The sequence below is a fragment of the Osmerus eperlanus genome, chromosome 5 (assembly GCF_963692335.1).
Source record: "Osmerus eperlanus chromosome 5, fOsmEpe2.1, whole genome shotgun sequence".
Lineage (NCBI taxonomy): Eukaryota > Metazoa > Chordata > Actinopteri > Osmeriformes > Osmeridae > Osmerus > Osmerus eperlanus.
In genome coordinates this window covers 2,472,848-2,543,074 of record NC_085022.1, presented here as the reverse complement: position 1 = coordinate 2,543,074, position 70,227 = coordinate 2,472,848, and the positions used below count along the sequence as shown (strand labels likewise).

Sequence of the window (70,227 nt, the reverse complement as noted above, 5' to 3'; positions counted from 1 at the left end):
CAGTTTTGCGTCTAGGTTATCTTGTTTGAGGTGTGGATTCTAGCTACATTTCTCTTATTCTCTGCCCTCAGCGCGTTAGCAATCATAGCTGCACCATCACCGTAACGACAGACACGCACCACTCAGTCTCTCACACAGGTGATTGGTACGTTTACTTGACCATGAGAAACACGATTACTAGCAATTGTCGGTTTATGCCAATAATACGATTACTCCGTTTACATGTGTAATTAGTTATGCGATTACTCAATAAACGCGTCTACATGATTCTTTTTTATTAATCGTTGTATGCTCCACGGACAACTTGCACCATCATCCTTCTGCAACAAAGTGTCGCCATGTCTTCCTGTATCGGTCCTACTGCTGTATGTTTCATTCCATCAACACATTGAATCCAACTAAGAAAGCCGAGTAAACGCATAGGCTACATCTGCTACTGCTAATACTATCCCAACTATAATTTAATCTGTTAAAACGATAATATTCTTGTTACGACTAGCTAGCCTACTTCTTCTTCTGTTTAACAGTTCAGCTTTCAGCTTCTCCCACATTGTAGGCTATTTTAGCTCTTAGCTTTGTTAAGATGATGCAGTTCAGCTTCCACACTGCCTCTTTTGTGTGACTCACATTTTTGAAAATCATTTCAGCTTGCGGGTATTTTCTCATTTCTCACTTTTATACTTTTATACTATTAAGGTTTTTGTGCAAATTATTCTCCCTTTTAAAGTAATGGTAAATCCTTTCAAATCATTGTTGGAATGCTACTCCAGCCCCTTTCAAAAATACCTTTCGGTTGCTTTGAAGCTTCAGCTTATAACTTTCTACTAAATTTTCACTATTTTCAGCTTTTTTTAGCATGATCAGCTATCCCCATTCAGGTTTTCAGCATTCTCACTGCTGTTTCGCAGGAACAGCCGTTTCTAGTTATTGTGAGAATGCTGTTAAGCATTCTCACTATTGTTTTCCTGTTTCTCTTTATTGTGAGAATGCTGTTAAGCATTCTCACTATTGCTTTTCAACTTCTCAGTTCTTCCGCCGTTTTTTGGCCTTTAACTCGTTCTGCATACTTTAACCGATTCCTACAACTTTTGTATCAAAACGTTCAGCTCCTTCAGGAGATGATGGCTATGACTTTTGGTATTTCTCACTTTTATACTTTTTAAGACATTAAGGTTTTTGTGCAAATTATTCTCCCATTAAAAGTAATGGTAAATCCTTTCAAATCATTAAACAGCTTCCTCCTCTTTCAAACGTAACTACTTCAGCTTACTTTCAGCTAGAGACACCATTCAACCTTTAAAATGTTCACAAGACATTCAGCTATTCCCAAATGATTCAGCTTTTTCAAATGTTCAGACAATTTTGAATTATGACAGTTTGAAATACATTAAAATGTTTGCTCCTTCTTGATTTTTATGAATGAGCACTCTGCTGGCTGCTCTTTTTCTGATATTCAACTAATTTGTCAAACAAATTCCTCTAACGTTCATATAGTTTAACTTACAGAAACAAGTTATACCTTAAAATGTAGGAAAAATTGTCCTCTTTCAGCCAATGTAACTACTAAAGAGCTCACATTTACAGATTTTCAGCTATGAGCCTTGAAGCGAGAGCAGCCTTTCAAATTCTCTCACTAACTTCAATGGAGAGGTGAGTAAAATCAGTCAGAGAAAGCAAGAAGGAACAAGATTTTGAAACTGCCGATAGAGTCGTATTTCTGACCGCACAGACATATAAAGGACATCACTGGTTTCGGCAGAGTCTTGGGTCTCGGAAAATATCCTTATATTTTGGATTGGACGTATAGTTTTGCGTCTAGGTCAACTTGTTTGAGGTGTGGATGCTAGGTAAATGTTCGTTTTTCTCTCTGCCTAGCTCGTTAGCTATCACAGCTGCGCCATCACCGTGGCAACCAAACAAACAAGCACCAGGAAAGCAAAAGGAACACGTTTTTGAAACTGCAGGTAGAGTCGTATTTCTGACTGCACAGACATATAAAGGACATCACTGGTTTCGGCAGAGTCTTGGGTCTCGGAAAATATCCTTATATTTTGGATTGGACGTATAGTTTTGCGTCTAGGTCAACTTGTTTGAGGTGTGGATGCTAGGTAAATGTTCGTTTTTCTCTCTGCCTAGCTCGTTAGCTATCACAGCTGCGCCATCACCGTGGCAACCAAACAAACAAGCACCAGGAAAGCAAAAGGAACACGTTTTTGAAACTGCAGGTAGAGTCGTATTTCTGACTGCACAGACATATAAAGAATATCTCTGGTTTCGGCAGAGTCTTGGGTCTCGGAAAATATCCTTATATTTTGGATTGGACGTACAGTTTTGCGTCTAGGTTATCTTGTTTGAGGTGTGGATTCTAGCTACATCTCTCTTATTCTCTGCCCTCAGCGCGTTAGCAATCATAGCTGCACCATCACCGTAACGACAGACACGCACCACTCAGTCTCTCACACAGGTGATTGGTACGTTTACTTGACCATGAGAAACACGATTACTAGCAATTGTCGGTTTATGCCAATAATACGATTACTCCGTTTACATGTGTAATTAGTTATGCGATTACTCAATAAACACGTCTACATGATTCTTTTTTATTAATCGTTGTATGCTCCACGGACAAAACTTGCACCATCATCCTTCTGCAACAAAGTGACGCCGTGTCTTCCTGTATCGGCCCTACTGCTGTATGTTTCATTCCATCAACACATTGAATCCAACTAAGAAAGCCGAGTAAACGCATAGGCTACATCTGCTACTGCTAATACTATCCCAACTATAATTTAATCTGTTAAAACGATCATATTCTTGTTACGACTAGCTAGCCTACTTCTTCTTCTGTTTAACAGTTCAGCTTTCAGCTTCTCCCACATTGTAGGCTATTTTAGCTCTTAGCTTTGTTAAGATGATGCAGTTCAGCTTCCACACTGCCTCTTTTGTGTGACTCACACATTTTTGAAATTCATTTAAGCTTGCGGGTATTTTCTAATTTCTCACTTTTATACTTTTTAAAATATTAAGGTTTTTGTGCAAATTATTCTCCCTTTAAAAGTAATGGTAAATCCTTTCAAATCATTGTTGGAATGCTGCTCCAGCCCCTTTCAAAAATACCTTTCGGTTGCTTTGAAGCTTCAGCTTATAACTTTCTACTAAATTTTCACTATTTCAGATTTTTTTGCATGGTCAGCTATCCCCATTCAGGTTTTCAGCATTCTCACTGCTGTTTCGCAGGAACAGCCTTTTCTAGTTATTGTGAGAATGCTGTTAAGCATTCTCACTATTGTTTTCCTGTTTCTCTTAATTGTTTTCCTGTTTCTCTTTATTATTATTATTATTATTATTATTATTATATCAACTTCTTAGTTCTTCCGCCGTTTTTTGGCCTTTAACTCGTTCTGCATACTTTAACCGATTCCTACAACTTTTGTATCAAAACGTTCAGCTCCTTCAGGAGATGATGGCTATGACTTTTGGTATTTCTCACTTTTATACTTTTTAAGACATTAAGGTTTTTGTGCAAATTATTCTCCCATTAAAAGTAATGGTAAATCCTTTCAAATCATTAAAAAGCTTCCTCCTCTTTCAAACGTAACTACTTCAGCTTACTTTCAGCTAGAGACACCATTCAACCTTTAAAATGTTCACAAGACATTCATCTATTCCCAAATGATTCAGCTTTTTCAAATGTTCAGCCAATTTTGAATTATGACAGTTTGAAATACATTAAAATGTTTGCTCCTTCTTGATTTTTATGAATGAGCAGCAAGCAGAGTGGCACACTCTGCTGGCTGCTCTTTTTCTGATATTCAACTAATTTGTCAAACAAATTCCTCTAACGTTCATATAGTTTAACTTACAGAAACAAGTTATACCTTAAAATGTAGGAAAAATTGTCCTCTTTCAGCCAATGTAACTACTAAAGAGCTCACATTTACAGATTTTCAGCTATGAGCCTTGAAGCGAGAGCAGCCTTTCAAATTCTCTCACTAACTTCAATGGAGAGGTTAGTAAAATCAGTCAGAGAAAGCAAGAAGGAACAAGATTTTGAAACTGCCGATAGAGTCGTATTTCTGACCGCACAGACATATAAAGGACATCTCTGGTTTCGGCAGAGTCTTGGGTCTCGGAAAATATCCTTATATTTTGGATTGGACGTATAGTTTTGCGTCTAGGTCAACTTGTTTGAGGTGTGGATCCTAGGTAAATGTTCGTTTTTCTCTCTGCCTAGCTCGTTAGCTATCACAGCTGCGCCATCACCGTGGCAACCAAACAAACAAGCACCAGGAAAGCAAAAGGAACACGTTTTTGAAACTGCAGATAGAGTCGTATTTCTGACTGCACAGACATATAAAGAATATCTCTGGTTTCGGCAGAGTCTTGGGTCTCGGAAAATATCCTTATATTTTGGATTGGACGTACAGTTGTGCGTCTAGGTTATCTTGTTTGAGGTGTGGATTCTAGCTACATTTCTCTTATTCTATGCCCTCAGCGCGTTAGCAATCATAGCTGCACCATCACCGTAACGACAGACACGCACCACTCAGTCTCTCACACAGGTGATTGGTACGTTTACTTGACCATGAGAAACACGATTACTAGCAATTGTCGGTTTATACCAATAATACGATTACTCCGTTTACATGTGTAATTAGTTATGCGATTACTCAATAAACGCGTCTTCTTTTTTATTAATCGTTGTATGCTCCACGGACAAAACTTGCACCATCATCCTTCTGCAAAAAAGTGTCGCCGTCTCTTCCTGTATCGGCTCTACTGCTGTATGTTCCATTCCATCAACACATTGAATCCTACTAAGAAAGCCGAGTAAACACACTCAATGGTAGGCTACATCTGCTACTGCTATTACTATCCCAACTATAATTTCATCTGTTAAAACGATAATATTCTTGTTACGACTAGCTAGCCTACTTCTTCTTCTGTTTAACAGTTCAGCTTTCAGCTTCTCCCACATTGTAGGCTATTTTAGCTCTTAGCTTTGTTAAGATGATGCAGTTCAGCTTCCACACTGCCTCTTTTGTGTGACTCACACATTTTTGAAATTCATTTCAGCTTGTGGGTATTTTCTCATTTCTCACTTTTATACTTTTTAAAATATTAAGGTTTTTGCTCAAATTATTCTCCCTTTAAAAGTAATGGTAAATCCTTTCAAATCATTGTTGGAATGCTGCTCCAGCCCCTTTCAAAAATACCTTTCGGTTGCTTTGAAGCTTCAGCTTATAACTTTCTACTAAATTTTCACTATTTTCAGCTTTTTTAGCATGGTCAGCTATCCCCATTCAGGTTTTCAGCATTCTCACTGCTGTTTCGCAGGAACAGCCGTTTCTAGTTATTGTGAGAATGCTGTTAAGCATTCTCACTATTGCTTTTCAACTTCTCAGTTCTTCCGCCGTTTTTTGGCCTTTAACTCGTTCTGCATACTTTAACCGATTCCTACAACTTTTGTAACAAAACGTTCAGCTCCTTCAGGAGATGATGGCTATGACTTTTGGTATTTCTCACTTTTATACTTTTTAAGACATTAAGGTTTTTGTGCAAATTATTCTCCCATTAAAAGTAATGGTAAATCCTTTCAAATCATTGAAAAGCTTCCTCCTCTTTCAAACGTAACTACTTCAGCTTACTTTCAGCTAGAGACACCATTCAACCTTTAAAATGTTCACAAGACATTCAGCTATTCCCAAATGATTCAGCTTTTTCAAATGTTCAGCCAATTTTGAATTATGACAGTTTGAAATACATTAAAATGTTTGCTCCTTCTTGATTTTTATGAATGAGCAGCAAGCAGAGTTTTTCTGATATTCAACTAATTTGTCAAACAAATTCCTCTAACGTTCATATAGTTTAACTTACAGAAACAAGTTATACCTTAAAATGTAGGAAAAATTGTCCTCTTTCAGCCAATGTAACTACTAAAGAGCTCACATTTACAGATTTTCAGCTATGAGCCTTGAAGCGAGAGCAGACTTTCAAATTCTCTCACTAACTTCAATGGAGAGGTGAGTAAAATCAGTCAGAGAAAGCAAGAAGGAACAAGATTTTGAAACTGCCGATAGAGTCGTATTTCTGACCGCACAGACATATAAAGGACATCTCTGGTTTCGGCAGAGTCTTGGGTCTCGGAAAATATCCTTATATTTTGGATTGGACGTATAGTTTTGCGTCTAGGTCAACTTGTTTGAGGTGTGGATGCTAGGTAAATGTTCGTTTTTCTCTCTGCCTAGCTCGTTAGCTATCACAGCTGCGCCATCACCGTGGCAACCAAACAAACAAGCACCAGGAAAGCAAAAGGAACACGTTTTTGAAACTGCAGGTAGAGTCGTATTTCTGACTGCACAGATATATAAAGAATATCTCTGGTTTCGGCAGAGTCTTGGGTCTCGGAAAATATCCTTATATTTTGGATTGGACGTACAGTTTTGCGTCTAGGTTATCGTTTTGAGGTGTGGATTCTAGCTACATTTCTCTTATTCTCTGCCCTCAGCGCGTTAGCAATCATAGCTGCACCATCACCGTAACGACAGACACGCACCACTCAGTCTCTCACACAGGTGATTGGTACGTTTACTTGACCATGAGAAACACGATTACTAGCAATTGTCGGTTTATGCCAATAATACGATAACTCCGTTTACATGTGTAATTGTGAGAATGCTGTTCAGCATTCTCACTATTGTTTTTCAACTTCTTAGTTCTTCCGCCGTTTTTTGGCCTTTAACTCGTTCTGCATACTTTAACCGATTCCTACAACTTTTGTATCAAAACGTTCAGCTCCTTCAGGAGATGATGGCTATGACTTTTGGTATTTCTCACTTTTATACTTTTTAAGACATTAAGGTTTTTGTGCAAATTATTCTCCCATTAAAAGTAATGGTAAATCCTTTCAAATCATTAAAAAGCTTCCTCCTCTTTCAAACGTAACTACTTCAGCTTACTTTCAGCTAGAGACACCATTCAACCTTTAAAATGTTCACAAGACATTCAGCTATTCCCAAATGATTCAGCTTTTTCAAATGTTCAGCCAATTTTGAATTATGACAGTTTGAAATACATTAAAATGTTTGCTCCTTCTTGATTTTTATGAATGAGCAGCAAGCAGAGTGGCCCACTCTGCTTGCTGCTCTTTTTCTGATATTCAACTAATTTGTCAAACAAATTCCTCTAACGTTCATATAGTTTAACTTACAGAAACAAGTTATACCTTAAAATGTAGGAAAAATTGTCCTCTTTCAGCCAATGTAACTACTAAAGAGCTCACATTTACAGATTTTCAGCTATGAGCCTTGAAGCGAGAGCAGCATTTCAAATTCTCTCACTAACTTCAATGGAGAGGTGAGTAAAATCAGTCAGAGAAAGCAAGAAGGAACACGATTTTGAAACTGCCGATAGAGTCGTATTTCTGACCGCACAGACATATAAAGGACATCTCTGGTTTCGGCAGAGTCTTGGGTCTCGGAAAATATCCTTATATTTTGGATTGGACGTATAGTTTTGCGTCTAGGTCAACTTGTTTGAGGTGTGGATGCTAGGTAAATGTTCGTTTTTCTCTCTGCCTAGCTCGTTAGCTATCACAGCTGCGCCATCACCGTGGCAACCAAACAAACAAGCACCAGGAAAGCAAAAGGAACACGTTTTTGAAACTGCAGGTAGAGTCGTATTTCTGACTGCACAGACATATAAAGAATATCTCTGGTTTCGGCAGAGTCTTGGGTCTCGGAAAATATCCTTATATTTTGGATTGGACGTACAGTTTTGCGTCTAGGTTATCTTGTTTGAGGTGTGGATTCTAGCTACATCTCTCTTATTCTCTGCCCTCAGCGCGTTAGCAATCATAGCTGCTCCATCGCCGTGGCAACCAAACAAACACGCACCAGGAAAGCAGAAGGAACACGTTTTTGAAACTGCAGGTAGAGTCGTATTTCTGACTACACATACATATAAAGAATATCTCTGGTTTCGGCAGAGTCTTGGGTCTCGGAAAATATTATTAGATTTTGGATTGGACGTACAGTTTTGCGTCTAGGTTATCTTGTTTGAGGTGTGGATTCTAGCTACATTTCTCTTATTCTGTGCCCTCACCGCGTTAGCAATCATAGCTGCACCATCACCGTAACGACAGACACGCACCACTCAGTCTCTCACACAGGTGATTGGTACATTTACTTGACCATGAGAAACACGATTACTAGCAATTGTCGGTTTATGCCAATAATACGATTACTCCGTTTACATGTGTAATTAGTTATGCGATTACTCAATAAACGCGTCTACATGATTCTTTTTTATTAATCGTTGTATGCTCCACGGACAAAACTTGCACCATCATCCTTCTGCAACAAAGTGTCGCCGTGTCTTCCTGTATCGGCTCTACTGCTGTATGTTTCATTCCATCAACACATTGAATCCTACTAAGAAAGCCGAGTAAACGCACTCAATGGTAGGCTACATCTGCTACTGCTATTACTATCCCAACTATAATTTAATCTGTTAAAACGATAATATTCTTGTTACGACTAGCTAGCCTACTTCTTCTTCTGTTTAACAGTTCAGCTTTCAGCTTCTCCCACATTGTAGGCTATTTTAGCTCTTAGCTTTGTTAAGATGATGCAGTTCAGCTTCCACACTGCCTCTTTTGTGTGACTCACACATTTTTGAAATTCATTTCAGCTTGCGGGTATTTTCTCATTTCTCACTTTTATACTTTTTAAAATATTAAGGTTTTTGTGCAAATTATTCTCCCTTTAAAAGTAATGGTAAATCCTTTCAAATCATTGTTGGAATGCTGCTCCAGTCCCTTTCAAAAATACCTTTCGGTTGCTTTGAAGCTTCAGCTTATAACTTTCTACTAAATTTTCACTATTTTCAGCTTTTTTAGCATGGTCAGCTATCCCCATTCAGGTTTTCAGCATTCTCACTGCTGTTTCGCAGGAACAGCCGTTTCTAGTTATTATTCTTTTAGCCCCCCTAAAACTCAGTCAATATTTGGCCTACATAGACAAAGTAGGTGTCAAAAGGTTCGTCTTGGTAGCGATTGAGTTGCTTCTATTGGAATTTACGTTCCGTTGCATGGTTTAGGCTGAAGTTAAGTTTTTGTGGCGAAAAGTGAAGCTAACGGTGGCTAATTTGCTAGCCACAGTCACTGACGTTACTTACGTCACTAACGTCACGAAAACACGCGTGACTACCTTTGGCAGAACATTCGTTTGCATCTGTTAACTTGGGGGATAGCTAGGCTAACTATAGCTTTACTGCAAGGCAGCTGCAGAAACGCCACAAGCAAAGAGGCCAGGGTGATAACTATTTACTCATTTTACTTTGTGATATGACACACAATTGTCATGTGTAATGTACAGTATAAGCTGATATTATTAAGGAAGTACATCTACTTTCGGAAACAGTAGTCTACTATTTCACTGAAGTATTAGCATCATGACATTAGCCTGTGTTGCCCGGGCAACACATACTACAGTGGTCTATGATGTAGCGTTATCTGTTTTCAATCGTTAAAATAAACATTCCTCACATATACATTTTTGTTGTAGGGTTTATTCTGACATTAGTAAACGATTTGTTGGTGAAATTACCATTACCTGTGGTTTCAAACCAGTGTAGCTCACTGCAACGCTGTAGCTTACGTGAGACACACTACAAAAACATTACACTACACAGCTGTTTAGGAAGTCAAACGGCGACAGAACATGTTCGGCACTCCCCTTACTTAACCCTTGTGTTATCTTCGGGTCATTCTGACCCATCAGTCATTGTGACCCACCGTCGTATTGCGACAGATTTACCGCATACAAAGACAAAGTGAAGCCTTTTCTTTTAACCGTTGGGCTGTCTCAGACCCCCCACATTGCGAAGGTTAAAAGAAAATTATTTTAATTTGTTTTTGTATTGGGTAAAATTGGGTAAACACAACAATGGTTCGTTATGAACCTTTGGGTCATGTGACCCGAAGGCAGCACGAGGGTTAAATCAAAAGTCTATCTAACTACTAACCTGAACTTCATTGCCACATCCTAAACGTTGTCAATCTGTTCATGAAAATAATTAATTTCAGCTTAAACCGTACAACGGAACGTTAAATCCAATTCAACCAACGCAATCGCTACCAAGACGAACACAGCAGTAGTCTAGTACTGTACCGTAGTAGTACAATTTACCCGGGCAGCTTCTCCACACAAGGCTATATCGCATTTTGCGTTGTTACTGACAATGATCGCTACCAGTGAGCTTTTTATGAATGAGCGATTTTCCACTAAATTAATGTCAAGCTTATTTACGTTTTGGGGGGCATATTTTCAGTTAGCAGATGGTACTGTTTGAATCGCGATTCCATCTTCTACTGCCGGGTAACGTCGTAGAATAATATTCAAAGGGGGTTCTTTATTAATGAATGAATGCAATGAGTAGGCTAAATGCCTGAAAATATCATGAGAAGGGAAAAACTTAAAATGACGTTTAAGTCATAGAGATTAGGTCAATTTTTACACCGGTCTGCCCAATTTATTCGTTTTGTTTCAACGATGAGGCTGCCTCTTGCAGGGGAAATGAGAAGACATCTATTTCATTCTACACTTCACTCGTATTTTCAGTTGTAAATGAGCAGCAAAAAAAAATGCTTTTAAATCTATGTCATCTTTATAAATAATAAGTATGCATTTTTATATAAAATATACAGAAATATCAGTTGTAAAAATGTCATTCAAAAACTGACCCCTGTGCAACCGACGCAAGCAAGCACACCCTACAATTTCCCCAGAAATTGTACCCTCTCTAGTGTGTTTTGTTGTCTTGATTATTCTATTGGAGAGCGCTGTCATGGATCGATGTATCCTCGTCCATAAATGTTTTTATCTTAAGAAAGTTTGTCTCACAAACACAGTGGAATAAAGCTCAAACACGCACATCAATCTTGGAACGTGACATACTTCCACATCATCAAGAAATGAGACGATAAAGACTGTGATATTTCCCATGACAAGATCACAGCCCTATCACTGGGTTTGGGTCTCACCTAAAGAAGTGTCAGGCTGACGCATCCTTTCTCTGATAGGAAATGAGCTCTCTCTCCAGTCTCCTGAATGATTCAGTCATGAATTAGTGGGTGTGATTTCAGTCAGTGTAAAGTGCTGATTGCTTGTGTCAGGTTCTCTGGACAGGTGCGAGAAGAGCTCAAAACAATGACACACCTGACGCCACATCTCCAGACACACGGCGTGTAATGGTTTCCTCCTAACCCCCGTGCCAAAACAAGACCTGTGCACGCCCTCCCAGGGGCGGGGGGGGCAGGGGGGGGCAGCCCTCCCGGCCGGTCCGGGGAGCTGCGAGGCGGGAGACAGCGGGCTGGCTCCTCCGGGGGAGGACAGTAGGGTGTGTGTACACAGACACAGACAAAACAACACAGCGGCCGGCGCGACGAGCCGCAGGGCTGTTTTCCCGGCGAGGGAACGCGAAACGTCGGGGTCGAGAGGGCGGTGATGTCAGCAGGGCCCGAGAGGAGGACTGGTGGGGCTGGAGACCGCGTCGGGCTACGCGCGGGCATGCCTGGGACAAACCTCTCGAGAGCTGATGACCTTACAGGCTTCGTAGGAGGACGGCAGTTTGAAAGTGCAGATATTTCGAGTGCACGGCCTTCTGATGGTCCGCATGCTGTGAGATACTCACCAGAGAGGTGTAGTCATCCAACCTGTTCTCCATAGAGCCTGATGATGGAGCCAGTTCCTCATGACTCAGCCCGGTCTGGGGGTGAGACCCGCTCCACATCACACCTTTCCTCAACCGTAGTGTGTCGTGAGATCCATATTTAAAGGATGGAGATGTACGTTGTCTAAAAATGTAGAGTTACAGCCTTCTTTGAGGGAACTGGATTGTGTTTGAATGGTACTGTGTGAGCAGACTTGGCACGAGGCCTGACTCTGTCTGCTCGGGGTCCATTGTCCTCTTTCCTTCAAAAAACGTTTGCATTTTAAGACCTCATGCTACGGAGAAAAAATACTTTTGTAGGAATTGTTCTAATTTTCAACAGACATGCCTTTTATCTTTGAAGTGGCATTTCCCATTATCGGCTATTTACAAACCTAGCAACCAGTATGTCATTTGGCACATGGTAATTCTCTTCAATAAACAATGTGCTTTTACTCTGATGAAGAACACATTTCTTCTAAATGTCACCCCGGGTTAGCTAACCCCCCGGGCCATAAAAGTGGAATCAATACGAGTCTGTCATGTAAAAACCATCTCGCTCATCCAACATGAAAAGGGGGACTTTACAACCTGAGGTCACTATCTATTTCCAGAAAACAAGAACTCCGACTCCCAGCATGCATCTGGTCGGACATTGCGGACATGTCGTCCAAAAAAAACGACGTGTCAGTTTGATGTTTACTTCAGACGCACCAACATCAGAGAGACTGTGTGTTGAATTTTCATGAAGGGCAGCGCTGTGCTGTGTTCCCTGCTGTGATTGGTCCGTTGGCACAACCTGGCAACAGTCAGGCAGTAAGTTATGGAGGGTCACACTTGTGTGTTTTGGTGTTTTCTCTGGGTCAAGGTGGAGCCCCTTTGTGATTGGTGGACTGACTCTCACTGATCCGACCTCTGTATGGTCGCTTTCACTGTCACTGTAGTAACTGTACTGTGAAGTAGTAACTGTAATATATATACTGTAGTAACTGCAGTAACTGCAGTACAGTAGTAACTGCAGTAACTGTGCAGTAGTAACTGCAGTAACTGTGCAGTAGTAACTGCAGTAACTGTACAGTACAGTAGTAACTGCAGTAACTGCAGTACAGCAGTAACTGCAGTAACTGTGCAGTAGTAACTGCAGTAACTGTGCAGTACAGTAGTAACTGCAGTAACTGTGCTGTCCTGCATAGCTCCTTCCCAGATGAAGAGCGTTCAGGCCGCTGCAGAGCATGGAGAGATGCAGTCTGCTTGTGTCTGCAGTGATGTTCTGTGTATGTCTGCCATCTATTGGAGTACTGGGAAACACCATGTGATGACCAGTAAAGGGATGTGCATGTTGCTGAGAATGGGAACTGCAGAAGAACTATTTTAGGTGACTCATGTCCTGTGTAAACTCTTCATTCATTCATACATATTTCCATCAAGCAAAAACACAAAGACAAACTTTCCCTTGTGTCTGAATGTTTGCAATTCTCCAGTTATCTTGCTAATTCAACAGATGAAAAGTTAAGCCTGAGGTTTGGTGAGAGATGAAGTGAAACAGTGGCATTCTAGTAGTATCCATGCACAGCAACCTCCATCCCCCAAAAATCAGTTTCAGTAATGAGAAACAGTGGTTTGTAACTTCTCAACAAAAAAAATATAGAAATACCCCCAAATTTATTAAAAGAACTCACTTATATCCTGTAACATGTGTTGCGGTGCAGAGCGAAGGAGAGTGCCAGGAAAAAGAGGGAGCAGGCGACAGCCCAGCACGTGCCTCCCTGGGCCTTCTGGTCTCTGTCTCAGACCAGCCTCCTTCCAGACCAGCCTCCCTCCAGACCATCCTCCCTCCAGACCAGCCTCCTTCCAGACCAGCCTCCCTCCAGACCAGCCTCCTTCCAGACCAGCCTCCCTCCAGACCAGCCTCCCTCCAGACCAGCCTCCTTCCAGACCAGCCTCCCTCCAGACCAGCCTCCTTCCAGACCAGCCTCCTTCCAGACCAGCCTCCCTCCAGACCAGCCTCCTTCCAGACCAGCCTCCCTCCAGACCAGCCTCCTTCCAGACCAGCCTCCTTCCAGACCATCCTCCCTCCAGACCAGCCTCCCTCCAGACCATCCTCCCTCCAGACCAGCCTCCCTGGGCCCTCTGGTCTCTGTATCAGACCAGCCTCCTTCCAGACCAGCCTCCCTCCAGACCATCCTCCCTCCAGAACAGCCTCCCTGGGCCCTCTGGTCTCTGTATCAGACCAGCCTCCTTCCAGACCAGTCTCCCTCCAGACCAGCCTCCTTCCAGACCAGCCTCCCTCCAGACCAACCTCCCTCCAGACCAGCCTCCCTCCAGACCATCCTCCCTCCAGACCAGCCTCCCTGGGCCCTCTGGTCTCTGTATCAGACCAGCCTCCTTCCAGACCAGCCTCCCTCCAGACCATCCTCCCTCCAGAACAGCCTCCCTGGGCCCTCTGGTCTCTGTATCAGACCAGCCTCCCTCCAGACCAACCTCCATCCAGACCAGCCTCCTTCCAGACCATCCTCCCTCCAGACCAGCCTCCCTCCAGACCAGCCTCCCTCCAGACCATCCTCCTTCCAGACCATCCTCCTTCCAGACCAGCCTCCTTCCAGACCATCCTCCTTCCAGACCAGCCTCCCTGGGCCCTCTGGTCTCTGTATCAGACCAGCCTCCTTCCAGACCATCCTCCCTCCAGACCATCCTCCTTCCAGACCATCCTCCTTCCAGACCAGCCTCCTTCCAGACCATCCTCCTTCCAGACCAGCCTCCCTGGGCCCTCTGGTCTCTGTATCAGACCAGCCTCCTTCCAGACCAGCCTCCCTCCAGACCAGCCTCCCTCCAGACCATCCTCCCTCCAGACCAGCCTCCTTCCAGACCAGCCTCCCTCCAGACCAGCCTCCTTCCAGACCAGCCTCCTTCCAGACCATCCTCCCTCCAGACCAGCCTCCCTCCAGACCATCCTCCTTCCAGACCAGCCTCCCTGGGCCCTCTGGTCTCTGTATCAGACCAGCCTCCTTCCAGACCAGTCTCCCTCCAGACCAGCCTCCTTCCAGACCAGCCTCCCTGGGCCCTCTGGTCTCTGTATCAGACCAGCCTCCTTCCAAACCATCCTCCCTCCAGACCAGCCTCCCTCCAGACCAGCCTCCCTCCAGACCAGCCTCCCTCCAGACCATCCTCCTTCCAGACCATCCTCCCTCCAGACCATCCTCCTTCCAGACCATCCTCCTTCCAGACCAGCCTCCTTCCAGACCATCCTCCTTCCAGACCAGCCTCCCTGGGCCCTCTGGTCTCTGTATCAGACCAGCCTCCTTCCAGACCAGCCTCCCTCCAGACCAGCCTCCCTCCAGACCATCCTCCCTCCAGACCAGCCTCCCTCCAGACCAGCCTCCCTCCAGACCAGCCTCCCTCCAGACCAGCCTCCCTCCAGACCAGCCTCCCTCCAGACCAGCCTCCCTCCAGACCAGCCTCCTTCCAGACCAGCCTCCCTCCAGACCAGCCTCCCTCCAGACCAGCCTCCCTCCAGACCAGCCTCCCTCCAGACCAGCCTCCTTCCAGACCATCCTCCCTCCAGACCATCCTCCTTCCAGACCATCCTCCTTCCAGACCAGCCTCCTTCCAGACCATCCTCCTTCCAGACCAGCCTCCCTCCAGACCATCCTCCTTCCAGACCATCCTCCTTCCAGACCAGCCTCCTTCCAGACCATCCTCCTTCCAGACCAGCCTCCCTCCAGACCATCCTCCTTCCAGACCAGCCTCCCTGGGCCCTCTGGTCTCTGTATCAGACCAGCCTCCTTCCAGACCAGCCTCCCTCCAGACCATCCTCCCTCCAGACCATCCTCCCTCCAGACAAGCCTCCTTCCAGACCAGCCTCCCTCCAGACCAGCCTCCCTCCAGACCAGCCTCCCTCCAACCCAGGACACAGGACCAGACCCATCACGAGGCCGATGACCAGACTCCAGCACCCCCAGAGCCCCCCCCCCCCCCAGCCTGACACCACCGTGACCACTCACACAGAGCGCCCCACACCATCGTGCCACAGCCCAGAACACAAACAAACAGGTTGGCTCCTCTCGTTACTACAGGGTCCACTCACCAGGCCCAGAGGGTGAGTCACAAGCTGGGCCTTCCAGCCTGAACAGCTCCCTCCTGGCTCCGGAGAGGAGTCGTCTGACTGGAGAGGTTTTGTTCATTTGTCCCCAGCACTTGTGTGTGGTTTGGTGGTGCTGCAGGGACTGCTGGAGGCCCTGGCAGGTCCTGCTGTCCATGTCCAGTCTGATGTCCAGTCTGTCAGCCAGCCTTCTGGACTTGGTCATGTCTTCCCACAGTCTGCCGGTCAGGACCAGCTTCAGACAGGACTGAGCATGTTTCCTCCTGTGCTCGCTTCCAGGGGCACTCAGGCTCCTGAGAGAGCAGCCAAACAAGACTCGTAGGAGTGAATGCAGAGGGGGCTGATGGCAGATGGGTTTTGAAGTACACACACACAGACACACACACACACAGACACACACACAGACACACAGACACACACACACACACACACAGACACACACACAGACACACACACAGACACACATGTACGCGCACCAAAACGTACCACCACACACACCCTCCCCTTGTCATGTCACCCGCAAGGCTGACCTGTTCAGTGGTACCATCCGACCTGCGACAGGTTGCAGTCCTGTCGGATGTTTTTAATGAAATTGCTTCATTAAACGTGGATGTACAATCAGTCAATCGCTGTCAGAGGAAGTCTTAGGAGATACCCAGTGTGTCTCTTGGGCCTCAACATGTTCAACATGGACTGTAAGAACATCTATTTCGGCACATATAAAGCTTCTAATAGAAGAATAGGAAGACGCTTTTAAAAATAAGACTGTTTATTATAATAGCTCTATATGCAAAGCATACAGTTAGAATAAAATGAAAGACAAACCTGTATATGGATAAGAGTATTACATTCAACTATTTTATCACTCCAACTTAATACATGCAATTTCTATTCACATTACATCTTGGATATTTAATCTTGAACATGACAGCACAGTATATAAGGTGTCTTCTTATGTAGCTCTGGTAGCCAGATGCAGTAGAAGACTTAACCTCAGAGATAAGTGCTTTGTTTCCATAAACAAGGTTTCCAAGCAGCTAGTGGTTTGTTTTCATCCGATTAAGCATAGGTGAAGAACAGTTGTGTTTGAGGGATCATGCTCCTGTGTCTTGTCTCTCTTCTTTACAACCTCCATAAATGGTGTGTTTTTGTGTATGTGTGTGTGTGTGTGTCTGTGTGTGTGTCATTTACTTGAACTTTGCCACTTGGGCATCCTTCATGGCATCCTCTGTCTGAGGTGATCCCGGAGGTTAAAGCCGCGCTGACACAGAGAATACTGGAGACGCAGAGAGTGGACATCTTCAGACAGGGAACACCGCGGCTGAAGCGAGCAGCCAACCTCCGCTCAGAACCAGAACTCTGACACGAAGATGTGGACGATGACCATGTTCCTGTGGGACACCACCCCCGCGTTGACGTAGTTCATGGTCAGCTTCAACGCCAGGTCCATGGGGCCGATCAGCGGTTTCACCTGCCGGACCACCCCTGAAGAAAGAACACACAGAGAGAGAAACACCAGGTGTGTAAGTCACGGTGTGAGCGGTCGGTGGGACCGGTCGGTCGGTCGTTCGGAAGCACACTTTGTTAACTCACAGACTCAGATCTCAAATCACACGGGAAGACCGTTAGGGATTCTGCTGGATCATCTGCCGTTACGAAACGAGAAGGCGGTTGTGTAAATGTCTTCTGACGTTCAGGCCAGCGCTGCTAACCAGTGCCTGGTGGCGAGCTGGCTTCACGCACAGAGATGAGTCTAAGTTCTCCTCACATGACTGACCTTCCCTCCTCTCCCCTCCCTTCCCTCCTCTCCCCTCCCTTCCCTCTCTCCCCTCCCTTCCCTCCCTTCCCTCCCCTCCCCTCCCGTCCCCTCCCCTCTCTTCCTCCACCTTAGAGGAGAGAGGATGCATCCCTCCCTTCGTCATGGCACCGCTGGTGTAAAACACATCACAACTAAGAGCCCAAGAATGACCAAACACTTGAGGAATTTGTTGGAAGCTCTCTTCAAGTGAACATGCGATTACAGGGCGACAAAGCGGCAGTGTTTACACAGGCTGTCAGCGGGCCTGTTCTCCCAGGAGGGCTGGTGACATCTCGTCTCCGTTCTGTTTGAACAGACATCGGCCCCCGAGCGCAGCCAGGCAGCACAATCTCCCTGCACTCCTCCAACCGTGCGTTCCCCCCCTCTCTCTCTCCCTCACTCTCCCCCCGATCCCTCCCTTCTCTTTTGCTCACACTTTGATGTAGCAGCAGTGCAGTTCAAGCCAGGTATTTGGGATGGGTCGACTTTTCCAAGTTACAAAAAGTAACACGAATCACACACTTCAGTGATAAATAACTATCGCTCGAGTCAAACTGACATCAAGACGACGTGACACGTGATGACGTGTAGATGATGAGGCCGTCTCCGTGAGCTACTTGAACCAGTTAGAGCCATTCGGTCCTGTGCACCACGGGGCCGACACGGGGGCCGCAGCGTCCTGTGAGAGACAGACGATGCTCCTCCTCATCCCTCGCCTCCTCTTTTCTTCTCTCTCCTTTCCGAGGGGGCTTGTTTGTGGCACCGTCGCTGTGGCCTACGAGGGTAAATGAGTCCCATGTGTTCGACGACGAGGAGCAGTCCCAGTCACGCGATACAGCCAGGGAGGCATTCCTTCAAGAATCCATCTTGAACTCCCGAACAGCAAGCCGTAGGAGACTGCAGCCCCTCCCTCCCCTCCCTCCACATCTCCTTCAAGGCCTGGATCGCTGTGACCACACAGAAGATTCCAGAAGATAACCGTGTGAGGAGGGGAATGGGGGGCCCTTTTCTGCATCAGGGTTGCCCTCTTGTTTTGGTGTTATGGGACTCTGGTTGCGTAGTGACTCTCGGCAGAGCGCGAGCAAGACCAGGCTTTTATTGTTTCCAAACCGTCAGCGCCGCCGTCGAGCAAGAGCCCCTGTGTGAACCTAGCGACAGCAGGACATCATGTTCAGAAAAAAAAGTAAAAAGGACGTGGAAAAAAGATTAGGGTTTGACTTTTCCCCCCCAGTTACCAGTAAGTGGAGGGGGAAGGATACTGGGCTCTGTCAGCAGCAAGACACACTGACACGGTGAACACTGTGCATGGGACGCTTCCGACGAGACTCTTATTGTGAAAGGACAATAAAGTCCCAGACAACATAAATTAACCAAGTTCATCGAGTTCACCGTGCAGACGCCTTCATGTCGCACAGTTCATGGGGTTCGATATTGGACGAGGGAGAGAACGAAGATGAGTGCAAAAACACAAAGCAACGTATCATTACGAGTCCGGTCGGGCCCGCTGGGAAGGATGGGGATATGGGATGGATTTCAGTCCACACTAGGCCTTTTTTATTGGAAATAGAGTGATGGTTTCAGATCATAAATGTGAATTTAAATCCAATAGAGGTCCTAAAAGCGTTCCATAATCAGGGTCAAGTGAGGCTGCGTTGCGGTCGCGGTCTTGCAAGGACACAATGAAAAGCAGTCAAATGGATGATGTTACTTCATAAATAAATCACAAACAATTCCATGCACAGTAAAATACTGCTGCTAGTGTCCCTAGTTGGGATGCTTCTCACAGTGTGCACAAACTCATGCACTCTTGACACTGAACTCATCAAAATCTAGATGTTTCTAATGTGGTTGGACACATGTGGGGTCTCAATTGAGCTAATTCAATGACCTAATGGTTCAGGTAGCGTATTGCTTTTCCCCTATTAGCTCAAATATGGGGTGGCATGATTTGTGAGACGTTTAAGGCCAAACCTCCCAAGTGTAATTAGCTTAACAGAACGTTGGTTGGCAATGCGGAGAACAGAGAAGTCTCGTTTGCACATGCAGGTCCTGCAGAAGGTGTTTCCCATGGTGGCTCTTTGCTTGAGCAGCCCTAGCATCCGCAGCTCAGTGCTGTTCCCTCGGTGAAGGGAGAGCGCGTGCAGCGACAGCTGGGCTCAGCGTACTCCCAGTGAACCTGAGGTGAAACCACCAACCACATAATGAGCTCGTTTCATTGAGTGTGCAGGAGCAGCGCTGAGGTGAGGAGAAGGCCGTGAGCGCACACTGTGCAGTAACAGGTCAGCTCATACGGACGAGACACCGTCATCACCTGAGACTCAACGTAAACAACAACAACATGAGAAGCTGACAACCTAACTTCCTGATGTCACATCCTGTTGTCTCTTCCTGATGTCTCTTCCTGATGTCTCTTCCTGATGTCTCTTCCTGATGTCACTTCCTGATGTCTCTTCCTGGTGTCACTTCCTGATGTCTCTTCCTGATGTCTCTTCCTGATGTGATCTCTTCCTGATGTGCTCTCTTCCTGATGTGATCTCTTCCTGATGTGCTCTCTTCCTGATGTGCTCTCTTGCTGATGTGCTCTCTTCCAAGAGGATCGCTGGTATCCCGAGGAGACCCAGCTGTGACAGGGGGAAACACTGTGGCCTGGAGAGAGCTGTTCCAGTCCTCTGAGGTATCTGTCCCAGGGAGGAGAGGTGACTCCTCCGCCTAATCAAACACACAGCTGAACAAACTCCCTGTTCCTCCAGAACATTCTGCCACACCATAAAACAGCCGGTAAGTAGAAAATAGCCTTAAATGCATGGTGGTAGTGGAGACACTGCCACAAAACAAAGCGAAGCAAATGCCAAAAGCCATTTGTCATCCTCTACGGCTGAAAGAGCTACAATATTGAAGGGTTACATGTAAACAGTACAATTTCAGGGCTTTCTGGTTTCTAAAACTCAGCAAGGAAGTGTATGACTAAATCCCAAATGAGCGGGTTTAACACCATAGACAAATGAAAAGTATGCGCTGGCCTCGCCACAGACCTGCATAATGACACGCTACAAGCGGCACAATGTGTGCTCGCTGAAGTGAAACCATTGGGCGGGAGCCCGGTGGAACTAGTGGCGTTCCTCCGACAGAAAGGCCGAAGATACGGGACTTTTGGTCGGAGGACCTTAAAGCACGGGCTAGATGCCTTGTGTTTTTGGTAAGGACTGGCTGCTGGTCTGTGATTGGCCGGGGTACGGCCAGGCTGTCCAAACAACCTCTTGACCACTCCAAAGAGGAACGGGAGCCCCGAACGGAGCCCTTTCTGAAAGGCCAGCCACGTGTGGTTTGGTATTTTAAGGTCAATTAGCGATGAGTCATAGTTACAGATCTCTCTCAGATGAGCCGTGGGTCGGCATTGGGACGGTGTCGGTGGCGTGGGTTGTGACATCACAGGAAGGCTGCCAGAGGGGGAAAGGTTGCTTCTTTTCCTAACTTTTCACAACCACTGAACTTCCTGTCCAGTGGTTGTGTGATAGGATAGCGGTGATGACACGTCATGTGACATTCCCCATAACCGTGACCTTCAGATGGCATTACAATAGACCTTCTAGTTCTACAGCCTTCACCGAGAAACAGAACTCGGGGAAAGAAAACAATGTATTTAAAGAATCTGACATTAAAATGATATGAAATTAGAGCGAAGAAAGACACTGTTGGATTTTTCGGGACTTTCGTGTGCAGTCTCACCAGCTTGCACACGTTGGAGGGAATGCTTTTTGGATTCATTTTTGATAAATGTAAAGGGGAGGGGGGCATTCTTAATAAAGTTTTAATATGTTATCGTTGTTGGCATGATGAAGGTAATAAATAATAAAATAACAAGATAAAGCAAGCAGACACAGCTACAGAAAGGTAAGGACTGGCAATGAATTAGTGAATACAAATCAAGAGACCATCATAGGTTGGGAGAGAAATGCATAACTACATCTGGCAAGTGAAGACAATTCCTCAGTAAAATAGGATGTAATTCACTCTGTTTATGTGTGTTTGACACTATCTACCATCTAAGGATTCTTGTAGACCAACCTGGGAAGGCGTTGTGTGTTTGGCTGTGGAGTTGTGGAGTGGTCGGGTGGAGAAGACATTGTTTTGATTAGCCATGCTAATCTCCTCAGTGACAGGCAGGGATTTGTCATGGGTTTGGCACGTTCGGGTGGGCCTGCTGAAGTCATGTCATGAATTACAGCCTCTCGAGACACATGTTAGGCTGCCGGGCTAGGCCGCTGGGCTAGGCCGCTGGGCTAGGCCGCTGGGCTAGGTCGCTGGGCTAGGTCGCTGGGCTAGGCTGCCGGGCTAGGTCGCCGGGCTAGGCCGCCGGACTAGGCCGCCCGACTAGGCCGCCGGGCTAGGCCGCCGGGCTAGGCCGCCGGGCTAGGCCGCTGGGCTAGGCCGCTGTACTAGGCCGCTGGGCTAGGCCGCTGGGCTAGGCCGGTGGGCTAGGCCGGTGGGCTAGGTCGCTGGGCTAGGCTGCTGGGCTAGGCTGCTGTACTAGGCCGCTGGGCTAGGCCACTGGGCTAGGCATACACAACTAATGGTCCACATGCTATCACTAACACTGTCTACCACACTACGCTAAAACTAGCTCAAATTTCCAAACCATGCTAACTCTAACTCTTTCAAGCTGCGCCACGCCAGCCAGAATCCCCACAGTGTCTCTTTAGCGCCCTGCTAACATCTAACACACCAGGCCTACATTCCTCCTTCTCTTGTGGAAGGCTCCGGAGACGACCATAGAGACATCCAGTACCAGACCGAAGACAGAGTGTTCATTGCTTCTGTCAGTGTGACTACCCACCTGTCACCCCCATGCCAATGACATCGTAAAAAGGCATTCAGCAATAGAGAGGCTGCTGACCACAAGAGCGTATTTATACCTGCTTCTTAAAATGGTCGGAATTTGTCTGCGGCGTCTGGATGTTGGCCGTGGACCTTACAGTTAATGCATAATCCATGATACCTCAGTTCACCCAAAGCTTGTGAGGACGCTTGGGTTGGCTGTTGGCTCCCTTCCACTCATTCACGGTGGTCAGAGGGATGGTTTCCATGGTTTCCAGCCTCATCCTTCACTGTCACTACATCCGCTGCATCTCAAGCCAGCATGAGTCCCTGCTACTTCTCAGTCTTTTCAAAGGAGCCTGAAATGATCTCACTCCACGCACACCATGCCTTCACTGGGCGCTGGTCAAAGACAATATTGGTCCCCACACGTGTCCCTGTGAGGGAAGAAAATGGATCAGCAGAATCTACCAGCTCTGTCAGATGGCTGGAGACCGCCGATCTGCAGCGTGCCTCGTGTGGGGGACCCCCCCTGAAGCAGCCATCACCTGCTCCCTGGGAGAAAACCACACAACGATTGTTTTCAAAGAACTCATTTGTCCACCAGCTGACTGCCAGAATCAATCATCCCGTTTTCATCCCTCTTCAAACAACCTGTGCTAATCAGAAGTGGACGCCAGTGAGGGTGTGAGGATCGCATTCCTCTGCTGTTTGCTTTTCCGAACGCACGTCAGAAATGTCAGAGCTGTTGTCTTTGTTGTGACGACACTGAGCTGCGGTCGACCGTCCACCAAGCCTGTACCTGGAGTGGTGCGAGACAGATTCTGTGTGGTCGTAGGTAACGGTATGATAGTAGTCATAGGATTCTGAGGGTTTGATTGGTTGCAATCGCGCTCTCCAGGCAGTGAAGGCATGTGGTGTTTGAACAGATGCAGCAGGCTGTCAGCTGTCAGAACTAGGAAAATCCTCCTTTAAGACAGAGATAGATGGCCAGGCCATGGGTGTCTCTTCTCGTGTGTGGTGAGGAGGTATAGCGTAAGACACAGACTATCTGTATTTGTGTGCGAGTGTGTGTGTGAGTGTGTGAGTGTGTGTGTGAGTGTGAGAGCAAGAGAGAAAGAGAGAAAGAGAGAGAGGGAGCGGTGTAGAGGGAGAGAGAGAAGGCTGAAATAGAATCAACGAATGGAAAAGACAAAACTATTAGGTTTGATCTCTCAAAGTTGTGGTAAGCACCTAAATATGCCAAGGCCATTAAAGAGACTAATAGCGGCCAAAGATATTAGCTTTCAGAACTGATACATCCACAGCCTCCAGTTAGCCAGCAGCCGACAAAGAACCATGTTGTTGTGAACTTGGATTGGTTAATGCAGTCATGGCAGACAGTGTGCTAGAAGCAGGCAAGCCGCTGACCATAGCCTGAACAAGAGCGACACTCTGTATGGCTGACTTCTGTGGCCATGCGAGAGCTGCATCCAATCAGCATCCAGTGAGTTTGGGAGAGAAGTGTCTCCTTGTGAGCAGGGCAGCGAGGCCTTTCATGTGGTTTCCTGGTAAAGCGCTCTAATGCTGGGTGAGGCCTAGAGTCCTGGTGGGGGAAATGGAACAATGCGTTTAACCACATGAAGCGCAGGGCTCTAGATTACTTCTGAACAGATCCCCTCTCCCTCTCTCACTCAGACTCTCTCATCGCTTCCTTTGCCTTCCTATCTCTCTCCGTCTCTGAGGAAAGCTGTCTCTTTCACATTTTTCTTTGTTGCTTTCCGGTCTCTGTCATCAACAACAACTACATCTGCAGTTTGGTTAAATTGACACCATTTTAACTTTGCGTCACTGTGGCGTGTCTTTTCAGCAGACTTGGTGCATCTGCTCGCTGGGCTGTTTCCTCGTGTGGAACCATGAACACTTGTGTGTGCCCGCAGCCTGGGAGTTGATGACATTTGGGCTGCCTCTCTCCCCCATGTTCACCCCTCTAGTCTCTCTCTCTCTCTCTCTCTCTCTCTCTCTCTCTCTCTCTCTCTCTCTCTCTCTCTCTCTCTCTCTCTCTCTCTCTCTCGCCCCCTCCCTCTCTCTCTCTCCCTCCCTCCCCCCTCTCTCTCCCTCCCCATCTGTTCTACAGAGACAGATGTTCCCTGGCCGACCATCCCTCCATCCATCAGCACAGGCTCCCGCATCTCTCCAGTGCCTCCCTGCCTGTCTCCCAGCACTGGACCAGGCCAGCACATGACCAGGACAGCACTGGACCAGGACAGCACAGGACCAGAACAGCACAGGACCAGGCCAGCACAGGACCAGGCCAGCACAGGACCAGGACAGCACATGACCAGGACAGCACTGGACCAGGACAGCACAGGACCAGGACAGCACTGGACCAGGACAGCACAGGACCAGAACAGCACAGGACCAGGACAGCACAGGACCAGGACAGCACATGACCAGGACAGCACAGGACCAGGACAGCACAGGACCAGGACAGCACAGGACCAGGACAGCACATGACCAGGACAGCACAGGACCAGAACAGCACAGGACCAGGACAGCACAGGACCAGGACAGCACAGGACCAGGACAGCACAGGACCAGGACAGCACATGACCAGGACAGCACAGGACCAGAACAGCACAGGACCAGGCCAGCACAGGACCAGAACAGCACATGACCAGGACAGCACAGGACCAGAACAGCACAGGACCAGGACAGCACAGGACCAGAACAGCACAGGACCAGAACAGCACAGGACCAGGACAGCACTGGACCAGGACAGCACATGACCAGGACAGCACAGGACCAGGCCAGCACAGGACCAGGACAGCACTGGACCAGGACAGCACATGACCAGGACAGCACAGGACCAGGCCAGCACTGGACCAGGACAGCACAGGACCAGAACAGCACATGACCAGGACAGCACAGGACCAGAACAGCACAGGACCAGGCCAGCACAGGACCAGGCCCAGCCACATGACCTCTTCAGGCCCAGCACACCCCCACCCTTCTGGGCCTGGACATCGATGCAGCTCCCTGACAGACTGTCAGCAGCCCTGGGTCAACAACGGGCTAAAGACAGGGCTGGGCTACCATGTACCACACCCATGGATATGTTCTCTTCCATAAACTCTGTTTGATCATTAATCATGAGGGAGATACTGGTTGTGTTGAGCTTGAAAAGTAATTACATGTACTATCCCTGTGTGAAAATGCTACCCACAATGAACAGTAAAGGGGGGGGTGGGGGGGAAGCTTGTTGTTGTTGAACAGAAAACTAAAGAATTATCAACAAGGCCTGTCATGGAAGCAATGACACAAGAAAGGGAAAAAACATATGCTAAATGTTCTTTAATACAAGAACAAACCTTCATTTGTCTCAGAGGACCAAACAATAGACGAGGCCGCAGGCAGGGCCAACGTGAAGGGACCACAGAACACACTGACAGCTCCTAAACGCCACCAGACTGCAAATAGCATCGCAGGTCATGTCAAACGTGAGCATCCTCACAGAGAATTTCATGCCTTTCATGCAACTTCTCTTTTCTCCTCAACCGAGCACTCGCACAGAGACACATGTGTGTTTGGTTTGGTTGAAAAATCCCTCCCTCCCCTCTCCTTTCGTAATACAGAATTAGGTCAGAAAACCGCCTTTATGTCTCTGAGCAAATGTCATTTCCAGTCAGGGCGGCCGGGGGAGGGCGTGGGGAACCCTGGGATAGTTATCTGCCACGACGGCTTTCGCCCAAGTCACCCGAACCTCAACATGGGGTCGGTCTTGGAGACAGAACCTCGACTCACCCACGATCATGCCGTGCTCGGAGCGCTTGAGGATGTCGAAGGAGTTCTGGACGTTGCCCTCCAGGATGTCAAAGACGATGTCATTGCTTCCCAGCTGAGAGGAGCCGTGTGCCGGCGACATGGTCCTCAGGAACACGATCTCTGTCAGGAAGAAGATTTCAGTTAGAGGGAGGAAAAGGCCTCTCGGAGCCTGTTTTATTTTTCGGTTTTCCGTAGAGGAAGATAATAAAAATGAAATGTATTTATTGTTTGCAGGACCAGTCACAGTGGGCTTGAGGCTTCTACATATCGCTGTTCAGTTGAAAGCTTGCGAGTCCTTTACCCAACGAGGGGCTTAGAAGAGACGACAAGCTCTCTACTTCCCATGAAGAAGAGGATGAGTGTGTCTGGAGTGTGTACCGCATGCAGGCAGGCGGTTGTCGCTGGCTGTCTGTGTGTGATTACTGTGGTTACTCATATCCAGTCTATATGGCATTCATTGGTTTTTAGGGCTCGCCAATGCTTGATAGGGTTGGAGTGAAATATCTGTTAAGAATGTCTAACCTTTTCGAGTTTTGAGGGGGAAAAGGTGTATTATAATGCATGTACAGGAATATTATACTATACTATAATATTATAATATGTATTCTCTATTCTATAAGAAAGTTTATGACCGTGTAACCGAGGTGAATTACGTAACATAACTTCTTACTCAGAACACCGACCCCCTGTGGCTTTGCTCCCTTTCCATCAGGCACATTTGACATCAATCCTATCACAGCTCCATGCGTTACATCATGTCACAGTAAGAGTTCCATCACGTCACGTGAAGAATCCCAGTGGTGTGTCAGAACGGCCCCCTCTAACCTTCCGGCTTGGTGAACTCCCTGAAGGTCGGCATGGAGATGACAGTGTGGGAGACTGACTGCACCGGGTCCAGGACGCAGCTGATGTCGTTGGCCGGGCAGGACTTCACACAGCGCACGGTGTCAGAACGCTCCACCCTCGCCCTGCTGAGAGGGAGAGAGAGACAGAGAGAGAGAGAAGGGGAGAGAAAGAGAGAGAGAGAGAGAGAGAGAGAGAGAGAGAAGGGGAGAGAGAGGGAGAAGAAGAAAGAGAGGGAAGGGGAGAGAGAGAGAGAGAGAGAGAGGAGAGAGAGACAGAAAGACAGATTGAAGGAAAGAGAAAGAAAGAAAGGAGAGAAAGAGAGAGACAAAGAGATAGAAGGAAAGCGAGAAAATGAGACAGAAAGAAAAAGGAGGACACACGACCTTTGACCTTTCAGGGGATAAAAAGCGCAGGAACCAACCGCCTCCTGCCTGTGAAGGTCACAGTGAGCGGGCCAACATGGGAACAGCTCATCACAGTCTGGAGGAGCTGGCCAGTGGCCACAACACAAACACAGCAGGGATGCTGGGTATTGTAGTCCTGGCATCACAAACAAGCAGGCTGCATGTGCTTGAGGGTTTAGGTTGGTTGAGGGGCAGTTCTATGGGCGTATGTGAAGCCCTCTGTGACATTGCTTGTAAAAAGGGCTATACAAATACATTTTGATTGGATTTGATTTGCATGTGGCAGGAGAAGAATAATACAACTGCAACAGAAAAAATCCCACAGCAGTCAGGTTGCTGCTTTTGCCATTGATGGTTTTCTGATGCACTGACTAGTGTGTGTGTGTGTGTGTGTGTGTGTGTGTGTGTGTGTGTGTGTGTGTGTGTGGAGGGGGGAATCACTCCACCAAGCCCAGAGAAAATGATCCACGACCTGTTGGAGAAAATATTTGGATTTGTCGAGCACCCCCCTCTCCCCAACTCTGTATTGGATAATCTCTTGAGGAGAATTTATGAGGCGAGTGTTTTTTCTAAATGACTCCTAAATTGTGAGGAACAAGACAAGACAACTCCCAGAGCCCTCCTGCCTGAGCTGCTCTCATACGATAAGTTAGGACTTTGTATATTTCACAGTCAAATCAGTGGCAGGTCCAGGAGGGGGGCCAGGAGGGGGGCCAGGGGGGTCCAGGCAGGACGGATGCCACCCACACACCTGACATGTTCAGGTCATTACACACCGAGATAACCCCAGATGACAGGGTCAGCGGATGTTATTATTGATCTTGTTTTGGTAGAGATAATCAATGATTGGCTGCCTTTTGCTACAGTGCATCCTCTGAAACTCTTCTGCACATGCTCAGAAACAACAGCAGTTTACAAAACCTACTTTGCTCATCTGTTAACTAATAACTCAATGAACAACTTAATATTTCCCCTACAAATGGTCACTACAGGTACTACGTAGTTGGGTTGTAACTAATAGTAACTTAAGTTTCTGTTTCCAAAGTTATTTTTAAGCAGTATATTTAACATCAATTCAGACTTGCTGCAGCCATCATTAGAAGTCTAAAAGTCATATGGAGGAACAGTCCACCACAACATGAATCCACTTCTGATGCAGTTGTTCCAGTTGCACGCTTTGGGGACAAGCTTCAAATGGACACGAGTTGAAACACGGCTATTTTAGGTTACGAAAACAGACTGGTTACCATGTATAGGTCCAGTTTATGCACACCGCTGCCCTATAGCCACACGGTGACTCACAACCCCTGCAGCTCAGCCTCTCCTCTGGGGACCTATAGACTAGAGCTTAACCCCAAGAACAGCTTGGGTTAACGCGCTTCTTTCAGGGGGCGCAGGAGGGGAGAAGACCCTGACAGGAAGGCAGGCCACGGCCGGGTAGGGGCTTGTAATTACCAATTAGCAGGTGGGTCCAAGTGTTTTGGTTCAGGCCAAAGCCACAAAATGTTCTCTTAGTTTCTAATACGGCGGGCTATGTGGCGCGGGCAGCAGGGTCTGGGGAAGAGGGCGAGAGCGCTGGCGGGTGGATTTACGAGAAGATAATGACCCAGGGTGAACTACCCCCTGGAGCAGAAGGGGCACTTCAAAGCAAGGAAGCAAGTGGAGGTCTAATTACACCGTGCTTGTGTGTATGCATGTGTGTGTCGAGGGTGTGTGTGCATATGTGGGCATGCCTGTATGTGTGTGTGCATATGTGGGCATGCCTGTATGGGTGTGTGTGTGTGTGTGTGTGTGTGTGTGTGTGTGTGTGTGTGCATGTGTGTGTGTGTGCACATGTGAGCATGCCTGTATGGGTGTGTGTGCCTGTGTATATATGTGTGTGTATATGTGTGTGTGTGTGACAGAAGGATCTTACATCCTTGCTCCTTGCTCCTCAGCTCTGGAGGCCCGTGGAGACCCAGAGACACCTCCCAGCACTCCAGCCCAGAAAGACAAACAGACCGCTGGATCGCAGTCCTCTGGTCAAGAGGGGCCCTTTCCTTTTTTTGGTCATTGTTATTTATAGTCGGCACATTGATAACTCCCCAACACAAACAGAGCAGGGAATCAGTCATCCTGCACACCCTGATGCTGCAGCCGCCACAAAACGCTCAGACCACCAGCCAGAACCCAGAACCCCATAACTCACTGTCAAAACAGAGGGAAAAAACTCTAGTGTGCCGCCATGTTTCTTTTACTTTAAGGACAACCCCCCCCCTCCTTCCTCCCCCCCTCCTCCTTCCTCCCCCCCCTTCCTCCCCCCCCCCAACTCCCCCCTGCGCCCTCGCTTGAGCAGAAGTGCATCTTTACTCCACCGACAGCTACAGGAGGAACCAGGGACATTTGAATTTACAGTTATTAAAAGCTTCATGGCTCAGGCACTGAGCTAACATTGCACACTATTTATACAGTATCCTCGCTGCAAATCCCCGCCCCCCTACACACCCACACACACACACCCACACACACACACCCACACACACACACCCACACACACACACACACACACACCCACCCACCCACCCACCCACCCACCCATACACACACACCCTCCCTCCCACCCACACACACACACACACACACACACACACACACACACACTCCCACCCACACACACACACACACACCCTCCCACCCACACACACACACACACACACACACACCCACCCACCCATACACACACACCCTCCCACCCACCCACACACCCTCCCTCCCACCCACACACACACCCACACACACACATCTCATCGGCTGTAACTCTCTCAGTTCTAACTCCCGTCAAGATTCCTCGTCAGCTTGGGTTCACATCAGCAGGTCTGCAGGATGTGGGATCTGTGCCTGTCACATGATCTCCTGAAGGATCGTATGCAGTCTGTTACAGAAGAACCATGCTGCAAATCAACTGCTGACGAAGAGATTTAGAGAGTCCAGTTTGAGATCATCTTGTTTATGTAAACTACTGACATTGCTGTCTACAGAAAGTGTTGGCCAAGGGATATCAGTTGGTTATTTATCAAACTAGACTGTCATTCTACCCTGTCCGACGTAATGGGTTAATATAGTTCAAGTTTGGTTCTATCCTTAGTTTAAGCCACAAACTGCCTTTATAGAACTTTCCAGATGGATCCTGTTACTCCCATCTGAGTTTTATTAGAAAACAATTCATTTAACACATAAACCATAGGACACTGTATGATTATAGACTTTACACTATGCAGTGATTATCCAATTCCAGTCGATTATACGTAGTCTTAGGACACTTCCTCATGTCTTACCCTGACCCAGAGCGCCACCTAGAGGCAGCACGAGACACTTCTCAAAACAAACATTCCATTTCACCTGCAGCTTGCTGGGTGACTCTCAAACCACCATCTCTCAGAAGAAAATGTCCAACCACAAAAGACTGAAAAAAAATTGGTCCTAAAAGCTTGTGCTCGTGCCTAAAGCCCAAACGTGTCTCAGATTAAATACCACGGCTACTGTTTGGAGCGCACTGCGGTCATCCCTGCTCTCGCTCACTCCTCCAGAGCGTTGTAAGGAACCCTGGGCTGCTCCTGGGTCACAAACACCAGGACCTTAGCCAGGTAGCTGCTGACCGCCGCCAAGCGCCGCAGCTTCAGCTCCAGGGTCAGCTCAAAGTCCTGCGGCTGGGCGATGACCCGCGCTACCGACATCACGCCACCGGAGGGCACCCTCTCGGTCACGAAGTAGCCGCCCTCGTTTCCCCCCACCATGGCGATGTCGACCTCGTCGCCCGGGGCGACGCTGGAGGGGCCCATGCGGAAGACGTGGGTGAACACGGGGATGTTGGTGGGGAACGTGAGGGGGTAGTAGGTTATTCTCAGAGGCATGGCCAGGCACTCACTGCTAGTCTGATCGCAAAGCAAGCGCTCGCATCGACTGCAAAGGAGGGGTGGGGGAGGTGGAGAGGGGTGAAGAAAGACAGAGGGACAGATAGAGAGCAGAAGACAAGACAAGACAAAAACAAAATGGGTTGGTCGTGCTGGGCATGCGAGTGGAAAGAATTTCAGTCACATCAAAGTGGGCCGTCTGAATCAGTGCTCTATGTCCAGGCATACGTGTGTCATACTGCCCCCTGCAGGGTCATGCAAGAACTGTACTGGGAGCTACGGTGCATTCCTGTACAGCTTCTGGAAAATGTGAGGGTCTGTAGGCATCTCTGTGTGCAGTCCACTGTGTGTGGGAACATGCTAGATCTGGAGCAACACTGGTCATGCAGCGCGCGGTTCAGAGGGGAAGATCTGGACCGCTGTGGACCGCTGGTTCGGGTCGTGCTCTACTGTCACCAGCGGACCTGGAGTTCCGACTCCAAAAGAACCTCTTTCCTCTCCACACACTTGACTGCAGCTGCGGTGGCTGTGTGTGTGTGTGTGTGTGTGTGTGTGTGAGGTGTGTGTGACCCCCCCTGTACTCACGTCTCCCCAGAGCGGCGGTATTTGGGCGGACACTCGAAGGCCAGGCAGCGGAAGCCCCCCTGCACGTTGAAGCAGCTCTCCGTCTCGGAGCAGGTGTGTGTGCCCGTCACACACTCATCCACGTCTGGGGAGAGAAACCAGGCAGACGCACATGACCCACACGTCACATGACCCACACATCACATGACGCACACGTCACATGACCCACACGTCACATGACCCACACGTCACATGACCCACACATCACGTGACCCACACGTCACGTGACCCACACGTCACATGACCCACACATCACATGACCCACACGTCACATGACGCACACGTCACGTGACCCACACATCACATGACCCACACATCACATGACCCACACATCACATGACGCACACATCACATGATGCACACATCACATGACCCACACGTCACATGACGCACACGTCACATGACCCACACATCACATGACGCACACATCACATGACCGACACATCACATGACCCACACGTCACATGACCCACACATCACATGACCCACACATCACATGACCCACACATCACATGACCCACACATCACATGACCCATACATCACATGACCCACACATCCCATGACCCACACATCCCATGACCCACACATCACATGACCCACACATCCCATGACAGACACATCACATGACCCACACATCACATGACCCACACATCACATGACCCACACATCACATGACCGACATCACATGATCCACACATCACATGACACACACATCACATGACCCACACATCACATGACCGACATATCACATGACCCACACATCACACCATCTCATAAAGCATGAAAACTGCCAAAAAAGAGATCTTGAAAAAACCTTACCCTGGCAGTTGCGGCCGTTGGGGGCCAGGGTGTAGCCGGCCGCGGGGCAGGTGCAGTGGAAGCTTCCGGCAGTGTTGTGGCAGCGGTAGGAGCAGATGTGACCTCCGGTGGGCAGCGCGCACTCGTCGATATCTGGGGAGGGGGTCAAAGGTCAAAGGTGGAGGAGGTGTTTGACCCTGAAACTGTAAGGTTCTCGTGTTCTCCCTTCGTCTCGTCGGACGAATGGTGGGGTCACCTTCACAGGTGACGCCGTCGGTGTCGCTGAGCTGGTAGCCGCGGCGACAGTAACACTGGTAGGTTCCGTAGACGTTGGCACACTCCTGGCTGCAGGGATTGCTCTCACACTCGTTCACATCTGCACACGGGCGAGAGAGGGGTCAGCACCACCTCAGACAGGATATGACATAGGTGTGACGACGAGATCATCACATGGCGGCCATCTTGCTACAGTCAACTCGCTCACCCATAACATTGTGTTGGTTCTACATCTACTTTTTAAATAACCATAACTTGCTCAATTTTCAACCGATTTTTAAACGGTTTGGTTTGTTATCAACGTCAGAGATGTCGTTATGCCACTGCATACTTATGAATAATTATGTTTTGTTTTTTTTTTAAGAATAGAAGTATGCAGTGGCATAACGACATCTCTGACGTTGATAACAAACCAAACCGTTTAAAAATCGGTTGGAAATTGAGCAAGTTATGGTTATTTATATATATATCTATGGCCACAGCAAACAGCCACAGGAAGTGGTTACCATCACAGTTCCTGCCGTCGCTGGTCAGTTTGAAGCCTGTGGTGCAGCTGCACTTGTAGGACCCCAGGACGTTCTCACATTTGTGGGCACAGAGGCGTCCAGGGTAGTGCCTGCACTCGTTGATATCTGAAATGCACACAGGAGAACGAATGAACAAGATCAATCATTTTAGTAAACAAGTCAAACGCCATCAGCTAAGGGCTCACTGGTTGAGAGCGAGCACCACATCGGCTGAGGCCTGATCGCAGGGGCAGAAACGGGTTTCCAAAGACAGGCCCTAAAAGTAAAGCATCCAAACACCCCAGCTGGTGGAGGTGCCTCCTGTATGGTGCAGAGCGGTTACCTTCGCAGACGCGGCTGATGCTGTTGAAGATGTAGCCTGCCTTGCACTCACAGCGGAACGAGCCCACCAGGTTGATGCAGCCATGGCCTGAACAGGCCCCGTCCGGACCCTGACACTCATCGATGTCTAGGAGAGGAGAGGCATGGAGGTGAGAGAAGTGTGTGTGTGTGAAGCTGTGGTCTGTGTGTGTGTGTGTGTGTGTGTGTGTGTGTGTGTGTGTGTGTGTGTGTGTGTGTGTGTGAAGCTGTGGTCTGTGTGTGTGTGTGTGTGTGTGTGTGTGTGTGTGTGTGTGTGTGTGTGTGTGTGTGTGCGTAGTAAGCTGTGTTTCGTACCGACACAGCGGTTGCCCTCCTCGTTGAGGTGGTAGCCCCGGCCACAGTTGACAGAGTTGCGCTGGCAGGTGTAGGAGCCCACTGTGTTTATGCACGTCTGCCCGGAGAGACACGGACCGGTCTGACTCAGACACTCGTTGATGTCTGGGGGTCAGAGGTCAGGCAGAGGTCAGGGCAGGTCCTCTAAATGCCCGTCTTAAAGAACTTGTGTTTAGGTTAAAGTCCCAGTTTATATGGATGATAAACCATAATTAGCAATATAACGTGCATTTGACACGACACAAAAAGACACCTTCTGTCGTGAGAAGGTTAGTAACACTCTAACGGCGAAAAGAAGTTTGTGTGTGACGTTAGTGGGAGACGGGTGGCCCTCCAGAATACGGATTCCAGGTCCTAGTGCCCACCAATGCAACTGCCGAGGGCGTCCTGGATGTAGCCCAGTCCACACTGGAGGCGGGGCTTGCAGCGGAACGAGCCCTGCGTGTTCTGGCACTCAAACTGGGGAGCGCAGTTGTGTGTCCCGGTCTCACACTCATCAATATCTGCACAACACCAAAATAAACTTTTTTTAAATAATGGAGGAAAATGAAAATCTCACACAGTGTCTGATATGATTGTTTGCTGGAAGATACGTGAGCCTAACATGTCACACAGCTACCATTCAGAAAGGCAAGTTGCTAATCCTAACCACACACAGTGTGTGTTTCAGTGACCGCGTCTTTGCCTCTGTCAGTTTCCCGCCACACCTCCAGAGGGCTCTGACCTTTGCAGCTGTTGTTGTCCGTGAGCTCATATCCTGTTCCACAGCTGACCTCTCGCTGGCAGCGGAAGGTGCCCTCCGTGTTGATGCAGCGCTCGCCCCCGCGGCAGTTATGAGACCCCAGCAGACACTCGTTGATGTCTAGGGAGGACAGTAACAGGAGAGACAGGGTTCAACACTTAGAAATGTGTTGCAATGCCCCTTTACAGCTCAAACTCAGTGTGGAAGTGGCGCTCACCTTCACAGGTCTTCTCGTCAGGTTTGAGTTTGTAGCCTTTGAAACAGGTGCAGATGCCATTACCCACACACTGCTGATTACACCTCCCTGATTCTGGAGGGGAGGAGGAGGGGAGGAGGGGAGAGAGGAGGGGGGAGGAGGGGAGGAGAGAGAGAGGAGGAGGGGAGGAAAGAGAGAGAGAGGACGGGAGGGGGGAGGAGGGTATAAGTGTATAATGTACAATTTAATCTAAGTTTGTTCCGCCAGTGAAAACTCTTACCAAATATTTGGACATTTGATAATAGTTTAAACGGTAGGTTTGGAGGTGATGTAGTTACCCCAGCTGGGGCAGCTGCAAGCACACTTCACAATTTCCCCCGAAATTGTACACTCTATAGTTACCTTTACACTGGTCGTTCAGCAATGTCTCGTCTCCATTGGTGCTCGTTTCATTGTCCTTATCAGAAGCTACAATGACACAAGAAGAAACCCCTTCAGTGAGTCCCAAACAGTGAAACTACAGGATGTGACAATGTGTACAAACAGTGAAACTACAGGATGTGACAATGTGTACAAACAGCCACCAGGTGGCAGCACTGCTCTGAACCAGGATGGGGAACGCGTTCATCTTTCAATCACTTCTTCAAAGCTTGTGAGATGAACAACAAACAGCCAGAATGATCTTGACTCACAACTTGATGTTAACTGTTGGTACTTTGTTGCAACTTGTTGCTAATTTCCTCTCTGCTTCTTCCTGCTAGGGTTGTTTTATTGTATCTTTTAGTGTTGTGTATGGTATTTTTAATGGCATCTTCTTTTCTTTTAAACAGTATTTTATGTATGCGTTAAATTGTTTTGTCTACCAAACCAACTGCCCCTCCCCCCAGCCCTGTATCCCCCCCCCCCCCCCCCTGGGAGCCTCCTACCGTGGGTGGGCTTGGTGTCCGGCGCTCCGTCCGTGCAGCAGGCCCGGGACACCAGACCACACTGGTAGCCCAGGGACAGGCTGTGGTCGCAGGGTAAACCCTGCTCCTGGGCTGCCCGGCCCAGCAGACAGCAGTCACAGCACATCTACACACACACACAGGGACACACACACAGAGAGACACACACACACACACACACACACACACAGGTTGTCATGGATACAGATAAAAGATCATAGAAAGTCAGATAGTCAGACAGACTGACTGACAGACTGATGTAGACAGACAGCCAGTGTAGAAAAATGACACAATTTCCTTCCAGCTGGGTGATATCCTGTCAATCATCGTTGTCTTGTGGTGAAGTCTGGGGCATGACTGGGATAAGAGGCTGTGTGTGTGTTTGTGAGTGTGTGTGTGAGTGTGTGTGTGCGTGTGTGTGTTTGTGAGCAGTCTGCCAGTAAGTCATTCAGGATATCATAAGGTTTTATTAAAGCAGAGTGATAAGGTGGCTCAGACTGGCCCAGAAGGCTAAATCTGTTCAATCCTTTCTGATTCAAACTAAGCTGATCAAAAGCTAGGGTGACCAACATACACACTGTTTATCCTACAATCAACTGTATGAGTCCCTTATAGAGGGGGTCTGGCAAAGAGACAGACTGACAATGATTTATAATTCTCCCTTAAACCCATCTGACAAATTTCAATAAGAGTGACGAATGGGCTGAGGAGTGTTGTGGAAACAGAACCCCCTAAAGCGAGGGCCGTGTCTTCGCTTCGGGATAGAGAGGGCGTTCAGGAACTTGGCAGACAGCCTTGACAAGACAGTATCTGAGGTGAATTTATAATCTACCTGAAAGCAACCAGGACTCCATTCCTCTCCAGAGTGACATGCCTCAGCCTGCTTGCTGAGTGTACACACCGACGGTCACACACACACACACACACACTTGATCCATCTCTCTCCTTCTCCCCTCCAGATGAGTGATGGGCCTTGATCTTGGAAAGAAAGAGTCTTTGGAGCGAACAATGACTGGTTTGTCTCTCTGGCTCCTCCTACCACTTCTCCTGACTCCAACATAGCGATGCCCATGTGCACTTGTGTTGTGAAAACACAGGTAGAGACACACAGCCCTTATCCACACACACACAACACCCACACACACAACCCTCCCCACCCCCACCCCCACCCACAACCCCCATCCCTCCACACTCAACCCTTATCCACACACACACGCACCTTAGCAGTCTTGGTCTCACAGGTGGACCCAGAGTACAGCGTCTCGCAGGCACCCTGGTCCTTGGCCATGTTGATGCCGTTGGTGCAGATGGTATCTTCCAGAACGGCTGCACAGCACTGCTCCTGCACTATCCTGTCAGGGAGCAAGAACACGACACACAGGGAAGACCAAGTTATTCTGAACGGCGTCCCAGATTTCCTTGCTGGAGTAGAACACTGTGTTGATCTGCTAACCATTAAAATGGGCCCCGGGCATGCCTAGTGGGGGTCTCCCCAGCCTGGCCCAGCTGCGCAGACGGCTGAGCGAGGAGAGACAGCCCCATGTGACCTGTGAGGGGGGGGGGGGGGGGGGGGGGAACTCCTGCCTGCTCAGTCTCTTTAGCATAGATACGGATCCAAATCAAATGGATTTCTTGTTTCTTTCCACACTTTGGCTGTTCTTGGGTTCTGACGTCAAACTAAAACCTAACATAGAAACGTCTTCTCATCCCTTGGGTGAGTCGTTCCCGGTAGTGTATCGTTCCCGGTAGTGTATCGTTCCCGGTAGTGTAGGTGGTTGTTGTCGTAAGGGATCCCAGATCCTAGAACCACACACTTCCATCCCTCCCTCATTCGCTGTCCTGGGCAGATGACAGATCCCTCCCTCATTTGGGGGTGCTGTCCTGGGCAGATGACAGATCCCTCCCTCATTTGGGGGTGCTCTCCTGGGCAGATGACAGATCCCTCCCTCATTTGGGGGTGCTCTCCTGGGCAGATGACAGATCCCTCCCTCATTTGGGGGTGCTCTCCTGGGCAGATGACAGATCCCTCCCTCATTTGGGTGTGCTCTCCTGGGCAGATGACAGATCCCTCCCTCATTTGGGGGTGCTGTCCTGGGCAGATGACAGATCCCTCCCTCATTTGGGGGTGCTGTCCTGGGCAGATGACAGATCCCTCCCTCATTTGGGGGTGCTCTCCTGGGCAGATGACACATCCCTCCCTCATTTGGGGGTGCTGTCCTGGGCAGATGACAGATCCCTCCCTCATTTGGGGGTGCTGTCCTGGGCAGATGACAGATCCCTCCCTCATTTGGGGGTGCTCTCCTGGGCAGATGACAGATCCCTCCCTCATTTGGGGGTGCTCTCCTGGGCAGATGACAGATCCCTCCCTCATTTGGGTGTGCTCTCCTGGGCAGATGACAGATCCCTCCCTCATTTGGGGGTGCTGTCCTGGGCAGATGACAGATCCCTCCCTCATTTGGGGGTGCTGTCCTGGGCAGATGACAGATCCCTCCCTCATTTGGGGGTGCTCTCCTGGGCAGATGACACATCCCTCCCTCATTTGGGGGTGCTGTCCTGGGCAGATGACAGATCCCTCCCTCATTTGGGGGTGCTGTCCTGGGCAGATGACAGATCCCTCCCTCATTTGGGGGTGCTCTCCTGGGCAGATGACAGATCCCTTCCTCTGACCACCAGGCCAGTTTGGCCAATCAGAGCCCATCTACTTAGACATCTCACGAACAGTAGCACCAAGCGGGTGCAGCTGAGCGACTCCGCACGTCTCTCGTCTGCGGACACGTTCGTTTGACGAGAGACGAGACGGGCAGAACGCCGCTGCCATGCTCTTCCCGCTTCCAACAAGCCTCTTTATCGTCCTCTTACCGGAACTCTCTTTTCATAAAAAAACACACAAAAACTAAACTGACATCTCCACACAGCTCCTCTCCTGAACCTTCTCAGTCACAGACTCAGGAGCACACAGCTCCTCTCCTGAACCTTCTCAGTCACAGACTCAGGAGCACACAGCTCCTCTCCTGAACCTTCTCAGTCACAGACTCAGGAGCACACAGCTCCTCTCCTGAACCTTCTCAGTCACAGACTCAGGAGCACACAACTCCTCTCCTGAACCTTCTCAGTCACAGTCACAGACTCAGGAGCACACAGCTCCTCTCCTGAACCTTCTCAGTCACAGTCAAGGGGGTTTCTGCTCCTTCATTCTTTTCTTTTTCCCCTCCCTCTTTCCCAGTGTCTGAAATAATCCCTCTGCTTTCCTGTTATTCCCCGACTCCAGTCCTCTGTCTGCATATAGTTTCATGTCCTAGGTATTTCCTGAATTCGAAAATACCCCCATTTTCTTGCATCCCCCCCCCCCCTCAACCTCCCACCTCCTCTTACCCCTTGGTCACCCAACCTCATTTTTGGAACCTCTCCACCATAATATGAACACATTCTGGACCACAGGGCCAAAGTAAACACATCTGCACTCGGCGGGCGCTGATTGAGGAATGGATCCCGTCACCGTCGGAGCAGAGACCAGAGGCTGCCCACCTCTCACAGGCTGCCCACCTCTCACAGGCTGCCCACCTCTCACAGGCTGCCCACCTCTCACAGGCTGCCCACCTCTCACAGGCTGCCCACCTCTCACAGGCTGCCCACCTCTCACAGGCTGCCCACCTCTCACAGGCTGCCCACCTCTCACAGGCTGCCCACCTCTCACAGGCTGCCCACCTCTCATAGTCCTCCCAGGGCCTGCAGCCTCTCTGGGGTGTAGTGGCATCCTCACTCTCTCACGTCAAGTGGACAGGGGGATTTATGAAGTCATCCTTCACCCTGTCGCAATCTGTACTTCCCTCCGAAGTAGCTTGACAGACTCGCCCTCGGGGACCAGTTCTGAGGTGAGCTTCACACATGAGGGTGTAAGAGACCCAACCGGGTGGGCGTAAGGGCGGGAAGTCTGGTGTCAGAAAGTGAGAGCTGTCATCTGCTCCTAAGATAACCACCATGCAGCTGTGGAGGTGAAATGTAGTCTGCTGCTAGATTTTAATTATCTTCTCCACAGGTATGACAGGTATTACGGATGAAGCCATAGTCCTTCCAGTCTCTCTGATTACTATCTCCCCGTCACCCTTACCTGCAGGTAGTGGACTCTGAAATGAGAGGCAGGGCTGTGCAGTCCTCATTGTCGATGCCACGATTTCGACCATCTTTGCAGCAGTCCTCGATGGAGATCTGCTCTCCACCTGTCACTGCTGTGGAAGAAAATCACTGATGAGCTGTGTGTGTGTGTGTGTGTGTGTGTGTGTGTGTGTGTGTGTCTGTGTGTGTGTCTGTGTGTGTGTGTGTCTGTGTGTGTGTGTGTGTGTGTGTGTGTGTGTGTGTGTCTGTCTGTCTGTGTGTGTGTGTGTGTCTGTGTGTGTGTGTGTTTAAGTGTAGGCGAAAATGCCCCCCAGTTTCTATGTGGGAAACAGCCGTTACTGTTCCTTTGTCTACAAATAGACACACAAAAGCACACAAGTAAGTTTGCAATGCAAGTGACTGGACAGAAATTGTGAAAGTGACAAGTAAGACTTTCAACACATATTTATGTGCTCCACTTGGAAGTCCCACTCAGACACCAAGATTTAGCATGTCATCTATGCTAGATTAACATTGAGCAAATACTAGGAAGACAAATTCAACCGAGTTTGGCACATTTTTAAATAATCGTAAACGTTTGGCCAGTCATATTGACTGATGGTTGTGTTGTGCTGAAACGAGAGAGTCTTTCCGACGGGCATTCCACCAAGACTGTGGTGCTCGGTTCGTTTTTGACGTGGATTAGCTAGCGAGGAATGCCATGGCTCTGTAAACAATCAGCCGTCTCAATCACATCAAATACACGACTTTCTTTGTGGTTGATGGGATCTGCCAAACATTAAATTGCGTCTGGCAGGTTGGCTGCATGGGCTAGCTTGCCCTAGGCCCAAACAAAGATCTATCAGCCAAACTGGTATAAGAGAAGGACACAGGCTTGGTATGAACTAATATTTTGTTAAGTCGTTGCAATTTAATCTGTTGTCTGTTAGCTTTTGAAAATAACGGAACATTGTGAAACCAACTCATGTCTATGGAAATAAACACAAGGCCAGACATATCTGTGACGAGAGGGGGAGGACAAGGGTCTGGACGTGTCGGCCTCAATTTATAGTTGAGCTTAATGCTCTCAGAGATGACTTTATGTCTGAAATGAAACATTGCAAAAAGGAGGCCGCCAAAGGTATAACTGAATACAACGAGATATACAATCCTTTTCTGATAGGTATTGTGGAATATGATTTTTTATTCAAGAGAAATGTGAAAATCCAGTGATAAGTGAGAGATTAATATGGTGATCCCAGCGAAACTGGATTCTCGTATGACCTTTCCGGGGCTAGGCGATTGGCTAGGTAAAGGTCTTCTGATGGAAAGGTGAATTCAATACATAAATGTTCATTTATCTCAGATGCATTCAGCTGGGCGGTCACTCCCTCCTAGAGCTGGACTAATGTTATTAAACAACAGATCAGATTCTCCAGACGCCAACATCAGCCACATCACAAAGCCAGGCTGGGGCCGTGGGGTGTGCTAGCAGGCTGGGGGTGTGCTAGCAGGATGGGGGTGTGCTAGCAGGTTGGGGGTGTGCTAGCAGGCTGGGGGTGTGCTAGCAGGTTGGGGGTGTGCTAGCAGGTTGGGGGTGTGCTAGCAGGCTGGGGGTGTGCTAGCAGGTTGGGGGTGTGCTAGCAGGCTGGGGGTGTGCTAGCAGGTTGGGGGTGTGCTAGCAGGTTGGGGGTGTGCTAGCAGGCTGGGGGTGTGCTAGCAGGTTGGGGGTGTGCTAGCAGGCTGGGGGTGTGCTAGCAGGTTGGGGGTGTGCTAGCAGGTTGGGGGTGTGCTAGCAGGTTGGGTGTGTGCTAGCAGGCTGGGGGTGTGCTAGCAGGTTGGGGGTGTGCTAGCAGGTTGGGGGTGTGCTAGCAGGCTGGGGGTGTGCTAGCAGGTTGGGGGTGTGCTAGCAGGTTGGGGGTGTGCTAGCAGGTTGGGGGTGTGCTAGCAGGTTGGGGGTGTGCTAGCAGGTTGGGGGTGTGCTAGCAGGTTGGGGGTGTGCTAGCAGGTTGGGGGTGTGCTAGCAGGTTGGAGGTGTGCTAGCAGGATGGGGGTGTGCTAGCAGGTTGGGGGTGTGCTAGCAGGTTGGGGGTGTGCTAGCAGGCTGGGGGTGTGCTAGCAGGTTGGGGGTGTGCTAGCAGGTTGGGGGTGTGCTAGCAGGTTGGGTGTGTGCTAGCAGGCTGGGGGTGTGCTAGCAGGTTGGGGGTGTGCTAGCAGGTTGGGTGTGTGCTAGCAGGTTGGGTGTGTGCTAGCAGGCTGGGGGTGTGCTAGCAGGTTGGGGGTGTGCTAGCAGGTTGGGGGTGTGCTAGCAGGTTGGGGGTGTGCTAGCAGGTTGGGTGTGTGCTAGCAGGCTGGGGGTGTGCTAGCAGGTTGGGGGTGTGCTAGCAGGTTGGAGGTGTGCTAGCAGGATGGGGGTGTGCTAGCAGGTTGGGGGTGTGCTAGCAGGTTGGAGGTGTGCTAGCAGGATGGGGGTGTGCTAGCAGGTTGGGTGTGTGCTAGCAGGCTGGGGGTGTGCTAGCAGGTTGGGGGTGTGCTAGCAGGTTGGGGGTGTGCTAGCAGGTTGGGGGTGTGCTAGCAGGTTGGGGGTGTGCTAGCAGGTTGGAGGTGTGCTAGCAGGATGGGGGTGTGCTAGCAGGTTGGGGGTGTGCTAGCAGGTTGGGGGTGTGCTAGCAGGCTGGGGGTGTGCTAGCAGGTTGGGGGTGTGCTAGCAGGTTGGGGGTGTGCTAGCAGGTTGGGTGTGTGCTAGCAGGCTGGGGGTGTGCTAGCAGGTTGGGGGTGTGCTAGCAGGTTGGGTGTGTGCTAGCAGGTTGGGTGTGTGCTAGCAGGCTGGGGGTGTGCTAGCAGGTTGGGGGTGTGCTAGCAGGTTGGGGGTGTGCTAGCAGGTTGGGGGTGTGCTAGCAGGTTGGGGGTGTGCTAGCAGGTTGGGTGTGTGCTAGCAGGCTGGGGGTGTGCTAGCAGGTTGGGGGTGTGCTAGCAGGTTGGGGGTGTGCTAGCAGGATGGGGGTGTGCTAGCAGGTTGGGGGTGTGCTAGCAGGTTGGGGGTGTGCTAGCAGGTTGGAGGTGTGCTAGCAGGTTGGGGGTGTGCTAGCAGGTTGGGGGTGTGCTAGCAAGTTGGGTGTGTGCTAGCAGGTTGGGGGTGTGCTATCAGGTTGGAGGTGTGCTAGCAGGTTGGGGGTGTGCTAGCAGGTTGGGGGTGTGCTAGCAGGTTGGAGGTGTGCTAGCAGGTTGGGGGTGTGCTAGCAGGTTGGGGGTGTGCTAGCAGGTTGGGGGTGTGCTAGCAGGTTGGAGGTGTGCTAGCAGGTTGGGGGTGTGCTAGCAGGTTGGGGGTGTGCTAGCAGGTTGGAGGTGTGCTAGCAAGTTGGCTGGAAGCACCATGTGCATCCTAGAAGTTCCCTCATAAACCTCCTAGCAATGAAGTGAAACAATGCGGCTTCTTAACAAGCCTGTAACAGCCTCTCAGAGAAGCTTTCTCTCTTTTCACCTCTCTCGCTCTCTCCTTACGGTGTCTATTTGAAGACTGAAACAAACACCAGGATGTTCTTGAGAAGCTTATAAAAGAGTTGTTCAAAGAGTAAAGGCTGTAGTCTAGAGAAACAGGGACTAGTTGAAACCCCTCCTGTGGTAAACACAGCTCGATGCTTCTCTTCAACTGCTCCTGTTTTGACTAGTCTGGTGCTCTTGAGCATTACGATGAGCTTATATCTCCTTGCCAAACCACCTTGGAACCAACGGCAGTGCTATTGAAAGAGAGGCAGGCCCCAAACGACTACCCTGCCAGGTCCCAGGAGACACAAAGCTCCAGAAGTTTCTCTCCAAGCACAGAGGAGGAGACACAGAATGAACGTTTTTCAACCGACAGGAAAAGGTGGTCATGTGAGAGCGTCTTTTTTTTCTCTCTCGTGAATTCTGTCATCTTTTCTCTTCTGGTCTCTTTCCTGATAACTAATCCTAACTCGCACAGCATGGCAAAGCCATTTCTCAGTCACCACAGTCTACCCCTTCAGCAAACTAATTGAAAGAACAGAGAGAGTCTTAAATCTAACTCCTGTTATTCTATCAAACGAGGCAAACCAGCTCTTTCGAAGCAGCCATCGTTGTCTGCCTGTCTGCCTGTCTACCTATGTGATGCATTGTCTGTCTGCAAGTGGGCTAAAGTCTAGGTTGGAACCCAGAGCTGGTGAAGAGGGCCAGGGGTTGGTTCAGTCCGGGAAGAGCAGGGCGCATGGCTGGCCCCCGTCTAGACTTCTCATGTAAACAGGACTTAATGAGTCCAGAGAAGTCCACGCCCTCCAGACGCTCAGGCAGAGATAGAGCCCACCCCTCCAGAGCTGCAGGCAGACGCACTCACTCGGCCTGGATAGTTTATCTAAGGAGCTTTCTGGAATCTTCTGTCTCCCGGTCAATCACAGAGACGCAGAGTTCCTTTCCTCAGGCGGGACTCATTGTTCCCGACATGAATCAGGACCGAGGGGGCTGGGGGTGGCTGTCTAAAAGGGTGCATTAACATTCTATCTTTACATCTGTGGATGTGCAGGCTGCCTTATCTGGACAGGTGTGTGTCTCTATCATATGGAAAACACGCCGTTTGGAATCCACGAGGCTTGTGCTTGTCCCCTGATCTGGTGAGAACGTCTCCACTGAGTCCACCCCGTCCCTAATTGAGGGACAGCCCACGCCGACCCCTGACCTTGCTCCTGATAGGCTGGCAGGCGTGAGCAAGGGCCCCCTGCTGACTGTGAAAGGGGCCCCATGTGTGGCCCTGGGCTTGGGCTCCGGACAGTCCCACGCCTCAGTGACCCTTAAACAGGAACTTGGGTGTAAATCAGCCCCCTGTCCTTTTACCTGATCAGTTCGTGGGTCAATACACAGCAGGGGCCCTGGCTCCGAGAACACCCCATCAGAGAGTTAACTGATCAGTTGGCCCCAGCCTTGCAGTCTCTGTTACGCTAATGTTTGTAATGCTTGTGTAATCCGGATTAATGTTACAGTAAATGTGCCTACCATTCCATAGCATGCATGTTTTGGCTGTTATATTTAGTTAACAATGTAACAATCATTGTAGTCATAGCATACATACTCAAATACTGCCCCCTCCACACACACACGCACGCACACACACGCACACACACACGCATATGAAACACATAAGAATAGCACATGGTCACCAACCGTTTCTATAATACTTTCAGGACACAAGAAGACTTATTGCACACATTCAGTAAACGAATGTGAAAATCACGAATGGTTTATCTCTGAGTAATGTGGAGGAGTAACTTACCTTGCCCACTGATAACTCCGAACAGAGAAAAAAGTAGCACTACGCAGGGAGCCATTGAATGATGAGATTTCTTGCCCTACTAAAATACTGTTCAGCAGACGTCTAAGATTCTATGCTATGTGTGAATTAACACCAGCCCGCAGTTTCTCACAGATACGCAGATTTCCAGACGAAAGGTAGAAAGATTTGGAGCGCACCGCTGGAAAGGATTGAGTGTGATGCAGGGTTGAATGAGTAGCAGCGTGACTGTCTTGGAACGAACGTCTAATTATGACTGTGAGGGGCGGGCAGGGGCCATAGTAACGACTTGCAGTCACGGTGTCCGCGCAAACTTCGGCAAACAGTTTATTAAGTAGATTGAAATGTTGTCAGAGATCACATCTATTCGTTTTCTCACTTTTGCAAAATACTTAAGTTAGAAGCACCACCTACTTTAAAATGACGGATCGATAAACTATTCTCAAATGAATTGTAATATAGGCTACATTAAAACTTGATCGCTTTGAAAGTGTACTGCATGTGAACCACAGCTATTGATTCAGGTTGTTTGCTATGTTTATCATCTTCAGCCAGACTGCTCTGTCTATGACAACACGATCTCCCAGTATTAAAGAACATCTGGCGCGGTTTTGTGGTTATCAAAAAATCTGTTGTGGCTATGTTCAGACGGCAATCCATTCAGTCTTCATGATTACTCGGTTAAAAGAAATTCCAAACATGCAATGCAAAGTCCGCATTAAATTTACGAGCCGTTTCGGGAAGACAGACTTGTGTAATTGTTCACCATGCAGTGTTTGAGTTTGATGAAATGACCCCCCAGGAAAATGATTGATTGATCTCATCAAAGGTTGCCATAAACAGATGCTTGTATAGCCTTTAGACACTCCTCAAGTTTCTCAATTTGTTGGAGGGCATAATTAGCTTTTGTATGTGCCAATACCTGGCAAGGAGGAAAAAAATAATTGCTGGACGTAATAAAACTTTCATACCAACCATTAAGGCTCTCTGCGAATTCAATCAGTCTTCTGGCTCTGGGCATAGCGACAGAGGCAGCGGTAAACGATCATCTAACCACAGCCATGTGTCTCCACCACCTCACAGACTGTCGAGAGATATATCATAAGAAAAAAGACAGGCAACACAAATGCCTCAATCATGCAGTATGTCGTTCTTACGGTGGTGAGAAACTGCTGTAGTCTCAAGATAATTATTCTTACAGTAATGTTGAGTAATGGGTTGAAACAGATGAAAAACAATCCGTGCTACTTTTTCAACCAATGGACATATTGACTTAAATGTACTGTACCAAGACATAGCGTCAAATAACAAATGTCTGGAAAAAACGTTGACTCATCAAGATGTTATTTTAACGTCAGAAATCACTATCAAACACCTGGAATAAAACGGAGCCGCGTGCAGGATTTAGCCCACAACCCTTCCAGCACCTTCATTGTGACGAAATCACCACAGACAGTGCGATGTGGCATCTACTGAGCAAACATACTGTACTTTCCAAGAAACAACAGACCTCACTTTTACAGCTGTCCTGTTTTTTAATTTGATCTCTCTTCTGGTGAGGAACCAAGTGAGTCACAGGGAGAGGGCTTTTTTTGACCATGTAAGGCTCTTACACACCCTGACCTAGACCCAGACTGGATCCTGGTTCACCACAGCAGAGAGGGGATCCGAGGAACACCTATGGAATGTGCTTCTTCCCCTAACCTCCCACATCACTGCTTTCTTCTTCTTCTATTCCATTCTATCAATCTATTCTACTGCCTCTTTCCCCCTCCCCATTGCCATTTCCCCTCTCCTCACCCCCGTCAGGGTTTTAACTGGAAACAGCAGCCAGGGCTGGCTCTTGGCTTAGAGAAAGACATTAGAGCCTCAGAGGTCAGCGTTGAATGGTGCTAATCTTCTGGAGGTCAGAACAGGCTGTTTGAAGCCCAACCCAACTTGTCCTGTTGGGTTGGGCAACTTGTGTCGGGTCACACATGTTGTTGTGACCCGACAGTGGGACAGGAACACAGGCAGCATGAGGCCTGTGCCTGACAGTGGGACAGGAACACAGGCAGCATGAGGCCTGTGTCTGACAGTGGGACAGGAACACAGGCAGCATTTCAGGAGTCAGGTGGCTGAGCGGTTAGGGAATCGGGCTAGTAATCTGAAGGTTGCCAGTTCGATTCCTGGCCGTGTCAAATGACGTTGTGACGTTGGGCAAGGCACTTCACCCTTCTTGCCTCGGGGGAATGTCCCTGTACTTACTGTAAGTCGCTCTGGATAAGAGCGTCTGCCAAATGACTAAATGTAAAGCATGAGGCCTGTGCCTGACAGTGGGACGGGAACACAGGCAGCACGAGGCCTGTGCCTGACAGTGGGACACGAACACAGGCAGCACGAGGCCTGTGCCTGACAGTGGGACGGGAACACAGGCAGCACGAGGCCTGTGCCTGACAGTGGGACGGGAACACAGGCAGCACGAGGCCTGTGCCTGACAGTGGGACGGGAACACAGGCAGCACGAGGCCTGTGCCTGACAGTGGGACACGAACACAGGCAGCACGAGGCCTGTGCCTGACAGTGGGACGGGAACACAGGCAGCACGAGGCCTGTGACTGACAGTGGGACGGGAACACAGGCAGCACGAGGCCTGTGCCTGACAGTGGGACGGGAACACAGGCAGCACGAGGCCTGTGCCTGACAGAGGGACGGGAACACAGGCAGCACGAGGCCTGTGCCTGACAGTGGGACGGGAACACAGGCAGCACGAGGCCTGTGCCTGAGCGTGGGACAGGAACACAGGCAGCATGAGGCCTGTGCTTAATAGCTCCAGGACATCATGTACTGTACACACTAAGGGGGGAAAAACAGGACATTTTAGATTAGGGTTGATATTTTTTATTATTATTTAATTCCAACATGTGAACAACTGCAAGTTAACTTGCATGCACATTTTATTTGACCAAATATTTTTGTTTTCAAGGTACTGGTCATCATAAAAAAGTAGATAAATAAATGACACGCCAACAGAGGTACTTTCTGTAGAAACATACTAACCATACTAACATAGATGAATGAACAGCATCCAATCAAATGTTGATCGTCAGAATTACAGCAAACAGCAGTGTGACGCACAAAAGTCCTATTTTAAAGTCACACATACTGGCAAAAACATTCCACTAAGGTGATATGTTTTGACAACAGAAGGGATCTAAAAATAATAAAAAGTGCGTGTGCAACATAAACATGAATGAAAACTTTCAAATACATAAATAATGTACGTTATGGCACTTTCACAACAAAAATAAGGTAACCAAGAACAGCCCAAAAACAGTGAGCAACTAGACAACAGAACTAACATCTTCATGACGTAATGCATGCAGTTTCACAATAAAAACATAATCTTAGGCTTTATCAGGCTGGTTCGATTCCTACATGTTTTCAGTTTGCTGGTCTAAGAGGGCTTGACCCTGTCACAGTCCTCTGTTCCATGTCAGATTCACAGTCTTTACAAGAACCAGATTCTACCTGGCAGCGTGGCGCAACACCAAACCAGTGGGAGAGAATTCCTTTTTCTCAATCTCCGTGGAATTGTCGGGGTAGTCACAGTATTACAACACAATTACTGTAAACTGCATCATCCATAACAATGCGTAATGCAGGAGTCAACGGTTTGATACCCTGTTTCACATTTCTTGTGCAAAATAGTTCCTTCATACACCTCCCCCCCCCCCCCCCCCCCCAAAATAAATAAATAAATAATTGAAAACTGCAGCTAAGTACAATTACTCTGTCCCTCTCAAGAGATCGACTGCTTTTGGGTCAGGACTCGACTGACGTGAGAGGTGACCGTACATCAGGGAGTGATGAAAGATGAGATTCGTCGAGATGAATTGCGCCTTTTATGCAGCTTCCTTCTCCTCTCTCGGGGTGCTTATTGGAGAGGCTGCGCCCCGCGGCTCAGAGCACCTGCTGAGCGGCTCGGAGGTCAGGGCGAGCCCGGGCGGCGACGGAGGAGAGACCGGAGGGGTCACGGGACCTGTGACCTCACTCTTCACTTCTGGGAAGGTTCGCTCGGGGAAGACGACCTTCAGCTGCTCCTCAAACAGCCGCTCCAGTTTCCTGGCAGCTGTGGCCACCTCAGAGCCAGGCTGTCGCGCAGACAGAAACAACACAGTTTATAGGTTATTATGACGCTGAGGCGTCCAGTACCAGTGAAGGTAACGTGGAGGAGTGTTCTGTGGTCTGCAGGACTTCCTACCTCTTGATGGGCCACAGGGTTTCTGAAGATGAGTCTGATGTCTGACACGAACTCAGCAGGGCTGTGGTAGTCCGGGCTCGATGGGCTTTCTAACCTGTTCTTCACCGTAGCCAGATTCATATGTGCTTTCACCGCCCCTGTGTCTTCTGGCATTACCTAGCAACAACAACAGAACAATCATAATTGTTGATCATGAGTAATAAACATCAGAGTTTTTTATCTATTGGATATTTTAAAAACAAGGCCTACTAACTCCTCCGTCTTTGGTGATCTGTAGACATACTGAAGGTGCTATACTAGGTAAGTTACTAGTGAGTAAACGGGACTGTACTCCAACAGTACGACTGTGTGTGATTGGTCAGACTGAGGCCTTGTGCAACCAATACCTGTCTGTGTTGGATCCTCCCAGTGTCTCCACTCACCAGGGGAGTCTCCTGGAAGCCTGCGCTCAGCTCGCTACAGTACAGGCGCAGCAGCAGACACTCGCACTTCTGAGGGAGAGAAGGACACCGTTCGCTTTCAGATGCTTCACAGAAACGACGAAACCAGCCTTGAGAAGAAGACAAGAGAGTTAACTGGTAGAGTAACCGACCCTCTTGTTCACTGGGGAGAGTCTGGGCTCAGAGAGAGGTTCCTCCTTCACAGGCTCTGGTCGTCTGACGCAGCCATCCTCCATCTTGGGCAGAGACGGCTCTCTGCAGAATGTGCAAAGCCACTCAGCACTAGAAGGACAATACCACAGAACCAATGAGCCACGGACAGGAAAGTAGCAGGAAGCAGGAAGTAAAGCAAAAAATAATTCAGTTAATGAATGGTTCATACGCCGCAAATGTACTTTATGTATACATATACATACCTGGGAGATCTGGGAAGGGTTGGGATGTGACAAGTGAGGTGGAAGACTTTGGGACATTTGTCACAACTCTGAAGCTTGCCTTCAGTCTGGCACACAGCACAGCGGTCTCTGTTAGGGTCCTTCTCTGGAGCTAGGTCTGGGGCCACGGCTGTCTGCTGGGGGCCGTCGGGCTGGGCCAGGCCCCCTCCGATCTCTGGAGGTTGTGGAAGGATCTTAGCCTGATCTTCCAGAGAAGGGTTAGGGTGAGTCTGGATGTGTTCTCCAGCGTTGTGAGGAGGGTTAGGGTGAGTCTGGATGTGTTCTCCAGCGTTGTGAGGAGGGTTAGGGTGAGTCTGGATGTGTTCTCCAGCGTTGTGAGGAGGGTTAGGGTGAGTCTGGATGTGTTCTCCAGCGTTGTGAGGAGGGTTAGGGTGAGTCTGGATGTGTTCTCCAGCGTGGTGAGGAGGGTTAGGGTGAGTCTGGATGTGTTCTCCAGCGTTGTGAGGGGGGGCCTGGACCCCTGTGCTGTCTGGAAGGTTGGCTTTCTGGTTGGCCTGCATCTGAAAGACACGAGCACAAACACATTTCGTACACGGAACCCCTCTCGAAAACTCACAGATCTGAGGTATCTATCAGTGAGTTATTGCAAATCTTGACAAAGATGTCACCATTGGGAAGAACTTCTAGCCTACGGCACATTTTCAAGCATTTGGATGATTCTTATTTTGCTGTCTCTCCACTTAAAAGTTCACACGGTTCCCCAACAATGCCCAACAAACATTCTCCTGTTGGCTGGTGGGTTTAGAGCATTTGGAGAGATAACTGCCGTTTTCACACTGCCACGACAAACACCAACAGGCACATCACACCAAACCGACACAACCCAACAACTGGTGGCTGTTGGTGTAGTTTGTTGTTGTTTGTTTGGGCGTGTGAACTTCTAGGCCTTACATAGCTCATGTCCTCCTCTGGCTCGTCTTTAATGACGATGATGGGTCCAGGGGACAATCTTCTTCTCCTCTTGGCAGCTGAGGTTTGAGCTGCGCTGGCCTGCGTCTCTGCCTGCCTCCAGGCTACAGTCCTTCAGACCACCAGAGAGGAAAGAGAGGGGAGAGGTTAGATCTCTTACAACGTTACGTAGCTAGCGCTTAGCTACCAGCCTCACATCTCTACTCGCTACTTCAGTCCACAATACACAGGCACAGTCTCTAGGTGGAGTCGTCTGTAAATCAGACTTCTCAGGCATTGATGTGAATAAAAGGCTGTTGAACGTTAAAATAGAAAGAGATTACAGGCACAGATTTTTGTGTATTAATTTTGTCATTTTGATATTTAATCTTCTCACGATCAATGAGCACACTGCGATCGACCGACAGCCTGGATTGCGATTGCTTGATTGGGAAACCCTGGTAGACCGATCTACCAGGGAGACAAAGAGAGAAAGTGTGTCACCTCACCCTGGTTTTTCCTCCCGGGACACAGCTGGCAGCCCCTGGGAACTCTGCAGTTCCTCTGCTGGGAGGGATAAAACAGCAAACCGCCATCCTTCAACAACAACAAGAAATGTGCAAGCACGGTTTGTCAAACTGATATCAGCGATGTGAATACAAACCGTTCCTGTGTGGTAGGAAGGGTGGTAAGGTTTGGGAGAAGCTGGGTCTTCGTATCTGTACAGGACCAACACCATCGCTCCTCTGGCTTAGATACAGAGACTCCGTCTGGAGATCACAGACAGAAAAACACACAAAAACATGAAAGAATGGCTAATGAATGAATTTGTTTCAACGAGAGCCACTGACAGTTGCGTGTCAGAAAGAATGAATAGATTTACAGGAAGTGATGAGAGTACCTGTAGATGAGAGTGAGGAGAGCTGAAGCTGCTGTTGCTGAGGAGGGGGGCGCTGTGGGAATGGAGAGGGGCTGGCTGGAAGGGATCCGGGGGTTGGAAACCAGAGCTGCCGGTCATTCCTCTCAGGGGCAGGACCGCCTAGGAGCCGGGGTAAACACACCCACAGGACTCAGAATGACAGGGGTCTGAGGGACCCTCCAAAGGTCTATAAGGACCCCCATAATATATATATATATATATATATATATATATATATATGCAGACAGACAGGCAGACACGCTGACGGACAGACAGACGGACAGACGGACGGACAGGCAGACAGGCGGACAGGCAGACGGATGATGTCAGGTCATCTCTTGTGAGTCTGTGTTGACAGAGAGATAACAGCATGGCATCCTGCTTCCCCACAGCCCTGTCATTGGTCTGGTCTGGGCTGGGGCTTTTTGCTTTCATAACAAAGAACAGAACACCCTGATAATAAACACCGTGCTTCAGGGTTCCAGACTGCTATGCTTTAAGTACTTAGTTGCAAAACAGCCTCTTTGTTTGGTCTGCAGCCAGCCTTACAGGTGAAAGCAGTGGCTTACAGTTCCCAGGAGAGAACCTCTTTTCCATTCTTTAAACACAAAAAGAAGAAAATGTACCATTTCTGCTTTGTGTGTGACAGAGCAGAAAGAGTGATGTGTCTCAAGCACATTGAAAAAACAGGAAGTACTCTCAGTGAAGCTTTTCTCTCCCGACTGCGTAGTTAAAACAGGGAAAACGCCCCAAGTCCACTCGAAGGCTTGCAACCAGCGGTACTTAATGATCCCACTACTGCTGACGCAATCCCAACAGCTTGTTACCATCAGCATGATGCAACTGCTGTGACCAACTTGAAGGCCAAAAGCACTGTCCTCCTCATCCGCCTATTCTAACAAGCAGGAAGCTAGACTAAATAACTCTTTGGACCAGACATATCTATCACCCCTCCTAGGAGCCAAGAGTCTGGTCTTTATCACGTTAGCTGCTGCTAATGTAGATTTGAGCCTTTTCCCCATCCATGATTTTGACTCACGTGCCAAGTGATGATTCAAACCTATCTTGACGTGTCTAGGTGTACGCTGCCTGAAATGTGAAGGCTGTCTGCTTGATTTAGGACAACAGCGTCCACTGTCTTGGCCTGTTAGGAATCTCTGTCAATCAAAGTCGACCACAGACGCACACACTCACTGGGACTCTCACCTGGGACACAAACCCAGGGCTGGGCAGACTTCCTGTGGGACTGAGGTGGTTGGAAGGTGGAGGCATGAACCTCCGGCCTGGTTGGGGCACGGGGAGGCCAGTCTGGGATGGGGAGCCCAAATGGACGGGCCCTTGAGCAGGCTTCTGGAGCCCGAGACTCTGGTACCAGGACCAGGGTGGGGGAGGAGGCTGCCAGTGAGGCTGCTGGGCCAGCTTCTCCACTTGCAGCTGGAGCTGGGCCAAGGTGCTGGGGGGGGCTGGGTGGGCCTGTGGAGGCCCTGGGGGAGGGCCAGCGGGGGAGCCTTGGGGGCCCTGTCTGGGAAGGGGGAGCTGCTGATGGAGGCCCTGGTAGACTCCCCCCAGAGAGTGGCTGGGGAGGTTCTCCACCACTAAGGAGCCTGAGGGGATGGGCAGACAGAGAAGGTTTCAGGGTGGGGAAGCTGCTCCTCACAAACAGCATCTTTAATTTACAAACCTCGGCACCCTTTAGACCAAAATATACCACCGCAAAATATACTACCACTACCACAGTTCCTTATACCTTGGTTATATCTATCCCCCCCACCCACCCTCCAAGAAAGAAAACACTACTAAAACATAAAATGGTACCTGTTGAAAAGTACGAAACCACCAATACTTAACTCCACCAAAACAATCAATGTTATTTTTCACATGCACGACCACTACAATTCCTCACTTAATCATTTAAAATATCCCTGACTGTCTCCTAGTCTTACCCAGGTCGACGTTGGAGGCCCAGAACCCAGAGCGACACTGGAAGCGCAAAGTGCTCTGCGGTGCAAACGAGGTATTGCATTTAGCCCGCAGCAGGTTCCCAATCTGAAACAGGATCTGCAACAGAAGGGATGTTATTAATAATTCTCATGGAAGACATTGGGTTAGAGAGGCACAAGACATGTGTTCTGCATTTCCTCCCCCATATCATTATAAAACTGCCTACTGATTGGCTCAGAGAGGTTAAGGGCAGGAGTCATTTGTAAGGACATCATACCAAGCGTTTACAATGCAGGAGGGCTGTGCTACTGTTTCTGGCTGTTGCCCATTGGGTGAAATTAATCACATGATCAAGGTGTCTGGACAGGTAGCCAATGTCCTCCTTCTGTTTCTTCAGAACGGTCTCACTGTCCTTTGTCAGCGCCTTAGAGAAACAAGGAAACGATAGATTTCTCAAATGTGTCACTCAACCTAACCACTAATAATAACTGGTTCATGTCGGTTCTATTGCAGCTCTCAACATTCACACAAGGAACTTTCAAGAAGTCTCACACCTCCAGCTGATTCACCAGAATCTTTCCCTTTCTGTTGATTTCTAATATCAAACTGCAGATGGCCTTCTTGATTTCATTGTGAACCAGCGTGCGGTTTTCATCCACTTGAGAGAGTCTGAAAGACAGTTATGAAAAGAAACAGACATTGAAAGCATACCCAATGTCATCCTTCATGACATAAGAAAAGAATCAAACCGTTTTTGTAGTGTGAGGCAGCTCAAACAGTACCGTACCCCTTGTCTATATAACTGGACATCTCATCCACAACCTTCTTCTTCTCCTGGAGCTGCTTAGTCACGGTCTCCATGTGTCGTTTGAGATTCTTGTAGGCATCTTCGAGAAACTGATAACTGTGAGGAGACAGATCACATGGTTTCTAAACACAGACTCTGTGCCGGCGCCTGGGTGATGTACACACGCACACACGCAGCAGACGGTACTTGTGGTCCTTGTGCTTGAGCAGCTGACAGTCCCGGCAGGTCAGCAGGTCGCACGTCTCACAGAACAACTTCAGGGGCTCCTGTTTGTGGACGTCGCAGAAAGCTGGCCGCCAATTGGACACGCCACGGGCTTCTGGGACACGAACGTACGCAAAACAACGCAACAAAAAAAAAAAACAGCCCATAACTCCCCCTGTCAACCCATATCATTGCTGTTTGCTGTTGCCGTAGCGAGACAGAAAGCAGTACCTTCAGCCACCTCCTCCTTCTGCCGGATGGTGTGGTCCTTAGTGAACTTGACTCTCTGGTGCGCCTCCACACAGGTGAAACACAGGAACTCCACACAGTCCACACAGAACCCAGAGGCCTCCGTGTGGTCATCACAGCTCATGCAGATCTGTGGACAGAGAGCCCAGGTAGCACAGGACAGAGAGCCCAGGTAGCACAGGACAGAGAGCCCAGGTAGCACTGGACAGAGAGCCCAGGTAGCACAGGACAGAGAGCCCAGGTAGCACAGGACAGAGAGCCCAGGTAGCACTGGAGAGAGAGCCCAGGTAGCACAGGACAGAGAGCCCAGGTAGCACAGGACAGAGAGCCCAGGTAGCACAGGACAGTCGAACGCACCTAATGTTTTCAGTCAACTTCATTACTGCTGCATGCATCACCAACCTGGACAGTCCTCTGGACAGTGCTAGGAATCTCCCCAGAGTCCTTGACAAAGAAGTTCTCCATGACGTCCACCTCCATACACTCCTGCCTGCATACTGGACATCGAATTACGTTGACTACAATCAGGAAAAAGAAATAACGTTAGCTTACACAGTACTTTTTTTTCCATTTATAACCACATTTATAAGTAACGGATATATCTGGGAGAGAGCGTTTTTACATGTGAAATTCAATCTTCATAACGCCGATTTGTCAAATGTTTGTAAACAAGAGCAACTCACGTGGTTTCGTTGCTCTGTCAAACTGGGAGTTCGCCGTTGGGTCGGGCATGGCCAGATTTCTTGAGGGCGAGGGCAAACATGTCATACAGAAGGAGTGTAGACAAGGCAGAAGCTTAGGTTCTCTGCTGTGAAAATGAGAATGGCAAACGGGACAGGTGTCCAATACGTTTGAGGTGCGCGGATGCATATTCAGTGCCTCCCCCCGGACGGACAGACATTTAGCCTCGTTTTCTACAAAGATCACCGCCGCATCATCCAAGTCTGGTATCTCCGTACTTTCCTCCATCGCTTTCTTTATGACATCAAGAGGCAAATAATCCAGCTATAATATCGCGGTAGGGATGAACGTTACTTAACCATCGTTTACACAGTAGACTTCACCTAGATGATTTTCTCCAGGTGCCTCAAGCTGTCAGCATCCCGCGCTAAAAAAAAACCTTGTCGCGCTGTCTTCACACATTTATTTGTGCGTTCTGCTTTCTATTCTACAGTCTACTGTTGATTACACAGTTGCAAAGGCTATTCTGACAATAATACACGTATGTTTCGCTGCGTGTGTGCGTGCGTTAGTTACAATGATGCTACAGCTGAGCGGTTGTAGGCGCGCGTGAATGGATGCAGAATGTCCACATTGGGATATTTCCCAGTCTGCTCCGCGCAAGCTGCAGTATCCGAGATGGGTGGGGTCACCCACGGTAAGCGCTGTGATAGGAGGAAATTATCCATTCTATCAAGCCCGCTTGAAATTAAATCATAATTATTTCATGAAATTGGTGAAATACACAGCGTACATAATTATTTTAGCATCCATACAGTATGAGGATGATAGCAAGATAGTTGTCAGAGCTGAAGTGGTTTATAAACATACCACATGCTGCAAAACCCCATAGCTGCTCTATGTGGCACAGAGGCGTAGCCACGGGTAGGTGTGCCTACCCAATGTGTTCTAAGGCCTACCCAAAAACGAAAATATCTCCGAAAAATTATGAACCGGGTGCACATCGCAAAGTAAATAAGTAAAAACAACTGAAAAGATGCATATCCATATTTTTCTAGGCCTACCCAAACATATTATTCTGCCTACGCCCCTGAGTGTGGTCCCAACTGTTACAACCTCTGTTGTGAAACACTCAAGTCTTATAAGGATGAGTCAAAAGCTTTAATGTAAGAGTGTGAGATCGTTTTCACTATATCCGTAAGTCATTTCAGTATCCGAAAGTCAGTTCAGTATATCGGAAGGCATTTCAGTAGTTTAGCAATTTTACAGAAACAGGAGCAAAATAGCTTTAAACTAGAACAACATTTTTTTAATACTGGGTGACCAAACACACAATCTAGAAAAAGTCAAGAAACAGGGTTCTGGAATTTGATCGAGTGCAAAGATTTTTTGCTTTTTATTCATTTCTTGGTAAGACACAATATAGCCCTGTAATGTCTATTCTGTATATCCCAGCATTACATGATTCCTACTGTACATTGAGGGGATTAGTATGAGTAACCAGATTAAGTTTCATGCATGTGGCACTTTCCTAGTCAGAGTTAACAGGGGGTGCACTTCATGGCAAGACACAATACAGCCCTGCCCTGAAATGCACCCCCTGCTAACCTGTGAGAACATTTACTTTGATGTTGATACATAGAGGTTTTAGTACTTGTCTTTTGTAGGCTATAGGCATGTGAACCTTTGGTCCGTTTTCAGGACAGCTGATATTCTGAATCAGAAGGCTGTTGTTTTCGATCTGTCTGAGTAGCCTACCCTACCATTCATTAAAAGTGCATGCCTTTGAACCTATAAATGCAGCACTTAAGCAAATTATGCCTACACCGTGCAAAGGAACCTTCCAACCTTCCAGCTTTTGGGAACAAGACGCACATTTTGACACACGGTGCCGTCTGCACTGCAAACATTGAGGGACTAGTTAGGGTGGGAAAACAATAATAATAAATATAAACTAGAGAGAATATATAGGTTGTGCACACCCAAAAACATTAAATCGTTAACTCATCCATGATATTGCCTGAGTGACACTGAAACACAGAAAAGGCATGATATTTAAGATCAAAGGTTACCCAATACATCAGCCATTACCATCGGCGATTCTAGGTTTTTAAACTCCCTAACCCTAACCCACGCACAGACATGGATTTGACGGCAGAGAACCACCGCATTTCCCTGAGCGACGGGAACCTAATTCCCCTGTTGGGATTGGGAACATACGGAGATCCTAGGACGGTAAGAGACCACAGCTGTAATTCCCTGCCCAGGATTCAATCAGGTTGTTCGGTAACAGGTTTGAGCACGTAAAATTGCTGTAACTGAATAAACATGTATTGATCGATTGGACATGGAACATTGAACACAATGTTCCTACAGCTGTATTTTTATTATGTTCAGTGAGGCTCACCTGTGTGGCCTGGCCTTGTTTCCCGACAGACACCCAGAGGGACTGCATTGGAGTGCGTAAAACATGCCATTGATGTAGGATACAGACATTTTGACGGCGCATTGGTGTATTTTAACGAGCACGAAGTAGGTCAAGCCATACGAGAGAAAATTGCAGATGGAACCGTCAAAAGAGAAGACATTTTTTATTGCGGAAAGGTGAAGTCCAGTCCGTGTTTGGTGTTTCATGATGTTCAATTCAACCTATCGTTGAAAATAATTGTACTTAATGTTAACTTTCACTCAGCTTTGGAACACTTTTCATCCCCGGGAGCTGGTGAGGCCCGCGCTCGAGAGGACGCTGAAGACCTTACAACTAGATTATGTGGATCTTTACATCATTGAGCTTCCAACTGCCTTTAAGGTTAGCTTCAGATCACTTTACATCATTGAGCTTCCAACTGCCTTTAAGGTTAGCTTCAGATCACTTTACATCATTGAGCTTCCAACTGCCTTTAAGGTTAGCTTCAGATCACTTTACATTTGTTATAATGGAAACGGTTTCAAACACAAGTTGTAGCCAGCATGATGAACCCAATGCAACCACAAAACAGATTTGTCCATCGTTTGTGAAACGTGTTTTCTTTAGCCTGGCGATGAGTTCTATCCCAAAGATGAGAATGGGAAGTACATTTACCATGAGACAGACCTCTGTGCAACATGGGAGGTGAGTTTTGTTTCCTCTTTAGTGTTCGAGAGCAAAGAGCAGCTGTGCGTTTACAACTGAGTCAGAGCTGTGTGTGTTAGTGTGTGTGTATTAGTGTTTGTATTAGTGTGTGTTAGTGTGTGGTGTGTGTGTGTAGACAATACCAAGATAAGTCCCTCCCTGCACAGATGTAGGTACCAGTGCAACCTTTGTGATAGCAGTAATCAACTTTGTGTTCAAAGTCCTCTGAAATGCTAAGAGTTTGTTTTATGTTTCTGTCTTAGGAGTTTAGGTCTATCTCACCTTAGTAAATCAGATCTGTCTCTGAAGGAACGTAAATTTTAAAGATGTCTGATCTATAACTAGGCTTTAGAAGCTTGCAAAGACGCGGGGCTCTGCAAATCTCTGGGAGTGTCTAACTTCAACCGCAGACAACTGGAGCTGCTTCTGAACAAACCGGGCCTTAAGCACAAGCCTGTGTCCAATCAGGTACCATCCCTCTTAATGACCTTTGTCTCTGTTCCTGAGAAACTCTATACGTGTCCACGTCCAATGGCAGCTTAGACTTGTTATTAACCTATTCTCCTAACCAGTGTGTTGTATGCACGTTTATGTATGTTTTCTGTACAGGTTGAATGTCATCCGTATTTCACACAGCCAAAGTTACTAGAGTTTTGCCGTCAAAATGACATAGTGATTGTGGGCTACAGCCCAATAGGAACCTCCCGAGACGCCTCCTGGTAAGGAATAGAAAAACTCACTATTCTCATTTTCTGTATGACTAACTTCACGTGTCTGGCAGCATGTCCAAACGCGGTCTACACGGGATCTTAACAAACACAGAAACCAAAAAACAAACACGATCAGGAACTCTGGAAATGCTTCATGTACGTAGCATAATCAGCTCTACTGCACCATTATGCACAATCATGTTGACTTATGTAGTTGGGATCTCATTCTGATCCAAAATAGGCAACATTCCATTCCATTTTCTGTCCTGTTTAATTACACACATAATACATGTCCAGGTGACCAGAAAGCTAACTGACAGACAGTGTTTTCTTTTATATATATATATTTGGCATTATTCATGCTTTACTGGACAGAATTAAGTGAAGTGTGATTGAAAGGGCAGGGGGAGAGAGGGGAAGACATGCGGCAAGAGGCCCAGGCCAGATTCAGGCCCAGGCGGCCGCAGTGGGACCTCTGCCTACACGGTACACACACACACACTAATCCGGTTAGCTACCGGGGGCGCCCCTAGGCAGAGCGTTCAGTAATAAGAGTCTGGCCTGCGACCCAGGGTGAACCTGAAATGCCCTCCCCTCCTGGAGGACGAGCTCCTGGTCTCCATCGGGAGGAAGTACGCCACAAGCAGCGCCCAGGTGGCTCTGCGCTTCAACGTCCAGAGAGGAGTGGTGGTCATCCCCAAGAGCTTCAGCCCACAGAGGATCACCAGCAACTTCCAGGTTGATTTGAATGGCTTCAATCTTTCTTGTCCACAAATGTGTCAAATATGCGTGTGGCTTCACAGGATGGACAACACATCACAGTAAATCACGAAACGTACGGTCATTAGAAACACATGCACGCGCAGTACAGGCGTCAAGAGCGGACACGGTTCCAGTGTGAATGGGGCTTCGCTTCGCACGCAAGAAAACACTCGAGATGTTTCACTCTGAAACGTTTTTTTTTCCTCAGCGTTCAGTTGTTCGTAACCGTCCTTGAACTTCCTCGCAGATATTTGACTTTTCTCTGACTGAGGAGGAGATGACGGCAATAGAAGGGCTGAACAGGAACATTCGCTTCGTGGAGTTGCTTATGTGAGTCCTGCGCTCTGCAGCTCTGTTCATATCAGATACTGTTGATGTTAATATCATGTGATATGATGCATCATATGAAACGTCATAATGTACATTGTTTCTTTCTTTTGATTGATTAGATGTATTTCGGTCCACAGGTGGAGTGACCACCCTGAGTATCCATTCCATGATGACTACTGACATTTTAAAACACTCACAAAAAAACCTATTTACAGTTTCTAGATTCACAGACCAACATTTCAATAAAATGGTTGCTCTTGTTTTTCCAAATTTCAATATTGTCACCGAGTGTGAAATCCTTTGTTTTACATAGACCTTTTGGATCCCTTTTTGCAAACAATGTGCCAGTGGCATAACATCTCCACCAGGGGGCTCTGTTCCATACTGAATAGACATTGATCAGGCTTGACTCATGTTCGGTGGCTGTGATTGAAAGAAACATCACACATGCTCTTTATCCTGTAGTGGGAAACAGTCTTAGCATAAGTGGTCTCTGTGCAGATACGTGCCTGATGCTGCAGGCACATGCAACAACCAAACAACAATTGTAGTAACAGAAATGGTTCAACATCAACCATTCTCAACGCAAGAGGCTGGTTGGCAAGCTACATCAATACATTTTGGAATGTGAATCGTGATTGAATGCTAAATTTATTTTTTGGGAGTAAAATCAGTGAGAGAAACTTTGCAAGGAAACTGAGGTGCCTGTGGTAACTAGTCGCGCCACAATTATGCGACTCCCAGTCCTCAGATAATTTGAGTCACATGCAGTGCTTATGTCTCTATGTGCTATTAAATGAATTTAAGGATGCTGGCATGCTACATGAGACACATGTTGTTTAATGATTTGTTCAAGTCAACCTGACCTTGTATGTCTTTTTATGTCTGAATCAAAGAGATAGTAAGGAGGCGTGTGTGTGTGGAGGGGTTCAAGGTTCAGAGATGTGACCCTTCAAGAAGGGTTATGCACCGTTGTGGTCTGACAGTACAAGATTAACCTGGGCCACCTGGGGCGCCAGCACAAAAACATTACAGTACCTTTGTATTTATTTGTATTTTTGCATTCATAAAGTTACTAAGTTATTTGAAATACCATGTCTTGTAGCATTGCGTGGGACCAAAAGGCATCAATGATATCTGCAGATTGCATAAATCTAAATAAAAGCTGCATACAATATACAGATACACTCACACACAACCTGCCATTCTGAAATAGTTGTGATCAGACTTAATTGTTTATTGTTCCATCTTTATCGGTTATACCTTTATTGTTTTACAACTCACTTTTGTATCCTAACAGAAGAACAGGTTGTTTTGTCCAATTGCTGTTTACTCACGGAAGAGCATTGTTCCTGTGCCTGCGTCAGGCCTGGTTATCTGGCATACCGGGCAAATGCCCGGTGGGCCGACGCACTTGGGGCCGATAAGATATGATATTTAATATATATATAAATCTGTATATAGTATATATTTGTTTTTTTATAAACTTAAAATTGGCCAACGATCGACCAATAAAGCAGGGACAGCGGCCCATTGGTTCATTTTCCATACTGACACTTGGCTGGCCCAATCACATCTCTTAACAGACTCCACCCCTCCCCCTCTGTTTCTTGTGTCAGATGCAGTGGCTCAGAGTCTGACTGATTGTGGTGGGCCGGTTTGAGCAAAAATGCCAGGGCCATTTTTTTCCCATGAATATGCTTTCTCAGAATCCCAACTTTCTCAACAAGTTTGATCAAGCAGGCACAGGAACAATGCTCTTCTCTGAGTAAACAGCAAAAAGGCTCCCTTCATTACGTCGTTCAAATAAAAATCCAGTCACCATGTCAGATACAAACCCCTTTGTCAAAGTGTAATTGTTTATCCAATCTGTTATAGTTTATACAGTTCATCGTATTCCTTTTTTACCAGGGTTTTAGCCTCGACTGTGCAGATGTGTCATGTGTATCAAACTGGATCAATGAAAGTAGTAAAGACGGTTCCAGAAAGGAATTCTGAATGAGGACCCATCCCACTGTCTCTCTACCAATCCACAGCTCAGCTCCAAACTGTCTGTCGCTACAGGAGCCCTCAAAGCACATGCTTACCCCGCTAACGAACCTTGGGTTTGTTATGGTCCAGCCTCACTGATGATGGTGATTAGGAGAGACGAGAAAGGTTCTCCTCAGAATACCAGCTGGGCTAACCTGTGGCCGTACAGTCAAGACCAGCAGGAAGCCTCAGAACAGGACAGGAGAAGACAGCTCGTCTCCTGTTTTTCTGTTTTCCCCCACTTAGTTGAAGTCACTGACTGTGAGAATTACTCTGGACAAGCTAACAGACCATTTCATAAGCACGGAATGTGTGTGCAATTAATGAGAGCTTTCCTGTCAGCGGCCAATCACTGAACTACGTGGCAGGGCTGTTTCGCCTGCCCAGTACGGCCGTAACAACGGTGCATGTTGGGGGGGGAATTTGTTACGAGTAAGACAAGACTACTTGTGGTAAAATATTCACTACTTGCCTGCAGGTCCGTCCACCACAAGCTCGATCTTGAACAGGGGTGTCAATAACAAGGTAATTCCAAGTGCTTCACATAAAACCATTAAAAGCATCAAAACATAATGCAAAAGAAAACAAGATTTAAAAGCAATTAAGAACATTCAATAAGGTTAACTCCTCATATGACAGCCAGCATTGATGCCAGTAAGTTGCTGCAACATTGTGTGCGAGCTGGAGAGTTAACTTACCCGGTTAGTTCACATAACCATTGCAGTCCATTTACATAACCTTCTTTCTGGAATACCCCCCTTACCTTCTAGGTCACATAACACCCAGGTGTTATGTAATGCATGTGATGTTCTGCAGGGATATATGCAGGGTTGTGAATTCCACTAGATTTCCCAGGCAGCTGTTTACTGTACAGGCTGTAACAAGGGCACAATGTAAAGTCAGTTACAAGTACATTTGCATACTGAAGATCTGAAAGAAGAATGAAGTCAACGGTCATAGAATTCAGTTTTCTTTTTTTATATATATTTGTGTACAATGTAGATGACACAATTGACATATTTAGCAACAACTTTACAGGTTATTTAAAGCTATTCATCTGCAGTTTGATCAGTCTTTCCTAAGGTACAGAAGGGTTAGGGTTACCCTTCAGTAGCAAGATAGCAACCCCCTGCAACTCCACTCCAAGGCTTCTGCCATTTGCAAACCTCGAGGTTGAGCGAAGGCAGACTTGACTCCTTGACTAGACTAGCAACACATTTTGAGAGAGAGAAAAAATAAAAAAAATAAAAAACGCCCTCACCCCAAAAGAACCTGCAAAGCAGAGAGGGCCAGAACACGTCTTCCAATAAAAGGCCTCTGGATTGTTAAGACTCACGACCTTCAAACAAATGCCCTGAACTGGGCCGCTCTGGACCCCTGTGGTGGGAAAATGTTCTGAATGGGGAGCTGGGTCTGTGAGGAAGGGATCCGGTTGGAGAAAGAAAGACTCTTTTCCGGGGACTGAATTGAAGATGTGTTTGGGAGCAGGGGCTTCACTAAGCAGGAGTGATGTTTTAATTATAAGCAGTCACTGCAGACGGCTTAAAAACCACCCCAACTGGAGGGATCCTGAAGCTCACAGACTGTGTGTGTGTGTGATGTTTGTATGTGTGTGTGTAAGTGTGTATGTGTGTGTGTATGCATGTGTGTGTTTACTGAAAAGGGATCTATAGGGATCAACACAATATTGACTGGAGCAGCCTCGCTCTCACTCCCATGGTTCACTATAGACAGAGACCCTGGGAGAATGTGTGTGTCGAAAGGTTACGCAATCCCCCCACCACACTGAGATGGCACAGACCTCCAGTGTGCTGCAGGGATTGTGTGTGTGCGTGTGCGTGTGCGTGTGTGTGTTTGTTGGGGTGTCTGAATGGGAGTGAGAAGGTGGGGGCTGGTTCTGTGGAGGGTGCTGTGCTATGCAAGGCAGACGCAGTCTCTACAGGCTGAGTGTTGAGTTTCCCCAGATCCCCGCCCCTCTATGCACGCTATATAGTGAAACCTGACCACCAAGAGGCCAATAGCTGGTTAAACACCCTAACCTGAGGGCTGTCTCTCTCTGCATCACCATGAAAGGTGAGTACCGTTGGGAGGGTTGGACGGCTTGCTCTGCCAGGAAGGGAAACCATGAAAACAGTCAGCCCACCACTGCTGTTGCTTATTGTAATTCAAGTTTGATAAAGTTTGATTTTACTGATATTTCATGGCAATGACGTGGACCCTGATTCCTGTTTTGTCTCTGTGAAGGGTTGTTTTGAAAGCAGACATGGGAGTTTGTTAAACCAGTTTCTGTGTTGTGTGTGTTTTTGTGAAGATTAATCCCTCCAGCATTCTCATGCTGTGCACCATAACGTGTGGAAATGTGGCTTAGGACTTAAGTCTCTGGGCAATCTATCACCAGTCTGTGTCACCAGTCAACAGACCAGTCTTTCAGTGCTGTGCTGTCAGACTCTGTTCATATTAGATAAGGAGATAAAGATTCATTTATAGAGAGGAATGTCTTTCAGAGATGGATTGACATCCTTTGTAATGCCTCTTTGGCTTGTTTAATGTACGGATGAACATCTTGCACCAGTTACCCTTGGGCAAGGGGTGATCTTTCAGAGATGGATGTTTGGGGTGTGGAAATGGGCTCCTACACATCATGCCAGCAAATTATATCGAAGACAATCATTAATTTACCTGGTTGGACCTGGACTGTTTTCACTCTGAACCTTGATTTGATGCAGAGCTTCTTCTGAGTTTCTGAGGAGAGGACGTAATGTCAAACAGGACCAGACCAATTGACTTTGTCTGTCAAAGGAAATACAAAGAAATCTGATTACGTTTTGTTCCTAGCAGCCACCATGAGCACATTCACTGATGTGCTTGTGCTCGTGTGTTTGTGCTCATGTGCTTGTGCTTATCTGAAGGACTCAAAGGAGATTTTCAACCCAAATCAATACGTTTGACTGTCACCAGTTCTTAGAAATGTTGACTTATCTTATCTCAAATCGAGTCCATGTGAGATACTGTACATAATCTAATCATCAATGTACAATATCATACCAAAGCAGTTTACGGTATTTTATAATGACACAGTCTTGACGTAAGTGATATGTAATTTAATAATAACTCTTATGTGTTTCTTGATTTCTTTCCATTGACACTTCATCAGCCTGTTTTGATGTGTCAAATGCTTGAATCTTTTGCTTAGAAATGATTTAGCTCTTGTACAATCCTAGAACACTGCATAAACATGCATGGGCCTTCCTTTCAGAGTCTGCTGAGGAGGACTGCTACATAGTGGATCAGTAAAACACAAGAGGCTTCTGATAAAACAGTATATTCATCGATTTCAACGTGGAGTGTGTAAATTAGTGTTAAAAGAGTGACACCAATGTTTGACAGGATGTAATAGCTGAGTTAAACATTAAACTGCACTTTGACCCTGGATCTATAGTCTGTCTCTGTCGCCAGGGACTCCGCTGTCAGAGTGATGGAAAACTCCTCAGCAGTCAGGAGTCTGTCAGATGGAGCTGGTCTGGACAGACTAGTCTGTCGAGTCTGGAACACCGACCATGACTGACTGAGTCAGGATGACTCAGTCATGTCCTGACCCCCGCCCCCCCCCCCCCCCCCCGCGCCGCCCCCCACCACACTCCCACCTTCCTCCCAATACAAACACCTATCCGTGAAACAGCTATTTCGGTCTCGGGCCTGTTACAAAAAATGCGTCTGATGGTCTCTGTTTGGAAGCGTCTCTGTTTGAAGCGACGTCTGTTCCCCTGGCCCAGGTGGGTTAACCTGCCCCTGCCCCAGAGGGTGTGAAACCCCAGGTGGGTTAACCTGCCCCTGCCCCAGAGGGTGTGAAACCCCAGGTGGGTTAACCTGCCCCTGCCCCAGAGGGTGTAACACCCCAGGTGGGTTAACCTGCCCCTGCCCCAGAGGGTGTAACACCCCAGGTGGGTTAACCTGCCCCTGCCCCAGAGGGTGTAACACCCCAGGTGGGTTAACCTGCCCCTGCCCCAGAGGGTGTGACACCCCAGGTGGGTTAACCTGCCCCTGCCCCAGAGGGTGTGACACCCCAGGTGAGGCAGCCATCAGGCCCCCTGGAACGAGGCTCTTGGTGGGCCGAAGGTTCCGGAACAAAGCCGTCGCCGTGCCAACCAACGGCTCTGTGTGCTTTTGGATACTGGGGCTTTCTCACAAGTACCTTCAGAAACATGGGGATCTCTATTTTTGCCACTGGCCACAGTGGGGACTCAGGAGATCTGAAGAGCGAACAGTCGTCTAGGCTCACACACATGCTCACGCACACACACAAGTTTGTTTTATTATCCTAGCGAGGACGACAATTCACTCCCATTCACAATGGTGTTATCCCTAACCCCTGAACTGAACTCTTAATACAATTCTGTCCCTAACTCTAATTTCAACCCTAACCCAACTCACAGATACACACATATATATACCCACACACACACATGCATAAACACAGTGGGAGCACATCCCGAAGGGTTCTGCCCCTGCAGGGAGGCCGTCTCCCTGTGGGTTCAGACCTGAACTCAGTCAGGAAAACAGACATCTTTTGGTTCCTAAAGAGCAGCTAGGAATGTACTTGGTTTAGTGAGTCAATGTATGTGTGTGCATGAATGTTAGTACCGGTGTGTGCATATGCTTGTCGTTGTGTGTATGCCTGTGTGTGTGTGTGTGCGTGTTTGTGTGTTTTGGATCAGGCCTCTACTGCAGGTCATTAATTGGTTGGGATGGGTCGGTGGCGGGAGGGGCCTTTGGCCCGGCCAGTGTGAAGCAGGCCAAGGAAGAGAGGGAGAGAGAGAGAGAGAGAGAGAGAGAGAGAGAGAGAGAGAGAGAGAGAGAGAGAGAGAGAGAGAGAGAGAGAGAGAGAGAGAGAGAGAGAGAGAGAGAAGGTAAGAGAGAAGAGAGGATGAGAGGGACAGAGAGACAGAGAGAGAGACAGAGAGAGAGAGACAGAGAGACAGAGAGAGAGAGAGAGAGATAGAGAGAGACAGAGAGAGAGAGAGAGGAAGAGCAAGAGGGTGACAGAGAGAGACACAGAAAGGAGAGAAAGTGAGAGAGAAGGTAAGAGAGAAGAGAGGATGAGAGGGACAGAGAGACAGAGAGAGAGAGAGAGAGAGAGAGAGAGAGAGAGAGAGAGAGAGAGAGAGAGAGAGAGAGAGAGAGAGAGAGAGAGAGAGAGAGAGAGAGAGAGAGAGGGTGAAAGAAAGAGGGGGTGGCGGGAGCCCATGTTAATGCAAGCTGACAGGAGTGAGCACAGTCAGTGAGCTGTCTGTTTCCTGAACACAGAGGGAGGCTCTGTCAGGCTGGCCCTAAACACGGCAGCGACTTGGCCAGGAGCTCGACCGATCCTCGCTGTGGTCACGTAACGCCCAACCACAAACAGACCTCTCTAGACAGATCTCAGGTCTCAGATCCACACATCAACGCCAAGAGGCATGTTTGACGGCCGTCATGTGCCAGGTGAAGCCTGCATGAGAACTGGCCGTGGTCCTGGAATTCGTCCTGGCTTCTCACCTGCCGTTCAGCCAGGTCAATCCACAGCACACGGTGGAGGAGGTCTGGCCCAGCGCAGAGACAGTTTGTCTGCCGTCGCAAACTTGCCATGTTCACATGTTTCCAAAGATTTTTCAAACGCATTCAGCTTGAATCCACCCTGGAGTGGTATGGTGATTGTCTCCGGTGAGAGGGGGGGGGGGGGGGGTGGGGGGGGGGAGGGAGGGAGGGAGGGAGGGAGGGTGCAGTCCAAGGTCCAAGTTTGTTGACCGCACTGTAAAGTAGTACCATTGATGTGAGCCAGGAGATAATGAAACCGAGCAAAGACCAGGACCAAGAGAGACCGCTCCTCTCTTCCCTATCTCTACCGCACACTGCTGCTGTTAGTCAGAGAGGAGGAACACTGTGCTCTCCCCAACACTGTGCTGTCTCTGGGCTCTGGGCACAGATCGTCTCTCTCTGTCTGGTTCCTCAGGACGAGCAGGCGAGATGGAGAGCCTGCCCAAGATGGACCCGGGCTCCAACGGACACAGCCGGCCCCTGGACATCGTGCCCAGCGCGGACGACAAGATCCAGGAGAGGGGCCAGTGGGGGAACAAGGTGGAGTTTGTTCTCTCCGTGGCGGGAGAGATCATCGGCCTGGGCAACGTGTGGCGCTTCCCGTACCTGTGCTACAAGAACGGAGGAGGTGGGTCCGGCCTGCAGTCAGGTTGAGCTCTAAAAACATGTATACAAATAAATGTGAGATGTGTTTTTGGCTATTTTTCCTGGTTTATTGAGTGAGGTGTGACAGGGGAGGGAGGGAGAGAGGGAGGGAGAGGTGGGGGGGAGGACATGCAGCAGGGACATGCAGCAGGGACATGCAGCAGGGACATGCAGCAGGGACATGCAACAGGGACATGCAGCAGGGACATGCAACAGGGACATGCAGCAGGGACATGCAGCAGGGACATGCAACAGGGACATGCAGCAGGGACATGCAGCAGGGACATGCAGCAGGGACATGCAACAGGGACATTCAGCAGGGACATGCAGCAGGGACATGCAGCAGGGACATGCAACAGGGACATGCAGCAGCGACATGCAGCAGCGACATGCAGCAGGGACATGCAGCAGGGACATGCAGCAGGGACTCAGCCTACGCGGAACGCTCTCATTCTGACTGGATGCTAACATCTTAGTCTTAGTCGCGGTGGAAACGCAATTTCTTTATTGTACGCACAGAAATACACAATTGTGCTTTGAATTCAACAAGTCAACATTCACTTTGTGTCGACAATTACCTCATCCTTTTAAAAGTGTACTGCTGTACGTCTGCCAGAGTTGCCTGGGGTTTTCAAACCAAAAGTCTGTTTTATTGAACAGCACTGGAGCCTTTGAGTATATT

General features: G+C 48.2%; 4 protein-coding genes across 10 annotated transcripts in view; 2 read left to right on the top strand and 2 right to left on the bottom strand.

Annotated features, from left to right (window-relative positions):
* Positions 1-16,562: 16,562 nt before the first annotated feature.
* On the bottom strand, positions 16,563-45,827 carry fbln1 (fibulin 1). Of its 3 annotated transcripts, none has more exons than XM_062461046.1 (17): positions 45,540-45,827; positions 40,278-40,395; positions 37,389-37,521; positions 36,152-36,296; positions 35,628-35,693; positions 35,247-35,339; positions 35,012-35,149; positions 34,653-34,790; positions 34,249-34,392; positions 33,917-34,042; positions 33,574-33,699; positions 33,048-33,167; positions 32,813-32,944; positions 31,954-32,077; positions 27,054-27,199; positions 26,208-26,348; positions 16,563-17,296 (listed from the first exon to the last, which is right to left on the bottom strand). In XM_062461046.1, exons 1-17 carry the CDS (start codon positions 45,592-45,594, stop codon positions 17,157-17,159), a joined length of 2,085 nt encoding a protein of 694 aa, XP_062317030.1. In that variant the 5' UTR covers positions 45,595-45,827; the 3' UTR covers positions 16,563-17,156. The 3 variants fall into 3 exon arrangements, with proteins under 3 accessions (XP_062317030.1, XP_062317031.1, XP_062317032.1); XM_062461047.1 differs by having other exon boundaries at positions 27,054-27,196; XM_062461048.1 differs by lacking the exons at positions 16,563-17,296; positions 26,208-26,348; positions 27,054-27,199 and adding an exon at positions 30,643-31,417.
* Positions 45,828-49,293: 3,466 nt separating this feature from the next.
* LOC134020796 (transcription intermediary factor 1-alpha-like) lies at positions 49,294-57,018 on the bottom strand. Of its 5 annotated transcripts, none has more exons than XM_062461040.1 (18): positions 56,387-57,018; positions 56,106-56,221; positions 55,686-55,833; positions 55,437-55,569; positions 55,230-55,346; positions 54,997-55,111; positions 54,720-54,866; positions 54,445-54,559; positions 53,696-54,105; positions 52,484-52,621; positions 52,247-52,352; positions 52,092-52,149; positions 51,586-51,715; positions 50,656-51,194; positions 50,392-50,521; positions 50,186-50,290; positions 49,800-49,955; positions 49,294-49,689 (listed from the first exon to the last, which is right to left on the bottom strand). In XM_062461040.1, the coding sequence occupies exons 1-18, from the start codon at positions 56,670-56,672 to the stop codon at positions 49,441-49,443; spliced, it is 3,198 nt and encodes a 1,065-aa protein (XP_062317024.1). In that variant the 5' UTR covers positions 56,673-57,018; the 3' UTR covers positions 49,294-49,440. The 5 variants fall into 5 exon arrangements, with proteins under 5 accessions (XP_062317024.1, XP_062317028.1, XP_062317026.1 ...); XM_062461044.1 differs by having other exon boundaries at positions 50,222-50,290; XM_062461042.1 differs by having other exon boundaries at positions 52,092-52,146.
* A 1,443-nt stretch (positions 57,019-58,461) lies between these two features.
* Positions 58,462-61,574, top strand: LOC134020794 (aldo-keto reductase family 1 member D1-like). The gene is made up of 9 exons (XM_062461039.1): positions 58,462-58,619; positions 58,821-58,988; positions 59,077-59,193; positions 59,419-59,496; positions 59,842-59,964; positions 60,106-60,215; positions 60,779-60,944; positions 61,216-61,298; positions 61,436-61,574. The coding sequence occupies exons 1-9, from the start codon at positions 58,527-58,529 to the stop codon at positions 61,476-61,478; spliced, it is 981 nt and encodes a 326-aa protein (XP_062317023.1). The 5' UTR covers positions 58,462-58,526; the 3' UTR covers positions 61,479-61,574.
* A 3,672-nt stretch (positions 61,575-65,246) lies between these two features.
* Positions 65,247-70,227, top strand: part of slc6a13 (solute carrier family 6 member 13) — a 17,145-nt gene continuing 12,164 nt past the window's right edge. The window contains exons 1-2 of the mRNA XM_062461038.1: positions 65,247-65,402; positions 69,316-69,528. Of these exons, the coding sequence (XP_062317022.1) occupies positions 65,396-65,402; positions 69,316-69,528 (220 nt within the window). The 5' untranslated portion in view covers positions 65,247-65,395. The remainder of the gene's footprint in view (positions 65,403-69,315; positions 69,529-70,227) is intronic.

Bases quoted from the DNA above. Each gene is read 5' to 3' on its own strand.
- fbln1 (XM_062461046.1), bottom strand. From the start codon at position 45,594: ATGGCTCCCTGCGTAGTGCTACTTTTTTCTCTGTTCGGAGTTATCAGT. The intron at 37,522-40,277 runs GTAAGGGTGACG...GCTCCCTGACAG, and splicing joins TCAGAGTCCACTACCTGCAG to GATAGTGCAGGAGCAGTGCT. The intron at 33,700-33,916 runs GTAACCGCTCTG...TGTGCATTTCAG, and splicing joins CATCAGCCGCGTCTGCGAAG to ATATCAACGAGTGCAGGCAC.
- LOC134020796 (XM_062461040.1), bottom strand. From the start codon at position 56,672: ATGGAGGAAAGTACGGAGATACCAGACTTGGATGATGCGGCGGTGATC. The intron at 51,716-52,091 runs GTGAGGTGACAC...GGTGGTCTGAAG, and splicing joins TCCCGGGAGGAAAAACCAGG to GACTGTAGCCTGGAGGCAGG. The intron at 50,522-50,655 runs GTATGTATATGT...TTGTCCTTCTAG, and splicing joins ACCCTTCCCAGATCTCCCAG to TGCTGAGTGGCTTTGCACAT.
- LOC134020794 (XM_062461039.1), top strand. From the start codon at position 58,527: ATGGATTTGACGGCAGAGAACCACCGCATTTCCCTGAGCGACGGGAAC. The intron at 59,497-59,841 runs GTGAGTTTTGTT...ATCTATAACTAG, and splicing joins ACCTCTGTGCAACATGGGAG to GCTTTAGAAGCTTGCAAAGA. The intron at 59,965-60,105 runs GTACCATCCCTC...TTTTCTGTACAG, and splicing joins ACAAGCCTGTGTCCAATCAG to GTTGAATGTCATCCGTATTT.